Source organism: Clupea harengus, chromosome 17 (assembly GCF_900700415.2).
Source record: "Clupea harengus chromosome 17, Ch_v2.0.2, whole genome shotgun sequence".
In the NCBI taxonomy this organism is placed as follows: Eukaryota; Metazoa; Chordata; class Actinopteri; order Clupeiformes; family Clupeidae; genus Clupea; species Clupea harengus.
Window position 1 is genome coordinate 25,699,752 of NC_045168.1, and position 55,985 is coordinate 25,755,736.

General features: G+C 41.0%; 2 protein-coding genes and 3 long non-coding RNA genes across 5 annotated transcripts; 3 read left to right on the forward strand and 2 right to left on the reverse strand.

The window, feature by feature from the left end:
* The first annotated feature begins 11,335 nt into the window (after positions 1-11,335).
* On the forward strand, positions 11,336-13,842 carry LOC105890826 (fatty acid-binding protein, liver-type-like). The gene is made up of 4 exons (XM_012816915.3): positions 11,336-13,018; positions 13,111-13,283; positions 13,495-13,584; positions 13,700-13,842. Exons 1-4 carry the CDS (start codon positions 12,952-12,954, stop codon positions 13,751-13,753), a joined length of 384 nt encoding a protein of 127 aa, XP_012672369.2. The 5' UTR covers positions 11,336-12,951; the 3' UTR covers positions 13,754-13,842.
* A 1,674-nt stretch (positions 13,843-15,516) lies between these two features.
* On the reverse strand, positions 15,517-40,831 carry LOC122133645. Its single transcript, XR_006152919.1, has 2 exons — positions 40,705-40,831; positions 15,517-15,685 (listed from the first exon to the last, which is right to left on the reverse strand). It is a non-coding gene; the product is annotated as an uncharacterized LOC122133645 (long non-coding RNA).
* On the forward strand, positions 20,831-23,756 carry LOC122133644. The gene is made up of 3 exons (XR_006152918.1): positions 20,831-20,917; positions 21,712-22,332; positions 23,096-23,756. It is a non-coding gene; the product is annotated as an uncharacterized LOC122133644 (long non-coding RNA).
* LOC116224402 (olfactory receptor 142-like) lies at positions 27,967-30,045 on the forward strand. Its single transcript, XM_031583983.2, has one exon. The coding sequence runs from the start codon at positions 28,616-28,618 to the stop codon at positions 29,549-29,551; it is 936 nt and encodes a 311-aa protein (XP_031439843.1). The 5' UTR covers positions 27,967-28,615; the 3' UTR covers positions 29,552-30,045.
* Positions 40,832-52,696: 11,865 nt separating the features above from the next.
* Positions 52,697-55,541, reverse strand: LOC122133643. Its single transcript, XR_006152917.1, has 3 exons — positions 55,186-55,541; positions 55,016-55,100; positions 52,697-54,822 (listed from the first exon to the last, which is right to left on the reverse strand). It is a non-coding gene; the product is annotated as an uncharacterized LOC122133643 (long non-coding RNA).
* Positions 55,542-55,985: the final 444 nt, after the last annotated feature.

Here is a 55,985-nt window from a genome sequence, read left to right on the forward strand (position 1 = left end):
ATTGGAGGAGGAGTCAGGAAGCTTATCCGGCATCTTAGAACCTTTCATGCTTATCAGATTCTCAAGACTTTCAAATTGTATGTTGCCAGAACAACTGCCAAACACTCTTCACTCTTAATGATTGCGCATCTGCATTTGTAGCCCAAATGTATGTAAAAGAATATGTCTGTGTGTTTCACATGAGGTATAGAATGGGTATCTATAAAGGAGAGCATTTTTTCTTTAACAATGTCCATAGTATGGTCTAGGACTTCTTTAGCACATGTAACGCTCCTCTGCACATCAGTGAGAGTTGTATTGGGTGAAGAATACATTTGGGCTACAAATGCAGATGCGCAATCATTAAGAGTTGCTGAATCCGCTGTCCTATTTTCAGCTCTGAGATCTACTGTGACTCCTACTGGAATTGGTTCATCACCATTCAACATATTACATTTCAAGTGTCCTGGGACATAGTCAATTTGTTCATTTGATATCATTTTTGAATGGTCTTAAGATGTTTTCTATAGGAGTTTAGATTGTGATATGTTCTTTGGCAGTTGTTCTGGCAACATACAATTTGAAAGTCTTGGGAATCTGATAAAGCATGAAAGGTTCTAAGAAGCCAGATAAGCTTCCTGACTTCTCCTCCAATGACACGCTTGCACCTTGGGCACACATACATGGCTTACTTATGATATAGCCTGGAGCTTGGAGATAAGCTCAACAACTTTGGATCTTTTGTTAACAGAAATGGGTATTTCATAAATATGCTCCAGGAAGGAGAAGACAGACTGCAGTTGGGCAGGGTACTTGAGATTGCAAACCCAATACATCTTGAAGAGCTTGTCAATTGTGCAGGTCCGCCCTTCATCTCCAAGTGGCACAGCAATCTTGTCACTTCTTGCGACGATCAGATACTGCTGGGTAGCTCCACTTGGGTGTCCAATGCACACGATGCAAGGCTGGGCCCTCGATGAATCACGATTCTCAAGCAATGATGAGATGCTCGTTCCAGGCTGTAACACAAAACGTTTGAAATACTACATTAGTAAACCAGCATTGGAGGAGACCACAACACAACATCAGGAGGTTCAGTGAACAGTGATGCAACCAAAAAGTCATAAGACACAAACATACTTGCACAAAGTCCATGAGGTAGGAAATGGCTGATTTCACACTGCAGCGACTCCATCCAGCCCCTCGTCCTGATGCAGTTGGTGGAAGAAGATGCGTGAGCACCTGAAGTGCTTTGAAGCAAAGCATGTCTACATGAAAATATTAGATTCCAAATTAGATATCTACCCTTACCTAAGGTTAAATCAGCTTGAACAATTAAACTGGCTTCAGTAACTATCCATTGCATAAAAGTTATAAGTGCATGTTCCCCACATCTTCCTGAATGCGACCCAACATACCATCACTGTTGTTCCCGGTGGTTGAAGGATTTTCCAGATCCTCAGACATCTCCAACGCAGCAACCTTCATTAGCTTAGGGATGATGTTCGTCTCCCATTTGCGAAGGAAAAGATCAGCCTTCCCCTCAAAGTGTTTGTCAAAGTCTAAATCAAACTAAGATGTACAAAGATAAATATTAAATCCAGGGACAGATATACTGTAGCTATAAAAAATAAAAATATAGCATTACATGTTGTTGATAATTGTCTTTAGTACGCTTTTCAAACTCATCTTCCAAGGTGCAAGCGTGTCATTGGAGGAGGAGTCAGGAAGCTTATCCGGCATCTTAGAACCTTTCATGCTTATCAGATTCTCAAGACTTTCAAATTGTATGTTGCCAGAACAACTGCCAAACACTCTTCACTCTTAATGATTGCGCATCTGCATTTGTAGCCCAAATGTATGTAAAAGAATATGTCTGTGTGTTTCACATGAGGTATAGAATGGGTATCTATAAAGGAGAGCATTTTTTCTTCAACAATGTCCATAGTATGGTCTAGGACTTCTTTAGCACATGTAACGCTCCTCTGCACATCAGTGAGAGTTGTATTGGGTGAAGAATACATTTGGGCTACAAATGCAGATGCGCAATCATTAAGAGTTGCTGAATCCGCTGTCCTATTTTCAGCTCTGAGATCTACTGTGACTCCTACTGGAATTGGTTCATCACCATTCAACATATTACATTTCAAGTGTCCTGGGACATAGTCAATTTGTTCATTTGATATCATTTTTGAATGGTCTTAAGATGTTTTCTATAGGAGTTTAGATTGTGATATGTTCTTTGGCAGTTGTTCTGGCAACATACAATTTGAAAGTCTTGGGAATCTGATAAAGCATGAAAGGTTCCAAGAAGCCAGATAAGCTTCCTGACTTCTCCTCCAATGACACGCTTGCACCTTGGGCACACATACATGGCTTACTTATGATATAGCCTGGAGCTTGGAGATAAGCTCAACAACTTTGGATCTTTTGTTAACAGAAATGGGTATTTCATAAATATGCTCCAGGAAGGAGAAGACAGACTGCAGTTGGGCAGGGTACTTGAGATTGCAAACCCAATACATCTTGAAGAGCTTGTCAATTGTGCAGGTCCGCCCTTCATCTCCAAGTGGCACAGCAATCTTGTCACTTCTTGCGACGATCAGATACTGCTGGGTAGCTCCACTTGGGTGTCCAATGCACACGATGCAAGGCTGGGCCCTCGATGAATCACGATTCTCAAGCAATGATGAGATGCTCGTTCCAGGCTGTAACACAAAACGTTTGAAATACTACATTAGTAAACCAGCATTGGAGGAGACCACAACACAACATCAGGAGGTTCAGTGAACAGTGATGCAACCAAAAAGTCATAAGACACAAACATACTTGCACAAAGTCCATGAGGTAGGAAATGGCTGATTTCACACTGCAGCGACTCCATCCAGCCCCTCGTCCTGATGCAGTTGGTGGAAGAAGATGCGTGAGCACCTGAAGTGCTTTGAAGCAAAGCATGTCTACATGAAAATATTAGATTCCAAATTAGATATCTACCCTTACCTAAGGTTAAATCAGCTTGAACAATTAAACTGGCTTCAGTAATTATCCATTGCATAAAAGTTATAAGTGCATGTTCCCCACATCTTCCTGAATGCGACCCAACATACCATCACTGTTGTTCCCGGTGGTTGAAGGATTTTCCAGATCCTCAGACATCTCCAACGCAGCAACCTTCATTAGCTTAGGGATGATGTTCGTCTCCCATTTGCGAAGGAAAAGATCAGCCTTCCCCTCAAAGTGTTTGTCAAAGTCTAAATCAAACTAAGATGTACAAAGATAAATATTCAATCCAGGGACAGATATACTGTAGCTATAAAAAATAAAAATATAGTATTAAGAATTTGCTTACCAGGTGTGGCATATCAATGAATCGTGGATACTGATTAAATATCTCAGCCCATGTTGGAAGATTGTGTTGTAATCCATATTCTTCTGTGAGTGTAGGTCCGGTCCATAGCATGCTTGATTGTTGAGAGGTTTTCAGGTGAGGGTTTCATTCTCTTTGCCAGGGTTACCCACTCACTCACATCCTCGTCTGTGTTTGATTTATAGATAGTGCCATATTTGAGTAATGAAATCTTACCGAACTGTGTTTTATTTGAACCGTTCAAGGCCCATCACTCTGTTGTAGCACTGAACAGAAAAATAAATTGAAACAGGTCAGGAACAGACAATACAATGACTAATCCGCCTTATTCACACGCGCCGCCATTTTGAAACGAAAACGAGGCTTGGTTGGGTAACCCCGACCGGAAGACATTCTCTACCATACGAAGATAGATAGATAGATGGATACTTTATTAATCCCGAGGGAAATTTAGGAAGAGTAATGATGGACGGAGAATGGACCACACATCTTCTGCCCTTGCGGCATTAATAGATTGTTTTTTTTTTACAACTCACCGTCAGAATCATGTTTATTTACTTGGCTAGCTAGCAAATGGCCGCTAAGTTATACTGTCAGAATTGATAGCACGAATGAGTCAAATTTGTAAAATGACAGGTGATTCATGGCATCTTTACCAGGATGATCTACATTGTGAATAACAATGCTTTTGCAGTCAGAAAGAGAGAGAGTGGCAGGGCAAGTGTGAGAGCGAGGGCAGTTCCCTCCATGAGAAAGAATGAGATCCCCTACATCAGGGGTGCCCAACCAGTCGATCGCGGTCTACCAGTCGATCGCGGGCTGAGTTGTAGTCGATCGCGAGAAATATTGTGTCACTCATGTATTGTCTGTAGCCTACTCCTACTGTTGTGTAAAATACATTAAAACGTCCAACTTAAAACATCTTAAATAGGCACAATTAATTGCCTATCGCGTGAAGCAGTGTGTAGATTTGTAGCCTTCAACAGTAGGCTATATCAGGCATCATGAAAAAAAAATCTCACGCGCTTCTTTCTATCTACGCATGCAGGGTATGGCTGCTAGGTTGTAACTAAGGACTCGAAAGGGCGCGAGAACCTAGACTAGAGCAAGTGGATAGGCTACCACCATGGCAGAAGCTAACAAATCTAAAATGTTCATTTTCATTCAGAGTGGGAGGAGGATTCTTTTTTCGTGTATTCGAATGCAAAGTCCATCTGTCTTATCTGCAATGCAAACGTGGCTTTACTAAATAAAGGGAATTTGGAGCAGCATTGCAAGACGGTCCACAAGAGCTACGATACAAACTTCCCAGCTAAATCACTCTTGGATTTAGCCTTTCTTACCGATCTGACTGACAAGCTCAATAACTTGAATCTAGAGCTGCAGGGCAAGGAGAAACACGTCATGAACATGATCAGCTCCGTGAACACGTTTAAAAGCAAGTTACACCTGCTATCATCCAGTTGCAACAGTGTGATCTGCGGAACTTTCCACACATGGACACAGAACTTAAGCGTCAGGGCAAAAACTGTGCGGAGCTTCAGAGTGCACGTTATGATAATCAAGTGCAGAGCATCTTGTTAGAATTTGACAGGCGCTTTACTGACTTTGCATCCATTGAGCCTGTTGTCAGTTATCTCTGTTTTCCATTTGGGGAAAATATAGATGTGGATTGTATAACGTCCAAAGTGGCATCACTCTTCAACCTGGATAGCTGTGCTATTGAGAATGAGAATTCTGGAATATAATGCAGAAAGAGAAGTACCCCAACCTCAGACAAACTGCAGGGAATTTGACTGCACTTTTTGAATCAACATATTTGTGTGAGTCTGCCTTTTCACATATTAAAATCATCAAGTCAAAATACAGATCCACCATGACTGATGACCACCTTGCGGTCAGCTTACAGCTGGCACAGCTCCTACTGTCCAGTCTATGAAAGACTAGCTTCCTCCTCTCAGTGCCAGAAATCCCACTAAGGTAGAGAAATACCACTTTTCCAACTTGAATTAGGCATTGTTTTATTTGGGTTGTTTGTCTGTTGTGTTGTTACGGGCCAGTCCTAGGCCTACTTCCAGGGCTCGAAATTAACTTTTTGGCTTACCAGCCAAAATGGCTGGTAGATGAAATAAATTACCAGCCAATCATATTTTTTACCGGCCAAAATGAAACCTGGCATTTCAGACCTACTCTGACATTGTTTGACTTAAACAACCTTTACCTATGATTTTAATATCATTGTTAATCACTCTCAGAATGGATTAAACAAAATCAACTAATTTTACTTTTTTAAATAATTTATAAATTCAATTCAATTTTATGTATATAGCCCCAGAACAGTACAATTGTCTCAAGGCGCTTTACAGAGCCCAGAGCCTGAAACGAAAAATAAAACAAAAAACTTGTGTTGACAATAATACAACTCAACTCCATGTACTTGATGGCTGGTTTCCCTGTAATGTAACTAAACAGCCTGGTATTGACGCTGTTTCTGCCAAATCATTTGATTTTGCATTGTTGGCTGACGTTTGTAACTCGCTAGTCAATGGCAACTGCCCATGCTAGCTAGCACGCAAAAATCAGTTAGCTTAATTTATCGGGAGACGGGAGGACAGGGGATATCATTGCACAACAATAGTGGAGACAAGCTGGAAATCATATTATCGATAGTTGATTTTCTTGTCAGCCTGACAAGGAAGTATAAAATGTATCTTAATGATGGATCCAGTAGGGTGACAGGCTAGGATAGCTAGCTGCTTAGCTGCTGCTAACATCATTCAGAGACAACGAACTTCTGGATTCTAGCTGACAGCTGACCGGTTAAAGCCCACTGACGTTTCCCTTTGCGTGTCGTAAAGTAAGTTAGTCTGTTTCAACTTTTGATTCGCGCTCAAAATATTAGAACTTTATAAACTTTGTATTCGCGGGCAAAATTTTAGAACTTTGTATTCGCGTGCAAATTGTTATAGTTGTATAGAAATTCTTAGAACTCTCTCCCACTGTTCGTGTTGGCGTTGCAAGCTATTTTTAACCATGACGGGCGCGGTAGACGGGAGCGGTAGTGCAATGTCACTCGCCAAGTGGCGGGGCATCGGACACAATTTAGTTGCCAGCCCAAAAATGTACACGCCATTGGCGCTTGGCGGGTGCCAATTTCGAGCCCTGCCTACTTCTGCTTATTCTTTGCACCACGCACATTCACATTTACTTCAATACATGTATTATTATTGTTAAAACTGTATCTATGTGTCAGAAAACAGTGTCCTATATAGTTGCACAATAAATTGCGGCTACGCTACGGCTTTCGATATGGCTTGGTAGATCTCGATACACTATCAACTTTAAAAGTAGATCTTGGTTCAAAAAAGGTTGGGCACCCCTGCCCTACATGGTCAAGGTAGCTAAGTTAGATGTTACAGCAACAGAAGGGAGGAATTGCTAATCGCTAACGAGATGCTAGCGGCGAAACATAGCCTAGCGAAACCTGTTGAAATGTGCTTACTTTGACACTATGACAAACTAGTGAGTCAACGACTTTCCTAACACAGTCAGACATCAAGCAAGTGCAACACAAGACGGCAAATAAGCTACTTACTAGTTTGGCAGACAGTAGTAACCTGGCGTCTTAAGGCAAACTTACATAACGCAGTAGGCTAATATGCCTATGGACCCTGGTATGACAATAGCACAGAGACTATTCTCCATATTAAACGTCATTGCAGCGCCCCAATTTTTTTAAGCTGTTTTTTTTAAAGGTTAGATTGCTAATCCTTACCCTTACCCTAAAGTACAATTGCTAAATACAGTTACTTTAAGGCAAAAGAGTTCCTCACGTTCAGAGGCTGTTCAAAGGTTGCTCATGTTGAGCTTTCTGGCACACACATTCCATGGTATGTTTGGTGCATTTCATAATAGCCAAGTAAATAAACATGATGCTGACGGTAAGCTGCAAAAAATAATCTATTAATGCCACGGTTACAGGGGGCAAGAGCAGAATATTTGTGGTCCATTCTCTGTCCATCATTACTCTTCGTATCGTAAAGAATGACTTCCGGTCGGGTTTACCCAACCAAGCCTCGTTTTCGTTTTCAATATGGCCGCGACGTGAATAAGGCGAAAACTCGAGCTATGAATTCAAGTTCACAGGAGATTGCTCCCGATTTCATTGTGCCTTGTCTGCGGGGGGAAAAACTCTTAACAAAGTAAACTTAAGGCATTTCACGACAAAACAACTCAATACACAGCAATACAATGTCATGCTGGTGTGCCGTGAGATTTTTTTCATATAATACATATATTGTGCTGCGAGAGAAAAAGGTTCGGGAAAAACTGATTTTCACCACTGGCGTTGCACCTACTCTATGGTTATAATACAAAATGGCGCGAACTAGCCAACACCACATGCAAAATAGCTAGCTCTAAAGCTATGACAAAAGAGTATCTATGTGCTTAAAAGAGCCTCCATCATTACAAAACGCAAGCTGTTACTAGACAGGTTTTCACTTTCTATCTCACTCTCTATGTTTCAATAGCGAATACAAAATGCTAACCAATTTTACATATTAAATTATCCAGGTTGGCTAGCTATCGATAGCTAACTTGAACCGTTAACGTTACCTTAGCTAGCTAGCAAGTATGAGATTGAGATTTGAGATTCTTCTGAATGAAGAGTGCGTTACAAAATAAAATGCATTATTATTATTATTATTATTATTATTATTATTATTATTATTAAGTAGCTTACATTAGCTAACGACGAACTGAAGGTTGTCAGTGCAAGCTAGCTAGTAAATGTTAGCCAGAGCCTCATTATGGCTCTGGTGTCAGCTACACTCACATAACGGTCCCCATTCAGCACACCAGCATGATGGTCACAACCTTTACACAACGAGCCTCTCATCGTCAAATACAAATCCCAGGGTATTTACCTTTTTATTTTTGCGAACTCAAGTAAAGTACAAAGACCTAGGGTTAGTTACCTTTAGTCTTCTGCTGTCGTGTGTCTTCTTCTTTTTCTTCGCTGTGTCGTGTGTCTTGTCAAAAATCCGTGGTTACGAGTGCATCTTTCAAAAAGGAATTTTCTATTTGGCCGCGCAAAGATGTTGAAGTAGTGATGTGATTGGTCAATGTTTTAACACATGTTGTGTGCGTCCAATCGTTAGATCAAACAACACACAATTTGTAGAAAACAACACAATATGTGTCTGATTGGTAATAACACAAACATTGTGTTAGCTAACAACACATTTGTTTTAAGAGTGAACTCAGAACGAAGAGAACACAGTCAGTAGTAGCCTAATCTATTAAAGAGTTGCCTAATCTATTAAGAAGGTCATGGATTGGTGGTTTAAGAGAAAATTAAATGAGAAAGCCTCTGACAGACAAGGAGACGGTGCAACGGCGAGATGGTTCAGCCGCAGTGGGCATCATCCCTCCGCGGAGCTGCATTCAAACAGCGTTTTTTCTCCCACTGCGGAGACAGCAAGATGATAATTATATTATGTGTTGTGTGACGTTGGATAATGACAACTCTTTATTATGAAAAGTTGACTACTAGGATGGCTTTATTAATGCCAGTCGGCTAGCCTACTGTTGGTAGGGAATTACTGCATTCGCGTGGTCGGTATGCGCATTGGTTGTGTTGTGTGATACATTGGCGTGTCTGAGTGTGTGATGGGAGTATGAGGCTGTGAGCGAACTATAGTTGGTAACATAACCAAGTCACGCATGGAGCAGGGTTCCAGATGCTTTGCCTAGCGCATCATATCTATAACTAGCCTACCGGTACGTAAAAAAGGAGTGCCCACCCTCGAAAATCGCCGCTAACAATTGTCTGGCGCCAGGTCTGGGTAGAAGGCCTGTTGTTCCGGGGATATACTATTCAGTTAGATGGTCCGCGAGGTTTTTTTTATTGGCTAAGTGGTCCTTGGTCTGAAAAAATTTGAGAAACACTGTTATACAATAACCACTTGTACTTGGTCGTACAGAAGGTGGCGTAGTTGTGCACGCTTTATTGAAGTTTGCCGTGATGCTAACACTGTGTGTTGCACAGAAATGTGTTCCTTTCTTGGACCCATCTATTTTTGTTCCCGTCGTCTACGAGTGCTTCCTGCTTTATTGTCCCCTGCGCCCGTTTTGCAGTGACTGGTTTTTGAGGTATTTCATAGTTTGTCCTGGTGTCTTTCTTCGTAAAATAACAATTTACAGACATGACTCTTGTGATCTGAAATCAAACTGTGAATAGTGCAAAAGGTTACTACAGAGGACCAAAGAGTTTCTCAGGAGTTCTGCTTCTTCCAAACTTGACATGTAGGCCTAATCATGTGGTTGAAAATTGACCAGAACAACAACTGGCAGTAACTGGAGCATATGACGGGAGTACATATTTAATTCAGTGAATGGACTTTTCGGGACTTTTCCTGATTTTAAGATAAAACAATGCAGGGGTTTTCAGTCCAGTTCTGTATGTCTTGCTGTTGCCTCTACTCAGTCTACATTACTGCATACCCTACGCGCCTAACTAAACTCACCAGTAAGACTCTCACATAGGAGGTCATAGGAGGTCACATAGGAGAATGGACACGGGATGATGAAGGCTGATGATGATGTCACTGCAGTGGAAGCGACCTCTGGAACGTCTAATTAATGTTGTCATGTGATTATGAAAGGGCAATATTATTAGTTTGGGTGCCAGTGTTCCTGACCCGCTGGACTCTGGACCCAGTGTGTAATCACGCGCTCACATAATTATCAACAGAGTTCCCATGCTTAATATCTTACATCAACGTGTTCTATTGATGACTATGATTGAGGCATTGGGCTTTTCTCACAATTCACAATGACCAGATACAATTCTTGTGTCTTCTGTGTCTATCTATGTCATTACATAGTTTGACGCAAATGGTTTTCTAAGCAGTGATTATATTCTGTGGGCCTTATTTTTATTCATTACTGCAAGCGTGATTCCTATGGACCATAGTAATTCTCTGGTGAACTAATTCATATACAATGTGGAATAGCATTATTGTTAGGCTAACTCTACTAACAACTCCATCCATATGCAACTCTCTTTGTATGCACATGTTTGAAGTTTTTTTTTTTTAAGGTATTATAAACAGTACATACTTGCATACATCATGTACTCAGGAATATACTTTCTCTAAAGTTGCTAACATCTTTGGTTGTTTTGAAGTTTATTTTTAAATACTTTTAAAACTACATGTTGGATCCGTATGTCATTGTGTTGCAAATGTTGGTTATTCTTATAGATGACAAGAGTTGTATTTTGCTGACTTCTTTTGCAATAAACTGACAAGCGGTTTACGAAGAGTAAGTGCTTGCAGCTTGAGTTAATTTACAATCTGGACTTGTCTCCTTGTCAGTCATGATCGTCTTCAGAGGGGAGTATAGCGTGATATTATGGTACATTCCTAAAACAGTTTGATATCTTACAGTTGCATAAATCACCATAATGTAATAACACACAACAGAAGCATAGTCAATACTCAAGAAATCTTTTTTTCATAATTTAGTCATCGTGTTTATTCAACTCCAGAAAGCACTATTACAGTACAATACAGTATTCCTTTTCCCATGTCATACATCTATTTATATTTATATGCTGTACAAAATGTCTGTATGTACATGTTAAGGTCATTCACTGATGCGGTCACTGGTTTTTAGACACACCTTCGTTGCCTAGGACATTTCATGGTCAGTCCTGACGGGTCACACTCATTGGTGGAGTCTGAATGGATGGGTCTGCCCACTGATATGAAGGAGCTTCATGAGGAGATCCTTGCTGTTTTCTGATTGGCTAAGAGGGGTGTCCTCATCGTCACCATCCAGACAGGATTGGTCAATGGCACAGCCCTCTGAAAAAAGACACAATGTACTTTTTTGAAATCAGACTTTTTAACATACACACACAGTTCACATGTCTAACCTGAATTACAGTTTCAGTGAATGCCAACGTTTTCCATATCTACTGTCCAGCAGTTGAACACATATGACTGTTGTCTTGATAGTTCCACAGGATACAGAGAGCAACTCTACTGTTTCTAACCATCTTCTCCATTCATTTTACATTATTTTCTCATAAGAACATAAGGAATGTAATATGGGCCTGTGTAGGTATTTTGTCTTTGTGAGAGTTGGTATGGATGAAAATGGATGGGTCTCTTCCTCCAAATCGCAGTTCACTTGTAAGTATAGATTATGTCAAGAGAAGGAACATAATAAAAACTTTAGTGTGTGTTATAGCTTGGTAAGAGCCTTGAGTAAGGCTGAGTTGGTGTTGGCCTCCTCACCTGAGTCGCAGCAGATGCCGGGGGCAGCGCAGTGTCCGTCCTCGGCAGAATGTCCTAAGCCAGTGGTTCTCAAAGTGGGGGGCGCGAACACTCTCCAGGGGGGGCGCGATGTCACAGACGGAGAGAAAAAAAAAAAAACGCCGACCTGTCACTGGTTAGTGAAAGCTCCCTGAGTGGCAAAATGCAAGGGGCTGGACTGATCCAAACAAATCAAATACTGTTTTGCTCCTGATCCACCAATCAAAATGGAGTTTTATCATTTGAACGTGAGTTGCACCCAAGCTTCCGAGTATGAAAAAAACCCCGCAGGCATGGTAAGCGCTCACCCTGAGACAACACTCTGCAGAGTTTGTTCAATTTCTCTTGTTTCCTCTATCATTCAGATATGCATTGCTTTATAAACAGTCTTTTTAAAGACTCACTGCTTCCTTAGTAATACCTTACAGCCAGTGCTGTAGTGGTAAAATTAGAGGTGGGTAAACTATGAATTTTGTGATCAGACAGACCTCGACGCGATGCAACACGACGTGAAGCAATGCAACACAAAGCGTTGCGACTCTGTAAGGCTGTCCTGGCTATATTCCATTATGATATCAGTTAAAGTCATATTAAATCAATGACAGTTAATAGATGAGTTTGTAGTTTATTAAATTTCAAGAAAACAGTAAAGAAAAGTATGTGTAGGCCTCACAAAAATGAAGGGGGTGGTGGGGGAAACAAAAGAAAGGACCTCTATAGGACCTAAAAAAACTAAATTAAGGCCTCTGGAAACAGGCCCAGGGTGATACACCTGAAAAGTTTAATATAAAAAGAAACCATGCTGCAATTAAACACTTCCCCTGTTCTTTAACCATTGGAGAAACCTGCCTTGCAGGGGCATGTTCTGGGGTTCATGGCTCTCCTGTGATTCACCAGCCAGGACTTCACATACTGTGCTGGATTGAACAAGCATGTTTTTGTCACATTGAGAACTGACTTGTTTTCAAATAATCTATGTTTCCAGTGTATTTCGCTTACATGCTACTCTACACCTTTCATGACTTCAAATAACGTATTGATTAAGCATATAGGGTGGAACCACTTCGTCAATTACTTTGAACTTGCTGCTTAGTGAGTTGATTGATTACAGTGGGAACCTTATCAGCGGCAACTTTTTAGTAATGTTTCGTAACTCATTACCTCATCAACGTCATACAATTTCCAGTGAAATCACTACATTCCTCGACCGGGTTAGTCATTCCATCGGGGCTATATAAGTGGTCCTGCTAAACTCTTGCTTTCTAGTAGAAGTTCATAATGGCCTTTGCTGGAAAATATCAGCTGGAGTCTCGGGAGAGCTTTGAGCCTTTCATGAAGGCTATTGGTGAGTCATTCTAGCTGCTGTGCTGTGTTTATATTCCAGAAACATGGGAGAAATCACTATATGTTTAATCTGTTAATCTCTTAAATGTGTAGGTCTGCCTGATCTACAGACTCAGAATCGCAGAGACATCAAGAGCGTCTCTGAAGTAGAGCAGAATGGAGATGACTTCAAGGTGACCGTTACCACTGGTACAAAGGTCATGGTGAACACCTTCACGATTGGGCAGGAATGTGAGCTGGACACCCCGACTGGAGAGAAAGTCAAGGTAAGTGTGGCCCTACCTGGATTAACTTGAGTGGGGATGCATCTGTTAAATTATCCCTGAATACTTGTTCTTAACACAAGGCAGTGGTATTAAAAGATCACTGTTGGGCAATTGCTTTGCAGTTGACTTGCAATATGCAGAGGTTTAAATCTTTTTCCTCTTTAAAATTAATTTGATCCTGAGAACTGCGTTCTGTTTTCTCCTGTTATAGACTGTTGTGCACTTGAATGGGAACAAGCTGACCGTTTCATTGAACGGCATTGAGTCTGTCACTGAGGTGTCTGGAGATTACATTTACAATGTGAGTAGAGCCTCTTCCATCAGGTGTTGTAGAGTCACTTATGCTTTTAATGTAGGGCTTAAGTTAACTCTGCGGTATATAATCTGAACAAGCATTCTATGTCCTTTTTTTTCAGACGATGACTTTGGGCGACATTGTATACAAGAGAGTCAGCAAGCGCATCTCATAATTGTGTTTTTGAGGAAAATAAAAAGAAGAAAATCAGTGTGAGCATTGTCATTACTTACTGCTTGCACTTCCTAAGCTCTGCATTTGCATTGTTTGTGTTGCTGCCCTAAAGGTACTCTGACCCTTCCCTTATCAGGTGTGGCTACATCAGGTAGGAAACCTTCTGACAACCTGTACAGCGCTCTTTTTAGATTGGTGCTCTAAAATATTGTAGTGCATGCACTCCAGTGGCCCAACGCAAGTAAGTGTAACTGCCGTTCATAAGGCCAGTTAGAGAGGCCCTTTTCAGGCCTGACTGGAGGTAGCGCCCACAGGTGTGAATTCATTTGGATAGCTTCATGGCTGTTGTCTTAAGGTGTTGCAACAGTCCTCCTTTTCCTGACAATGCCCTGTTGAGTCATTAGGAACTAAAACATAACGTGCAAACATGAGCACTGAAGTCATGAAACTGTTGCAGGTCGTTCCAGCTTCTGTCCCCCAAACCTTGTTTAACCCTAAAATGCCCTTTTCCTCCTAAAGTGTATGGTGCATTACATTGTCACTTTACAACTAAGAAAAAAAGTCACTATTAGTTTATGATCCAATCTAATGGCTATTGGTTCATGCATTAAAAGCTGGGTCACATTGTTTGCAACTGCTGCTTCTGCACAGACGGCCAATGGTTTTAGAGTGGATCCGTGCCTCGTCCAGCCTGGCTCAGCGAGACCAGCTGTTATCCTCAAGTTTATTGTCAAGTACTTGTTGATGCAAACATCATTACCAGTAATGAACTTCATCTCAGAGCCAATTCAACTTTGCATAATTTTAGTCCGTTTTACGTCTTGGCAATGTGATTAGATTTGTCTAAATTCTTAACTGGGTACTACCGTCCATCTCACATTCTGCCAGTCTTTCTTTCCACCCCAGTAGTTCCACCACAACATTTCGCTGTTCAAATGTTTCAAGCCTTCTCAATATTTCAGCACTAGGATAGGTTAACATCAACCCTGCTTAGGATGAATCCTAACCCAAAACTAAACATAGTGACATACTAAATGTAACCATTCAATGGGGCACAGTCTCCGTTGGTATAATGGACTCTGTGTCGGAGTTCTGGCTGCGGGGCATAAGTGGGGCAGATAACTGTGGGTATTGCAGGAAGCCTCCCCTTTCTTTCGCTTACTTTAAATGACTGTGTCTAAGTAAATGTGTGCATCTATTTGTCAGACACTATTTTCCAGATGCTCAATGAAAATGCCCTTCAAGCTCTTATTTTGTTGAGGAAAGAAAAAGAGTGTGTGGTTCAGTTTGTGGTTGCTGCTTTCAAGTGTACCTACATTTATGTAAGCCTATCTGGGGCCTCAGTTGTTTCTCATTTAAAAAAAGCCCATCATTTTAACAGGATGTTTGGAAGCTTCTTCCTATACATTTTTATTTTGGTAAAACGAAAGTGATGACATCACCCCATTCAAAGTGAATGGTGATATTAAAAAACACTTCGTGAAGTCAAACGATGTCCACCTCAGGTAGCTCAGGTAGCTTTGTGTGCTCCAGTGTCAAACAATCAAAACAGACTGCAGCACAGTGAGTCACAGTGTTTTATTAGTTCATTCAAAACCACCTGTTTGGTATTGCCAGTCTTGTTTCCTTTGTAGGTATGTGTAGGTAGGTATGTGAGTGTGTATGTGTTTGTGTGTGTGTGTGTGTGTGTGTGTGTGTGTGTGTGTGTGTGTGAGTGTGTATGTGTTTGTGTCGTATGTGTGTGTATGTGAATGCATTTGTGTGTGTGTGTGTGTGTGAGGGCCTATTTGGCACCCTGGACGAGCTCCTTGACTTGCTCCTTGATTGGCTCAGCCAGTGGCTTTCCGAACAGCGCTGCCTTCCACACGCTCTGATAGGCTTTCTCATTCTGTTTGAACATCTGCAGCTCTGCTTCTGTCTGTGAGCGCATCACCTGCAGGGGGGTCACAAGGGCGAAACAACCCTCTCAGAACATACACTCCTCAAAACATACACTCCTCAAACAGCCTGGTCTCAATCAGCCGTCGTACATATGTATACGAAAATCCTGAAGATACAAATTCGTAACAATACTTACTAAATGTTGGTATGGCATTATTAACCACGCCCATAATACAACGTGAGTCAACGTCTGTCTCCGCCATATTGGATTTTTTTATCTCCCATTCACTCCCATTGTACCAAAATGTTTGTAATAACTTGTGTTCTGCTTCCTGAAATAAAATTTTTCTGTTATATTCTTACAATTTAACATTGATTTCTCATTAAAAATGCAATCATAACATGTTTATTTTACATCGTTTGACTTCACGAAGTGTGTTTAAGATCACCTCTCACTTTGAAAGGGGTGATGTCATCACTTTCGTTTTACCAAAATATGTGTAATTAATTGTGTTCTGCATCATGAAATACTGTTTTTCTGTTATATTCTTACAATTTAACATTGATTTCTCGTTAGAAATGCAATCATAACACGTTTATTTTACATCGTTTGACTTCACGAAGTGTGTTTAATATCATTATTCACTTTAAATGGGGTGACGTCATCAGTGGTTTATTGGACCTTTTTCTGCTTAGATTTTTTTTTAAACTTACCGAGAAGTAGACACTGCACACTGTAAACCTCGTTATTGTAACTGAAGAATACGTCTGAGGGGATTTGCGAGGTGTATGGGCCCATAGACATATATATATATATATATATATATATGTGTGTCTATGTATGGGCCAGCTATGTTAGCTGCATGATTGGTTGTTGACCTGTCAATCTCACTATAAACGTTTCCGTAACCACCATAGACAGACGCCCCATTGACGTGCACGCGTCATAGCCATTTTGGACAGGTGAAGGACTATAACAAGGAGGAGGACGAGCTGTGTGTTTTTCTGAATAAAAATCACTATAGCGTTTACATTTCTCACCCGATTTCACTGAGTCCTTTTTATATTCAGAGGTTTATGGTCTACATGAAGTAGCAGAACAAGTTTTGTCTCCATGTTACTTAGAATCTCGATAGTGAGCTATAATCGCCATGGATACTGTATATACTGTACATACATGCATGTCTATGATAATCGCTGCTAGACGCTCACTGTTTTTCATTCACTTGGAAATGCTGAAAATAAATCTAAACTATTGAAATAGTGCATTTTTAACTACTAATATTTGACCATCTTTGAGAAAAAATTGAACAAAATCTGCTAATTTTATTATTATGACTATGAGGAATAATAATACACAAGAAGCATGTTACGTGGTCATGTGCACTACTATGTCCTTTTTCGATAGGGTTACAGTTTTTTTTCGAGAGGTTAGATATGATATTGATATTGGCTTGATATTGACTTGTGATATTGATATATGCACATAAAAGCATCATCATTCCAACCTCTTCGTCATATGAATGATTCCTTCACTGACCAAGGCTGTTAAACCACGGACTACAATTCAATTAATTTATATAGTGCAAGAACAATACAATTGTCTCCTTAGAGGTGGTAATAGGGGAGGGGAAACAATCAGGAACATGGCAGAAAAAATGGTCAGACCAGGTGAGATCATTGCTGATATTCACCCCCAGGAACCTGAAGCAGCTGAACTTTTCCACTTCAGATCCGTTGATGTGTAGGGGTGCATGCTCCACCTCCTGCCGCCTCCTAAAGTCCACAATCATCTCCTTAGTCTTGCTGATGTTAAGAGTGAGGTTATTATCCAGACACCATGTTGTCAGGGTATCAACCCCCCCTCTGTAGGCTGACTCGTCCCTCTCAGTGATGAGGCCCACAATGGTTGTGTCATAAGCAAACTTAACGATGAGATTGGAACGGTGCGTTGCCGCACGTCATGTGTGAACATCATGTGTGAACAAGGAGAACAGGAGGGGGCTGAGCACACAGCCCTGGGGGGTGCCTGTGTTGGTGGCGGAATATTTCACTTGATTTAGTAAGTAGTGCTACAAATTTTTATCTTCAAGATTTTCGTATACATATGTACGAACAGGTTTTGGAGATCACTTTGCAGCCAGCCAGCCAGCCCAGCAGCCTACATATCAAGCTCAATACTTCATATTTAGATTACATGAGGAAGGCACATTATCACCTGGTAGACAAGGCCTGACAACTTGACAACTATCTGAGAAATCCATCTTGGTCAAAGTAGCTATGTTGAGCTGATGGTGTACCTCTGTCTTTTGGTTTTGGTGAAGTTTATGATCTGGAGTCGAACAGCCCCTGATAGCCACACATTAGCCATAAGATTTCTAAGCATTCTCTTTCACTATGATGGAATGATGTAACTAAATGAAAAGTCTACTTTGTAGAAATGTGATGAAGAGTATGTAATGTTGCAAAACCAATTTCTAAATCAGTTTCCATGCATCTGAACACAATTCAGTGTGAACTTCAACCCTAGGATTACTCACAATTAGTCACTGATGACACAACAAACAGTAATTTAACACCAGACAACAGTTGCATCATACAGATGCTCCTGTTGCTCAACTGGTAGCGCAAGGTGCAAAAAAAAACACAAACATCACGAGTTCAGTTCTTAGGGAGCATAGATACAGAAGAAAATGTGCATCCACAGTGTACTGCTTGATTTGTAGGCATGTCTGCAAAATGAATAAATGGGGACGGTGAATATACCATTAAAATAATACCTGCCTGCACTGATGAGGGTAGTATCATTACAATAGCCATGGTATCCCTGAGCCCCTTGAGCTTGCGTGTGTGTGTGTGTGTGTGTAAGTGTGTGTGTGTGTGTGTGTGTGTGGCTCTGTCCGTGACATTGGTGCCTCCACAGGGAGATTATTAGGCGATAAACGTAACCCCCATGACACTGTCCACCTGGGGCAGCAGGTGTGTGACCTGTTGATCCAATCTCCTCAGGATGTATTTAGCCAGTCCACGGGGTCTCAGGTGTGGCGGAACTAATTGCTTCCCTGGGAATGTCTTAAGTGGATTGATGACCTCTAAAAACATGTTTATCCTTTCACTGACTGACAAAAACAGTCTGGGGCTTATCTCCTTTATCTTTTACGAGACCTCTCTGGCAGCAACCAAAACAGAACAAATAGGTTCTATTTGGATTTGAGAAGCAAATCTGAAAAGCATGCTTGATGCCTTCTTCAAGGACATCCTAGTCTATAGCTATATCCGCTTTGAATGATATCCTCATTCTCTCTCTCCTTTCACCCTCCTTGTAGTTGCTCTGCTATGGCCTAAAACATCACAAATTCACTGACCTCCACATACTCTTCAGATGCTGGAGCGGATCAAATGTGCTTATATGTTTACACTAGAGGTGGCAATTCACAGTCCAAACTGTTTGAGTTACAGGACAATTAGACTGCTACTGTAGCGTAATTCAGTGTTACTTGAGATCCACACAGATGACTTCACAGAATAAAGACAAACGTGTGAGTAGCAGCTCTTTAGTCTGCTCTCACAGACACCCTTTTGGCACCACCGGTGAATTCCAGACACTTTGTGAAACAAGGAATTGAACGCAAAATAGAAGACCAAGTATAAGGTTTTCAGGTAAATAGAGGTTGTTCTGTAATTTTCTTTAAATTCTCCCCAACTTTATTCAAATAAAAGCCATATGATAACCAATCAGTTCAGCGTGTGATGTGTTTAGTGGTTGTTTGGTGTGTGACATCATCATTTACTGCTCACATGTCCAGGAAACATAAACAATATTTGGTGAATAGCATAAGTGACATGTACAGATAAATTATTTCCCAGTCCTGTCACTGCATGTGAAGATCCTTCCAACAGCTTCGACAGTGCAACAAATGAAAGTACTGAATTGCCACAGAATGTCAGTGAAAGCTTTCTTATGAATGGAGTGTGTGTGTGTGTGTGTGTGTGTGTGTCTGTGTGTGTGTGTGTGTGTGTGTGTGTGTGTGTCTGTGTGTGTGTGTGCGTATGTGTGTGTCTGTGTGTGTGTGTGTGTGTGTGTGTCTGTGTGTGTGTGTGTGTGTGTGTGCGTATGTGTGTGTCTGTGTGTGTGTGTGTGTGTGCGTATGTGTGTGTCTGTGTGTGTCTGTGTGTGTGTGTGTGTGTGTGTGTGTGTGTGTGTGTTTATTCTACCTAAAATGGCAAGGCAGCTCCTCCTTCCAGCTTCAGCAATACAGACAATCGTGTGCATGAGTTGGGGCAGGATTACACTTTCAATAAACTGCATTCACTTTTGATGACAAGAGACTGAAAGATGATGCTATTGCTAAAATAAGTGATTGTGTTAAGGATTCAGATCTGTTCTCTATGTCCGTGGTTCTCAACCCTTGGGTTGCGACCCAAATTTGGGTCGCGGGAGTTTCTGAAAGGGTCGCGAGACGAGTTTTAAATGTTAACCTTTTTTCACCAGCCATGCTCCCTCTGTCCATTAGGGAATACCTGCCCCCAGTTCTGACATTAAACTACATAAACCGGCACTAGTTCTGCATGTAGGCCTATCTAACAATAACATGTTCGAACATTCAGCCAATCAATATCGCATATCAGATATTTCAAATGTATCAACATTTAAAACGTCACTGTACTGCGCGAGGATCTACTCTGACATGACCGGAGAATGTCTAGACTGTAGAGTAAACTAGTGTAGGCTAAACAAAAAAAATGGATACATTTCTTAAAGTCAACAGCAAATCTTCGTGTAAACCGAGTACCAGCTCAGATATGTATTCTTCTGAAGAACCAAAGAGGAAATATTTACGGGCCTTCGACTTGGTATTTCTGAAATATGGATTTACGTATTGCGTGAAGAATGGTGAGCACAAGTCGTTGTGTGTGCTATGCAACGAAATACTAGCTAATGAAAGCCTGAAGCCTTCGAAATTGCAGAGACATTTAGAAATAAAGCACGCCAACTATAAAGAGAAAATACTTTTTTAAATACAGTCTTTTATTTTAAACGCATGAGCCAAAACCTCGAGGCGTCCCAAAAGACATATGAACGTGCCATCACTGTTCGGGAATTTAGCAAAAAAGTTGAGAACCACTGCTCTGTCATCATAAATTGTTTAGTCATATAAGGACTTTTATTTTGAATTGAGAAAACCGACTGTTAACTCATTTATCGGTTAGAAAGACAGCATGAAAAGTTCGCGTGTGTGCTTCTCGACAACTCCTTTTTGTTAGTTATTTGCAGGCATTCCCCGTAAGTGTAAACATATTAGTAAATGTTCATGTTTAGTAGTTGCAGTTTGACCTGTGAAATGTCAATAATTAAGATATATTAGTAAATTAGTTTCTGTTAAATGCATACATTTCGGTTGCTAGATACACTGTTAGGAGGCTACATGCCTCGTGCTTGGATCCATCCTGTGCATTTGTACCATTCACATGACTTTGTACTTAATTGTAATTGATGTACGTATCTGTGTCTCAGTTTCAGACCGTTCACATGATAAAACTTAACCCTCGGTACCAAGACTTATTGGGTATGGTGTTTAACTTGCTGGATAGCTGAACGAGGAAACTCAGTGAGGCCAGTAGGCTACACCTACTAAATCCCTGTGAAGCAAACATTGAATATCTTATAGAGTTATTGGTGGCGTAAGTGATGGACAAAGCTTTAAGTCCAACCAATTCTGAAAATCAAGAATGCCTGAAGCTAATTCTGTACCAAGATGCTTTTGAAATCGTCAATCCCATCGGCTCTGCTACGAAAAAACACAAAGTTGTTGCAGTCTATCTTTCTGTGGAAAATGTACCTGTTCATTTGCATTTCAATACTGATCAAATGTGCCTTGTCTAACTGTGAAATGACCTAAACACTTTGGAAGTGCTACAGTTTTATCTGATATGTTATCAGATTTTAATGATTTGGAAGAAAATAGAATTACTATACATGGTGAAACAGTCAAGGAGGCTATTGCTGGTGATTCATTTGGGCTCACACAGCATTGGTGGGTTTACTGAAAACTTTAGTCATTCTCAGTACTTTTGCAGGTACTGTGAAATCATACGAAGGGAGTTTCAGAGTGATGATCCAAATGTTTGCGGTCTACAGCGCAACGCTGAAAGTTACGATCCTGCTGTTGGTGATCTACTCTACAAGCTGGAGTCAGTCACGGCATCAAAGGAATGAAGGTAAACTCTGTTTCCAATGCTTTGAAATATTTTCATGTATGCCAACCTGGTCTCCCACCTTGTCATATTTGAGGGTGTCTTGGAATATGATGTTGCACTCTACTTGAAGTATTTCATTAAGAAAAAAAAAAGGTTAACATACTCAGATTTGAACCGGTGCATCAAGCAATTCAAGTACAAAGGATCTGATACTAACAAATCCTCAACTCTGAGGTGCCCAGACTTTCCGGTCAGGCCATTCAGAAGTGGAATTGCTTGAGGTTGCTGCCTGGTGACAAAGTGTGTAACTGGTGACCAAGTGCAAAATCCAGAAGATGTGTAGCAGTTAACTCTCAAGCTTAAATATATTGTTTGGTTGTCACACATATATGATATCAAGACATCAAAGAGATGTTGCTGCTTCTGCTACAGAGGACTCATGCCTGGCAGGACAGGTGCAGATGGACCAAGTTCCCTTGACCCCCACTATTCTTGTGTGTGGTAAGTTAACTTTTGTAGTCCCTAAAATCACTTGTCACAGGTCGATCTTGAGATCTAGCCCTCTGAACAGCTTTCACAACTACTGCAGAGGCTTTTGGGCGGGGGAGATGCTCCCTTCTTTCGATGTATCGAGTTACAAGTGCCTTTTCCAGCTGCTCCAGGAACACCCTCCTCTTGTTGTGCTTACGAGGCATCCAGGTAGGGTTGACCTCTCACCATATCACAAAGGCATTGTAGGAGGAAACATCAGTCTTCCTTCTGCAGCTGTACGTTTCATTCACCCTATCTACCCACATCCCCTGGTTCTTCTCTGGGACTCCACTTGTCGGCTTCCCGTTGTAGACTTGCATCTTCCAAACGTAGCTGGAATTGGCGTCGCAGGCCACCCATGACTTGATCCTATATTTTGCTGGCTTGCTGGGCATATACTGCGGGAAAGGACAACGAGCTTTGGACAGAACAGATTCGCATCAGTAATTAGTATCCGTGTCACAGAAATCAATAGTGAAAATCACTTACAGTGGGGAAAATAAGTATTTGAACCCCTGCCGATTTCGCAAGTTTGGCCACTTGCAAAGAAATGTGTGATCTATAATTGTAATGGTAAGTGTATTTTAACAGTGAGAAATAGAATATCAACAAACAAATCCAGAAAACTGCATTTTATAACATTTATGACTTTATTTGTATTTGATGCAGAAAATACAATATATTGTATTATTATATTCTATATTATATTTATTTAATATCCTAATATCCACAGACTGTGGTTTCAAACCGCCAGATTGATAACAACAAGGAGATGTTCACGGCTATGCAAATGAAATTGGATCGAATTGAAGACCTGCTACAAAAAGTTCTTACAAAAATGGGATAAAAGGTCTCAAGAGTAGAGGCGCAAATTGAATGCAGCTACTTGCAAGACCAAACAATCCCAATCTTTTCTGCTTTCGGCTCCCTCAACCGGAACGGGCCTTGGCCAAGCCCGTTGCTGGAAAAACAACTCCCCTGAAGATTGCTGCAGTGAGACTCTCTCTCATTCCCTTCCCCCTTTCCACAGACACCTGTGGATTGTTGTCTCTGTCCAGGACCCTTTCAAGGCTGTCTCCATGGCAACGACAATCTTGCGAACTGAGAATCTGTCTGATTGTGGCCTGGGGGAAGGAACAACCCAGGCCTACTCATACATGAACTTTGACATACATACATGAACTTTGCATACATATACACGTACATACTACACACAGATATGCATCCACTCCCCCACCCCCCATCCCACGCCTTCGCCTCGTCTGCTTCGTACCCCCCAGTATGACAAGACAGGGTCTGTGACTGGCGCCTCAACGGGCTGCTGGGCCAGCTGGCTGCTTGTCTGTGCTGGCTTACCTTCTCCCCCCCACTGGCTGGGCTTAGATCACCCAGTCTTTGGCTTCAAACTGTGCTTCTTCCAACCTTGCAAAACTTCCATCTTTGCCTCGGACGTCAGAAATCCACCACGTGGTTATCTCTGCTGAACGCTAAACTTCTGTCTATATAAACCTTGTGCGATGTGTTTATGATTGCTTCACTTTCAGCCTTGTGCTGGGAGTGAGCCCGATTGCAATTGTTGTTTGTCTAATAAATATACTTATATGCAGCTCCGGAGTCCTGAGGTAACTAGGGTGAATTTTCACCTATCAAGTAGCCTAGTGTAAGTGCAGGTGGATTTGCTTAGCACTGTGGTTGACCTTAAGTCCTTATGAATTCAGATTCACAACTTTCCTTGACCGTTTTCCATCGAGGTCAAGGAAAACAAGTTAGGAAAAACCGATAGGACGAACTAACTGACCACAGCCCAAGTCTGTGGAGGCACTTGGTATATGGACAAGGGGCCTCTTCCTGAGGTGGTGCAAAACAATCCATCTTTTTACCACTAGGGGTACTGTAACAAGCCAAAAAACACACTTTTCCTAAGAACTTTTGATGCTTTGGCCTTGTCATGGCAAAAGGTGTCCGGGCACCGTCATAATGGCTTTCGAACGACTCTTGAGTGACAGTTGCTATACGAACGCTAGCATTACGTAACCCGGACACCTTTAGGCTATCAGTCAGTGAGCCTCAAGAGTCGTTCGAAAGCCATCAGCTACTTTTTAGTCGCTTAATATTGTGCCTAAACGGACACTACGTAATCCGGACGTCTTTTCGCTATCAGTCAGTGAGTCTCAAGAGTCGTTCGAAAGCCATCAGCTACTTTTTAAGTCGCTTAATATTGTTTATAATTGTTTGCAGCACCTTTAACTATAGAGGACAACGGTGGAATTGCTAATCGCTAACGAGATGCTAGCGGCTAAACCTATGTGCTTACTTACAGGAGACCGGCAGCCAATATTAAGCGACTAAAAAGTATCTGATTGCTTTCGAACCACTCTTGAGACTATCTGACTGATAGCCAAAAAGTGTCCAGGTTACGTAGTGTCCTTTTAGGCACAATATTAAGAGACTAAGCTGTAGTTTTAGCTACACCTGCCTGCCGGTATCCTGTAAGTTAGCAAATTTCAACAGGTTTCACCGCTAGCATCTCGTTAGCGATTAGCAATTACTCCGTTGTGCTCTATAGTTAAAGGTGCTGCAAACAATTCCCTGTTTTGTGAAAATGTAATTGTGGGTGCCGTCAGATATGTCTAATAATCACAACCAGGGGCGTCGTTAGGCCTATTTTAGGGGGGCTGAAGCCCCCCTAAAATGTTCTTCAGCCCCCCCAAATCATTTGGCATTATTGGCTTAAATTAATTAAACTATTGTTTCTCACACGGACAAGTTAATTATAACTCTAACATGCTACTTATATGCGTGCGTTCTGGTTTGTATGTTTACTCCCCCTTCAAATTATACTCCAATAGCCTTTCATCATACTTTACGATATAAACCCCGGACACTAGTACCGTCTCTCGTCAACGACAGCCAGTATTATAGACAAGGAGTTCAAAGTAATTATGCACGGAGTGAAATTGTAAGTACAAGAAGTTATAGAATGTGGCTATCTGTAGTTGTTAACGAGTGTTACCTGCTTTAGGTTTACTTGATATGAGGCAAATGAAAGCGAATATTGTAGTGGGCTATGTTAAAACTAAGCTAGCTTGCTACTTTGTTAGAAACTGTCACCAGTTAGCAAGAGTGTGAACGAGCGAATTCGAAATACAAGAAATAACTATCGACATCTCTCTATTCTTTGCATTGATATATCTCTCTAGTATTTCAAAACAATATTATCAGTCCCTATAGAATGTTGTTATTTATAATCAGTTAATGCTAGTGAAAACTAAATGTCATAGTGTCCCTCATAACGCTATTGTACCGGTATATCATCCAATTCATTGACCAGATGGATATAAGAAGATTCTTTAGGAGAGGTGGTAGCTCCGCCCAGTCAGATGAGAGAGAGAAGCAGGAGATTGACAGGGCTGAAGGAGCCGGTGTGATGGAGGTTAGTGGTCTACAGGTCTAGAAGGAAATGAGTGGAGTTTTTTTAATTTTCTTCTACTGTGGTAGAAATGTATAGGCATTTGTTGTCAGGCCTAGGCTACTCCAAGGGTTAGCCTAAACTAGATTATTACATGATATTTTTATGCCAAGTCATAAAATTGGCTTCTGGATTTCGATCAGTTAATGTTTCAATGTTTGAACTTATCTTAAAGGGTCATGCAGAAGGAGAGGCTGAGGCAGAGAGTCAGAGAGAGGAAGAGACAGACCAAGCAGCTGCAGCAACTAATGATTTAGGTGAAAAAGACACAGGGCCCAGACAGGTTAAGCTGAAGAGCTACCCACAGGACAGCTTTGGTGCTCAGAACAGGTCATTTCACCACAGCTGGTATATTTGTGTTGTCAAATTTCACTATGACCCTGTCATTCTGTCTCTTGTGTTATACTGAATGCAAGCAAAACTACAGAGCAAAATCACACTCTTTCTGATTAAACCAATCTATGAACTGTCTGAAACAATGGATATCCGCGGCCCCAAATGGGCCTTTAAAAAAAAATTTGCAGCGCGCAAACATGCCACTCCCCTTGCGGCTAAGCCCCCCCTTTCTTTGAATCCTAGAAACGCCCCTGATCACAACACATTAAGGACTTTTTTTAGAGGAACACAACAAAGGAATTGCTAATCGCTAACAAAATGCTAGCGCAAATTACTTTGATACTATTACAAACCAGCGAGTCAACAACTTTCCTAACACAGTCAAACATCAAGCACATGGTTGTTTTGCTTGGTTTATTGCAGGTAAAATACAGACAAGCTGGTCTCAGGTAGAGAAGTATAATGCGAGATGCTCTGGGGTAAATAGCGTTATTGAGGTATTTAATGCAGCGCAAGTCTGTCACTTCGGAAAAAGTGTCCGGGTTACGTAATGCTAGCGTTGGTCAGGCAACAGTCACTCAAGAGTCGTTCGAAAGCCAATATTACATCACCCGGACCCCTTTTGGCACCTGGACACCTTTTGCCATGACAGCCTAATAAAGTGGTTATGTCTGGTGACATCTCGGAAGATCCCAAAAAGGGACATGACAGCCTATCACAGGGGTACTCAATAGGCGGACTCCGGACCCAGACTCAATCAAATTTGGACCGAATCCTAAATCAACATTTTAATTTAATCATGATCCAAGCAAGTTTTCATTGGTTCGTGATTTCGTGCTATATATTTTTTTCCTACTCGATGTGGTTTCTATCTTCCGTGTCCAATCCAGAGGTCCAATCAGGAGCTGTAATAACAACATCACTATGACAACTCACTCACTCAATATTGGCCGCGAGCTCTGTGGGTCACGCAGGTTGTGGTGTCAATGGCAACAACGCGGGCAGATTGATTTGTGAATGGTATCTGTTTCTCAGCAAACGAAAATCATAGCGTGCTCTAAACCTGACAAAAAACGTGAATTTAAGACAGAGTGGACTGACAAGTATGCATTTGTGCTGCCTGTGGTGAGCACAACACTGATGTGTTTAATCTGCAACGAGACGGTTGCCTTTGACAAAAGTGGAAACGTCACTATGAAACAAAGCATGCACACTTCAAACAAAATTACCCCCAGAACTCTGAGGTAAGGGCCCGAAAAATAAACCAACTGCAATCATCATACCAAGCAACATGCAGTGTAATAGTTAAATCAGCCACACAATGAATATGGTGAAAAACTAATACAGGAGCACACTCACTAATGAACACTTACATCAGTGCCTCCGCCTGGCCTTCACACCTTTTATGCCCAAGCTTAAAGCACAAAAAAGGTGTCACCTTTCACACAAATAAGGCCACACATCATCTTTTGTGCATAGTTCAAGCGTTTCTGTTGGAGTTATGTTTTTGGATTTTGACCGTCACTGTTCCGGACCCTTGACTGAATGGAAATTTGCAGAGTGGACCTTTTGGGTTTCTAATTGAGTACCCCTGGCCTATCATGTCAACTAAAATTAAAAACCTTTAAAAGTTTTCACTGGCCACAGACCTTGTCGAATCTTCACCAAATTTAGCCCAAATCATCTTCAGAAAAAGCCTCAAAAGTTATCAGACTGATTTTTTTGGTTTGAAAACTATTCATCCTTTACAGCTAACAAATCTGGCAGCAAAGCCGTCAACCAGGAAATGATCTTGCCCAATCTATGGTAAATTGACATGAAAATTTCTGTGGGTGCTTGCAGCAATGCCCTTGCCATCAAGTTTCCATGGCAAGAAGTGACTGCATGTGTGTTAGAAATAGATTGTTAAAATTTGAATCCACTATATTTTCGCAGAGGTAAACTATACTCAAGTCACGTAAATAGCAACAAAAAGATTTACATGTACTTCATTTAAATACCATGAAATATGGTATCATGTTGTATACAGCCAGTATATTATACTCTACAACTCTTATACACCAGATGGCACTTTGAATGCATTTCAGTCATGGGTTAGTTGTGATTGGCTCTCTCAGTGTACAGGGAGCCCTTTTGCATATCGCCTTTGGAAATATAAGAGCTATGTTTCCAACTGTCACCAAATAGTGTTCTGTTCAGTGTGCCACACTAAACCATATATGCACCTGAGCTTGGGTAACTATTATATTTACAGCTATTTAACGTGTCTTTTCTATACTTTTCATTTTCCAGAAAACAAAAGATTTAAAGTTTGTATTGGCAGATGGTATTGATGCTGTTATACATGGGAAGGGGTGTTGTAGAATGTTACAAACCATTTTGCTGAGTTGCTCATGATATGAGTGCATTACATTTGTCATTTCTCTCATCAAATATTTGCAGAGTACCATGGACAACATAACTTCTGAAACAACTTTCATTCTGAAGATGTATGAAAAGATGGACCATCAGAAATATTTATATTTCACTGTTTTTCTTCTACCGTACATTTTAACCATTGCCTTGAATACACTTTTAATTGTAGTTGTTTATAAGGAACGAGCCCTGCATGAACCAATGTATATTTTCATTTGCAATTTATCATTTAATGGAATATACGGAAGCACAGCTTTGTTGCCACATATTATGACTAAGCTTGCTACACAGTCATACACGATCTCTCTGGTAAACTGCCTCATTCAGGTATTTTGTATACACACTTCTGGTATTGTTGAACTGATGACGCTGGCTATAATGGGATACGACAGATATGCTGCCATATGCACCCCATTACACTATCATGCCAATATGTCTCTAAGAAAGGTTAAAATTCTCATTGCAGTAGCCTGGCTTTTTCCTCTTTGTTCTTTCCCACTATATTTAGCACTGACAATCCAGCTGTCCTTCTGCAACAATGTAATTCGTAAAACCCACTGTACTAATTTTGATCTAGTTAAACTTTCCTGCACTAGTACTTTGATAAATAACATTGTTGGACTCCTAACAATGGGTGTTTATATGTTCCCTCAGCTCTTTGTGATTTTGTTTTCATATGTTAAGATCCTTAGAATCTGCAGAAAAGCATCCAAGGAGTGTCAAAACAAAGCACTTCAAACATGCATACCACATGTGTTGATTGTTATGAACTTTTTTTTTGGTTCTTGTTTTGAATTTATTAGTGCCCGCATGACAGACAACCAAGTACCATTTGGTGTATCAGTATTTATGTCTCTGTATTTCTTGATTTTGCAACCACTCTTTGATCCTATAATATATGGTATGAGCACACTTAAATTGTATATTGTTAAGTTTCTTCAAAAGAGGAAACTGTCACCGGTATTGTAAGAGATAATGTCATGTTTTCCATTTTATTGTTTTAAAAGTCATATCTGCATACAAAATATTTTTTTTTTTGTGATAGTACTGTAAGTTGTGTTTCATTCTCTCTTTAATGTTAGAATAATGCACCGAACAGACTGAATAGCAATATTGGACATCCAGTACTACAACATGGCATATATGTAATATATCCAAATGGGGAAATCAGATAACAATTTCTGTATTTTATCATTTAATAAATCTTAAATTAATCTGCCTCTGAGAAAAAGTCTTATATTATCTTCTTCAAGTAATATCCTTTTGAAGAATCTGTTGGAAAACTCTGTAACATATATAAACTAACATATATTATGTAGTTTTGAACTGCTTGACAGCTTAATGTGGTTGATAGACAACATATGCTGGGGACAGTGTTCATGTATAATTATCTGTGATCTGTAGCTGAGTAAAGTGGTATCCTTCATTTCAATGGCACGATGAATCCGACATAAATGTTATACATTCATGAACATAACAAACTTATAGCTTTATAGCTATCACATTTAAATCAATACAAACATATTTATTTGGTTAAAAAAGCATAAACATACATTATATTTATATAAAATAAACTGTAATCAACAGGGGCTTTTATCAGACTTCTACTTCACCCACTAACTGGATTACTGCCATTACTGCCTGCCCAGCTCCTGACTGCTGCCTTCTGATTTCATGACCAATCTTTCTTTGCTTACCTCCATACCAGTTGCCAGTAGATGGCGACATCATAAAATACAAAATAAGTTCAAGTTGTCAGCTACTGTATGTCTCATGGCTGTGAAAAAAAAGAGTGCCATCAGAAATGCTTGTTTTGACATTTTACTTGAATTATATCAGATACTATGCACTACAATCTGGCTGCAGTAACAGTTGTTGTAACTGTTGGTCATTGAATGAAAACAGTTTTGAAAAGTTTTCCAAATAAATGCATAACATGACCTATTCAACCATGACGAGGGCCTGCACACGAACACAGAAATAAAACACAGTGGCAGTTGTTGTAACTCTTGGTCAAATCCAAATCGGATATAGAGAATTCAGGAATATAGGTATACAGTTGATAGTTCAGGAAAATAACCAATATATTAGGCCTATATTCAGTAAATACGTTTTAATATTTCCCCTTACTATTAAAATCTTAATAGAAAAGGTTGATTGATAGAAAATGACAAATCCGTTTTATTAAGCCTATACGGATTTTTCAAATTCATGTAGGTGTCTTTCAGTGATAAACTTGTACACTTTAGTACATGCATAACACACCAGAAAATAATTAGTTTTGTCAGGATAGTCTTTGCTCGACAAGTTTAGGGATCACCCGGTTTGCATAATAAGACGTCATACTATGGTGCTGATTATGACGTCCAACGGTTACACGCAACTTTAGCTATGAATTCAAGGCCATTTGAGAAGTTGTACAGATCGCGTAGATCAGTGCAGTTGTTGTAATATCCTTTGAGTGTAGTGCAGTTATTTCAATTTCTGTTGTGATTTCTGTAATAACAAAAACAAAAAACACTAGTTTTGCTCTTCAGACTCTGAGTTAAATTCATAGGATCAGCGATCGGTCTGAATCGGTTTCACCTGCTGGACATTCCCTGTGGAAGCATGTCTACCTGTTCCGTTCAAGACCTGGCATCACTCAGTACATTCAGGGCCGGATTAAGACATTTTGAGGCCTGGGGCTAAGTACCAGGATGAAGCCCCTATTTCCCCCCGACGCACATCAAGACACGCACACAAACCCACGCCAGGTGCACTGACACACCAGAACCACTCTATAGATATGATCAGTTTAAAGTCCACAGAACCACTCTATAAATATGATCAGTTTAAAGTCCACAGAACCACTCTATAAATATGATCAGTTTAAAGTCCACAGAACCACTCTATAAATATGATCAGTTTAAAGGACAACATGTATGTGTGTAGTAGTGCAGTACTGTAGACAATAGTAAACCAATAATGTAAATGTGTACATATTTCCATTTATTCAAAAGCAAAAACAAGGCTAACTAGCCAGGGAATGACCATTATAGGTTACTCAAAAACCCAAACACAAGAAGGCAGACAGTCAGATATACAGTGCAACATCTCCAGGGTGGAAAGCATTTGAATTAGCTTACAAGCTATTTAAAAATCTATTTTACAATAATCAAGCCAGGTTGAGTGTTGGCAGCCGCGGCCTAACATAGAACAAACATGTGACTCACCATCAGTGATATTAAAAGGCCCGTTTTCTGCTCTATCAATGCAAACTCATCAATGAGCTCTTCAAAGTCCAGTTGGCGCAGTACTGTATGTCATGCTCTATTGACATTAAAGTCAAATTGTTCAGTCTGTCCTCGCACATTGATGTCCTCAGTCTATGCCTAATAATTCCTAATTTGGAGAATGACCTCTCCCCACTGGCATTACTAACGGGCAATGTAAGGTAAATCCTCAGCGCTATGTCCACATTTGGGTAAACACTTTGGAGATGCCTCTCCCATATTAATGAAAGTAGGTTTCACTGTGTTGTTGGGTCAGTGAGAGCAACTCGGGAGAAATTCATAAACTGCGCTAGTTCGTCTGGAAAGTCATCCGCTAGATCTGCGTTGTATAAATCCAAAGTATTTGCAGGTTTCTTTACAAACTGCATGCCGCTGTTGTAATGCATTTATAAGCAACTGTTGCCCGGGTTCTTCACCAATCAAAGCTTTATGGAAGAGAGCCACTGTTGAAGAAAACTCATATCAAATATCGACTAGAGTTCGCCCAAAGGCATGTGGGAGACTCCGTGGTCAAGTGGACGAAGGATCTGTGGTCTGATTTGACCAAAGTGGAGCTTTTTTTCAACAGTGGCTCTCTTCCATGAAGCTTTGATTGGTGAAGAACCCGGGCAACAGTTGTTGTATGCAGAGTCTCTCCCACATCAGCTGCTGAAGCTTGAAACTCCTTCAGAGTAGTCATAGGTGTCTTGGTGGCCTCTCTTACTAGTATCCTTCTTGCACGGTCACTCAGTTTGTGAGGACGGCCTGCTCTAGCCAGATTTACACATCCAGCCATATTCCTTCCATTTCTTGATGGATTTAACCAGGGCATGTTTAGTGCCTTGGACATTTTTTGTACCCTTCCCCTGACTTATACTTTTCAATAACCTCTTCTCTGAGTTGCTTGGAGTGATCTGGTCTTCATGGTGTAATGGTAGCCAGGAATACTGATTACTGATTACTGACCAGTGAATGGACCTTCCAGACACAGGTGTCGTTATACTACAATCCCTTGACACATTCACTGCACACTGATCCCCATTTCACTAATTGTGAGACTTCTAGCACCAATTGGCTGGACCTCTGTTGAATTAGGTCAGTCACTTTAAAGGGGGTGAATACTCATGGAATCATGTGAGGGACCGGGCGGTCACCCCACGTAGTTTTGGGAGAGGTCGCGACTGGACTTGGTGGTGTAGTTGGGAAGAAGGGTGCAGAAGATGGTGGTTTTGATATAAAATATATATATATATTTATTTACAGGGGGGGACTGTCAACCCCAACACAGTGCACACAACATAAACACATGTAAATCAAACAGATAACAGATACCGGCCGTACTCACCCGGGACTGAAGTAACCTGGCACCCTAGGCACCTGCTTGGCCGATTAGGCCCAAATATCGGCACCCTCTCAAGGCCCAAGCCAGGCCCAAACTAGGCCCAGGCACTCAGCCCGAAGCTAAGTACATAGCTAGCCGTACCAACTAAACCAAACAAAACAAGCACACAAAAACAGGCACAATATACAAGACACAAAGACAAAGCACAAAGACACCGTGTCCACACAACTAGACACCAAAAACACTTCCTTCACTCCGGTAAACAGGGAAGTGTTTTTGTCTTACTACCTCTGTCCGTGCTCTCATGCCTCTCATAGACAGTCTCTCTCTCTCTCTACACATAAGGCACCCTTTAAATAGGGCACAGCCACTTGGGCTTAATTATATCCAACATTTGACTCAGGTGAGCCAGGACCCAACCATTATGGGGGTGGAGTCCAACAGTCTTAAAGGGCACCATCCCTTTTTTGGCCACGGTGAGGAGGGGGAGAATTCACCTTCTCACAAATCACTTATTTTTCATTACATATTTTTATTTAATTGACATAACTGTGTAAAAATCTGTTTTCACTTTGACATTAAAGAGGTCTTTTTGTGATTTTTTTTGTCAAAATTCCAACTTATATTGACCATGATTGATTTATAAAAGCAATAAAAGGGTAAAACATCCAAGGGGGTGAAAACGTATGCAAGGCACTGTATATTTTGATTAGACCTGGCAATATAGACAACTCTGACCAGGACCTGAGATGGGACGGATTCGAACAAGAAGAGAATACCAGTAAACTCAGGATTCCCAATGAAACGTCTGCTAACAGCACATATGGTGTGTGGCATGCTCTTACCCCGCAGGAAAAACATTCATTAATGGACTCAATCCCATGCTTAAAACCAAACGACCCCAATGGTTTTTATGATTATGTCAGACACTTATTATGAAGATCACTAGACAGACCCTCCAGGAAGTTGCGATGTTGCGATCGCACCAATTCACTCGAATTCAGCGATTCCCCGCGAATTCAGCGCAACGTTGCAATTTTAACACATCACCGCAACTTTCCCGCAAATTTGACAAATCATTGTCATCTCCCACAACTTTCTCCCTCCCCCGGCTACACCAGAGGTGGAAACGGAACTCAGCCCATGTCCTCCGATAATTCAGAAATAGATCTAGCTTCAATTTTTATAATTTTCTGCAAGGTGTGCATGGACCTTTCTACATAGAGTCTGGTAATACATCTATGAAATGTAATGAAAATTATATATTTTGCTGTGAATAATAAAGGAAGCAATGAATCCGATTATTTCCCAAACCCTCTAGAGCTGTTGCCATGGAGATTTAACATTACTTTCTGCTGATAAGGTAGCAGCGAGTGTTTAAGAATGGATAACTTGAAATTGGACGACTTTAAATTAATATATGAAATTGAACAACATAAACACCTATATGGATAAAACAAATTAACAAGGATAGCAAAACAGATTGATCAGCATAGAATGAGAACGGCAGAAACGCAGGAAGGACGTCAGACAGACAGATCAGTGACACAGGCTGTTTTTTTCCCCAGTTATATGTGAAGGCTGAAACATTCATAACATAGTATTCAGTCTTCAGTCTCCTTTTGTAATACCAACAGGTGCACTTCGTTGTGGATAAGTAAAGCCTATGTACTGTTCCCGCTACGTGTTTTACACCACCAGTGCGTTAGCTAACATAGGTAAACAGTCAGCCAAACTAGATTACACAAGCCAGGTGGCGAGCGCCTTGCTCCTTTATTGATGATCAGGTGAAATTTATGAGTGAAACTGTAATACAGAAAATACTGAGAAGGTATACTAAACACAGCAAGTTACTATTATACTCGTTACATCAAGAATCAGAGCAACAACAGATTACAGCACAGCTGGCTAACAAGTGCTAGCGTTAGCCATTAACGGAATTATGAATGAATAACGGTCATATCGCTATATTACTAATAATGAACACAGTTCATGGTAATTAAATTTAGGTCACTTAAACATGTTTATCACAGTATGAAACAGTCAAACACGTAGTCATTGTTTTCGAGGGTGTGAGGGAAAGCATAACACAAGGTTTACTATGAGCATACCGTCCGACACAAGTTTTACTATGAGCATACCGTCCGTAACTAGCATGTGTTTCTAGATAACTGTCTAACAGCTGTTGCCATTCTCACGAGACGAACATTTTAATGATGTCAAAGTAAAAGTCCAATACTATACTGTTTTCGTTTCTATAACAACAATACAAGCAATATACATTTTCTGACCTAAATAAGCAGAGGGCAGAACAGCCTATTTTGCTACATTTTTGTAGTCCTGGTAATCTTTAGTTTGGCATGTTGGTAAGGTTATTTAGGGGACCATTTATCAATAGTTTTGTTCTTTAATGAATGTTTGTTTATTAATTACTTATTTTTCAACCAATAACTCAATTACAAAGAGGGAAATTCGCAACTTTTTATCGCACATTTCACTTACTCCCGCAATTTCATCGCAACAAACACCTAAAAAACCCCGCAACTTTCATCGCAACTTTTTGGAAAAGCTCCCGCGAAATCAGGAATTTTAGGCCGCAACTATCACAAAAAAGGCCCGCGAAATCCTGGGGGGACTGACTAGAGGCACTACTTTGAGGTGAAGGGAGACTGGTCTGTGACTCTGGACTCTGATGTAATGATTCACACCGCTGTTTCAGGTCTGAATTCTGATCTAAAGACTCTTTACTTTAACACTCTGCCCCCCATCAACAGTAGGATTCACTTCAAACAGCGGGACCAGCGAGTTCAGTTGATATCAGCTTAACTGAGAAAAAGGGACTACCAAAAGGTGTTCGCCAAATGCATAGCTGCGGTTGATGGTGCCACAGATTACGCAAATTTCACGTTCCCTGCTGCCAGGCTGACTCCCACAGGTAACACAACCCGTGGCGCCCCACCGCCAAGGGGAACAATGCTTTGGATGCCTAAAGGAAGGGCACTGGGTTGAAGAATGTCCAAGCAGGACATAAGCACGGTCATAAGGGGAATACACACCATAGACGGAGCAATAGCAAGGACGCCATGGCTTATGGAACAAATGCGCAAATTCTTTGCTACTCTGAAGGGCAAAGATCAGTCAGCATAGGAATGAGTGGCCTCTGCTTCGCATGTAATCTTAGATCAGGGTATATACAGCAATCCTTAAGTTAAATGTAATACCTTTTTAAAACCTTTTTTTACTACCTTCTGAATTTTTTTAAAACCATCACGACACTGAGTTGCAAGTGTTAATCGGCGACCTTTCTAACGTTTACGGAGATTTTGACATATATAACACTATACACAACATAATAGATTTAGAGACTCACTGATGTTGACCACATATTGCACACAGTCAGCATAGTAATTAGTGGCCTCTGCTTCGCATGTAATCTTAGACGCCTGCCCCCATATTCCAGCTTTCCTCAGAGGTCAGGAGAGCATCGTTCTCATGGATACCAGGACCCAGTTAGTGTTTCATGTAAACCCCCACCCACTATTGATGGGACACTCCATTTTACCGCATTTAATGGACAGGTCACAGCATACAGAAAATGGACTGACTGATTCCTCCTAGACAGTAGAACGTTCTCCCCTGGACCATCTCAGATCTGTTATGTAGGACAAGGTGTTAATATCCCTTTCTGCATACTCGAAACTCTGTGGGTTGGTCGAATGATTGATGGCATCCTATGGGTTATCAAGTGGGCGCCCTCCTTCTTCGATGTTTCGCTGATTGACCCACGACACCTCCAGAGGGTTCAGCAGTGAGATCCGGCGTCCCGGGCTCACTCCCTAGATGCCATCACTTATCCGACAGAGTACTTCCTCTTTATCCACAGCCACTGACTTCAGCAGCCCTGGAAAGGTCCTTGACTGCCTGCCTGTGGGCCTTCCCCCGCACTCCCATCTCTCGGAGAAGCCTGGTGATGTTGAGGTGGCTACAAATCCTCTGCAGCCTACTTCAACTGGGCAGACCTTAGCTTTCCAGCCTTGTTGTTGTGCATCTGCTGCAAGCTCTGCATACCTTAGCTTCTTGCGCTCGTAGGCCTCCTCCATCGCACTCTCCCAGGGGACCGTGAGCTCGACGATATACACCTGCTTGAGTGAGGCCGACCAAAGCACAAGGTCTGGTCGTAGATTTGTTGTTGCTATTTCTGCTGGAAAGCGGAGCTTCTGGCCTAGGTCTACTTTTATCACACAGGAGCGTGGTAGGACGGGACATTGTGATCGCACAGATTTTTTCCCCTCTCTCTTTGATATTGATATCAGCTCAAGCTTACTTTTTCATTAGATCTCAGGTTTAAAGACATTACATTTTCTTTTGGTGTTGGATCCAACATAGAGTGATTATTTGGATATTTCATGTGTATTGTATGGAAAAGTTGTTCTTGATTATCTGCATTGAATAGCATATGCCACCTGTTTTATTAGTGGTTGTTCTGCCCATAATATGTTTTATGTGTTTTGGTGATTGAAGTTGAATTGTTTGTATAGGACTTTTATTTTGAATAGGACTTTTGTTTTGACGCCCACGAGATCGGGAGGCAATGGAAGTTTGGAGCACACGGGCACCGTTCACATGGCAACACTCAACTGTCACAGCAAACTCAACTTTAACGTGTTTTTAACTTTGAATCTCATAGAAAGCAATGACTAAGTTTTACATGATCGCAATATGTATGTTATTTAATTACAATGAGTTGTGATAACTTTGATGATAAATAGTATATAATATGATTAAATAGTCAAATAAATCGCTGCAACTGTACTGTTGTTTACGTTAGCATGTTAGCTAATTAATGTTAATGTTAATTATAGCTAATTATAATGTTATGTTGTATTTTATAATTCAGCACTTTTTCCACTTTGTTTTTATTCCTAGTTTTACTCCATTCAATGTGGTCAATAAAGGAGCAAGAAGGCTCATTTTCCTGGCTCTTGAAAAAGGAGTTTGGCTCGCTGCTTAATTTATATTAACGCTAGGAAGCAAAAACATATAGACAGAGCAGTACAGTGGTAGTTAAGGTCTTCATTGGTATTTCATATTACAAGCCATAAATTCAATTGATGGTGATTTAAGATTACTATTGCCATTTCACTCACTGACACTACAGCACTACATTACATACAGTATTTTAGATAATTACTATACCACACTGCATGTTCTAGATAATTGAACTTAACAACATTGAAACTTAAGCAACACAAAATATCCTTATCAGCATCCCTCAAGACTACTTAATGAACTTCCAAATGCAAACTTATATAGAAATATAACACACACTCGCATATTACACCCTTTTATTAGGAGCATCTATCTTTTTTTACATTCATCCTGAAATGACGTATGATGTACTGATACTTTTATGAATATAACTTCATACTTTTTGAAACATGATCTGATTGGTTTGCTGTTGTTATTGTGGGTTTGGGTGGAAATCTTGATGTAATTAAGCACTACTGCAGTCCTCCTTTTGCATATTGCATTTCAGACTGAAGAAGTCCCTCCCATCTTTGGAAGTATAAGAACCAAGTTTCCAACTGTCACCAGATAGTGATGTGTTCTGTTCAGTGAGACATACTAAACCATATGAGCTTGGGTAACTATTATATTTACAGCTATTTAACGTGTCTTTTCTATACTTTTCATTTTCCAGAAAACAAAAGATTTAAAGTTTGTATTGGCAGATGGTGTTGATGCTGTTATACATGGGAAGGGGTGTTGTAGAATGTTACAAACCATTTTGCTGAGTTGCTCATGATATGAGTGCATTACATTTGTCATTTCTCTCATCAAATATTTGCAGAGTACCATGGACAACATAACTTCTGAAACAACTTTCATTCTGAAGATGTATGAAAAGATGGACCATCAGAAATATTTATATTTTACTGTTTTTCTTCTACCGTACATTTTAACCATTGCCTTGAATACACTTTTAATTGTAGTTGTTTATAAGGAACGAGCCCTGCATGAACCAATGTATATTTTCATTTGCAATTTATCATTTAATGGAATATACGGAAGCACAGCTTTGTTGCCACATATTATGACTAAGCTTGCTACACAGTCATACACGATCTCTCTGGTAAACTGTTTCATTCAGGTATTTTGTTTGCACACTTCTGGTATTGTTGAACTGGTGACGCTGGCTATAATGGGATACGACAGATATGCTGCCATATGCACCCCATTACACTATCATGACAAGATGTCTCCAAGAAAGGTTAAAATTCTCATTGCAGTAGCCTGGCTTTATCCTTTCTGCTCTTTTGCAATGTATTTATCACTGACAATTCGGCTGTCATTTTGTGGCAATGTCATTCGTAAAACCCACTGTACAAATTTTGATCTAGTTATACTTTCCTGCACTAGTACTTTGATAAATAACATTGTTGGACTCCTAATGACGGTTGTTTATATGTTCCCACCGCTCTTTGTGATTTTGTTTTCATATGTTAAGATCCTCAGAATCTGCAGAAAAGCATCCAAGGAGTGTCAAAACAAAGCACTTCAAACATGCATACCACATTTGTTGATTGTTATGAACTTTTTTTTTGGTTCTTGTTTTGAATTTATTAGTGTCCGCATGGTAGAAAGCCAAGTACCGTTTGGTGTATCAGTATTTATGTCTCTGTTTTTCTTGATTTTGCAACCACTCTTTGATCCTATAATATATGGTATCAGCACACTTAAATTGTACATTGTTAAGTTTCTTCAAAAGAGGAAGCTGTCACCGTTATTCTAAGAGATAATGTCATGTTTTATTGTTTTAAAAGTCATATCTGCATACAAAATATAATTCTTTTTGTGATAGTACTGTAAGTTGTGTTTCATTCTCTCTTTAATGTTAGAATAATGCACCTAACAGACTGAATAGCAATATTGGACATCCAGTACTACAACATGGCATATATGTAATATATCCAAATGGGGAAATCAGATAACAATTTCTGTATTTTATCATTTAATAAATCTTAAATGAATCTGCCTCTGAGAAAAGTCTAATATTATCTTCATCAAGTAATATCCTTTTGAAGAATCTGTTGGAAAACTCTGTAACATATATAAACTAACATATATTATGTAGTTTTGAACTGCTTGACAGCTTCATGTGGTTGATAGACAACATATGCTGGGGACAGTGTTCATGTATAATTATCTGTGATCTGTAGCTGAGTAAAGTAGTATCCTTTATTTCAATGGCACGATGAATCCTACATAAATGTTATACATTCATGAACACAACCGGGGCCAATAACAAAAATATAGCTTCATAGCTATAACATTTAAATCCATACAAACATATTTATTTGGTTAAAAAAGCATAAACATACATTAAAAAACATTTAAAAAAACTGTAATCAACAGGGGCTTTTATCAGACTTCTATTTCACCCACTAACTGGATTAATGCCATTACTGCCTGCCCAGCTCCTGACTGCTGCCTTCTGATTTCATGACCAATCTTTTTCTGCTCACCTCCATACCAGTGGCCAGTAGATGGCGACATCATAAAATACAAAATAAGTTCAAGTTGTCAGCTTCTGTATGTCTCATGGCTGTGAAAAAAAAGAGTGCCATCAGATATGCTTGTTTTGACATTTTACTTGAATTATATCGGATACTATGCACTACAATCTCTCTCTATGCGCTATCTGGCTGCAGTAACAGTTGTTGTAACTGTTGGTCACTGAATGAATACAGTTTTTAAAAGTTTTCCAAATAAATGCATAACATGACCTATTCAACCATGACGAGGGCCTGCACACGAACACAGAAATAAAACACAGTGGCAGTTGTAACTCTTGGTCAAATCCAAATCGGATATAGAGAATTCAGGAATATAGGTAAACAGTTAATAGTTCAGGAAAAGAACCAATATATTAGGCCTATATTCAGTAAATACGTTTTATTATTTCCCCTTATTATTAAAATCTTAATAGAAAAGGTTGATTGATAGAAAATGACAAATCCGTTTTATTAAGCCTATATGGATTTTTATGAAACTTGTACACTTTAGTACATGCATAACACACCAGAAAATAATTCGTTTTGTCAGGATTGTCTTTGCTCGACAAGTTTAGGGATCACCCGGTTCGCATAATAAGACGTCATACTATGGTGCTGATTATGACGTCCAACGGTTACACGCAACTTTAGCTATGAATTCAAGGCCATTTGAGAAGTTGTACAGATTGCGTAGATCAGTGCAGTTGTTGTAATATCCTTTGAGTGTAGTGCAGTTATTTCAATTTCTGTTGTGATTTCTGTAATAACAAAAACAAAAAACACTAGTTTTGCTCTTCAGACTCTGAGTTAAATTCATAGGATCAGCGATCGGTCTGAATCGGTTTCACCTGCTGGACATTCCCTGTGGAAGCATGTCTACCTGTTCCGTTCAAGACCTGGCATCACTCAGTACATTCAGGGCCGGATTAAGACATTTTGAGGCCTGGGGCTAAGTACCAGGATGAGGCCCCTATTTCGCCCCGACGCACATCAAGACACGCACACAAACCCACGCCAGGTGCACTGACACATCAGAACCACTCTATAGATATGATCAGTTTAAAGTCCACAGAACCACTCTATAAATATGATCAGTTTAAAGTCCACAGAACCACTCTATAAATATGATCAGTTTAAAGTCCACAGAACCACTCTATAAATATGATCAGTTTAAAGTGCATAGAACCACTCTATAAATATGATCAGTTTAAAGGACAACATGTATGTGTGTAGTAGTGCAGTACTGTAGACAATAGTAAACCAATAATGTAAATGTGTACATATTTCCATTTATTCAAAAGCAAAAACAAGGCTGACTAGCCAGGGAATGACCATTATAGGTTACTCAAAAACCCAAACACAAGAGGGCAGACAGTCAGATATACAGTGCAACATCTCCAGGGTGGAAAGCATTTGAATTAGCTTACAAGCTATTTAAAAATCTGTTTTACAATAATCAAGCCATGTTGAGTGTTGGCAGCCGCGGCCTAACATAGAACAAACATGTGACTCACCATCAGTGATATTAAAAGGCCCGTTTTCTGCTCTATCAATGCAAACTCATCAATGAGCTCTTCAAAGTCCAGTTGGCGCAGTACTGTATGTCATGCTCTATTGACATTAAAGTCAAATTGTTCAGTCTGTCCTCGCACATTGATGTCCTCAGTCTATGCCTAATAATTCCTAATTTGGAGAATGACCTCTCCCCACTGGCATTACTAACGGGCAATGTAAGGTAAATCCTCAGCGCTATGTCCACATTTGGGTAAACACTTTGGAGATGCCTCTCCCATATTAATGAAAGTAGGTTTCACTGTGTTGTTGGGCCAGTGAGAGCAACTCGGGAGAAATTCATAAACTGCGCTAGTTCGTCTGGAAAGTCATCCGCTAGATCTGCGTTGTATAAATCCAAAGTATTTGCAGGTTTCTTTACAGACTGCATGCCGCTGTTGTAATGCATTTATAAGCAACTGTTGCCCGGGTTCTTCACCAATCAAAGCTTTATGGAAGAGAGCCACTGTTGAAGAAAACTCATATCAAATATCGACTAGAGTTCGCCAAAATGCATGTGGGAGACTCCATGGTCAAGTGGATGAAGGTTCTGTGGTCTGATGAGACCAAAAGTGAAGCTTTTTTCAAGTGGCTCTCTTCCATGAAGCTTTGATTGGTGAAGAACCCGGGCAACAGTTGTTGTATGCAGAGTCTCTCCCACATCAGCTGCTGAAGCTTGAAACTCCTTCAGAGTAGTCATAGGCGTCTTGGTGGCCTCTCTTACTAGTATCCTTCTTGCACGGTCACTCAGTTTGTGAGGACGGCCTGCTCTAGCCAGATTTACACATCCAGCCATATTCCTTCCATTTCTTGATGGATTTAACCAGGGGATGTTTAGTGCCTTGGACATTTTTTGTACCCTTCCCCTGACTTATACTTTTCAATAACCTCTTCTCTGAGTTGCTTGGAGTGATCTGGTCTTCATGGTGTAATGGTAGCCAGGAATACTGATTACTGAATACTGACCAGTGAATGGACCTTCCAGACACAGGTGTCGTTATACTACAATCCCTTGACACATTCACTGCACACTGATCCCCATTTCACTAATTGTGAGACTTCTAGCACCAATTGGCTGGACCTCTGTTGAATTAGGTCAGTCACTTTAAAGGGGGTGAATACTCATGGAATCATGTGAGGGACCGGGCGGTCACCCCGCGTAGTTTTGGGAGAGGTCGCGACTGGACTTGGTGGTGTAGTTGGGAAGAAGGGTGCAGAAGATGGTGGTTTTGATATAAAAAATATATATATTTATTTACAGGGGGGGACTGTCAACCCCAACACAGTGCACACAACATAAACACATGTAAATCAAACAGATAACAGATACCGGCCGTACTCACCCGGGACTGAAGTAACCTGGCACCCTAGGCACCTGCTTGGCCGATTAGGCCCAAATATCGGCACCCTCTCAAGGCCCAAGCCAGGCCCAAACTAGGCCCAGGCACTCAGCCCGAAGCTAAGTACATAGCTAGCCGTACCAACTAAACCAAACAAAACAAGCACACAAAAACAGGCACAATATACAAGACACAAAGACAAAGCACAAAGACACCGTGTCCACACAACTAGACACCAAAAACACTCCCTTCACTCCGGTAAACAGGGAAGTGTTTTTGTCTTACTACCTCTGTCCGTGCTCTCATGCCTCTCATAGACAGTCTCTCCCTCTCTACACATAAGGCACCCTTTAAATAGGGCACAGCCACTTGGGCTTAATTATATCCAACATTTGACTCAGGTGAGCCAGGACCCAACCATTATGGGGGTGGAGTCCAACAGTCTTAAAGGGCACCATCCCTTTTTTGGCCACGGTGAGGAGGGGGAGAATTCACCTTCTCACAAATCACTTATTTTTCATTACATATTTTTATTTAATTGACATAACTGTGTAAAAATCTGTTTTCACTTTGACATTAAAGAGGTCTTTTTGTGATTTATTTTGTCAAAATTCCAACTTATATTGACCATGATTGATTTATAAAAGCAATAAAAGGGTAAAACATCCAAGGGGGTGAAAACGTATGCAAGGCACTGTATATTTTGATTAGACCTGGCAATATAGACAACTCTGACCAGGACCTGAGATGGGACGGATTCGAACAAGAAGAGAATACCAGTAAACTCAGGATTCCCAATGAAACGTCTGCTAACAGCACATATGGTGTGTGGCATGCTCTTACCCCGCAGGAAAAACATTCATTGCTGGACTCAATCCCATGCTTAAAACCAAACGACCCCAATGGAAGAAACGTTTTCATGATTATGTCAGACACTTATTATGAAGATCACTAGAGGCACTACTTTGAGGTGAAGGGAGACTGGTCTGTGACTCTGGACTCTGATGTAATGATTCACACCGCTGTTTCAGGTCTGAATTCTGATCTAAAGACTCTTTACTTTAACACTCTGCCCCCCATCAACAGTAGGATTCACTTCAAACAGCGGGACCAGCGAGTTCAGTTGATATCAGCTTAACTGAGAAAAAGGGACTACCAAAAGGTGTTCGCCAAATGCATAGCTGCGGTTGATGGTGCCACAGATTACGCAAATTTCACGTTCCCTGCTGCCAGGCTGACTCCCACAGGTAACACAACCCGTGGCGCCCCACCTCCAAGGGGAACAATGCTTTGGATGCCTAAAGGAAGGGCACTGGGTTGAAGAATGTCCAAGCAGGACATAAGCACGGTCATAAGGGTAATACACACCATAGACGGAGCAATAGCAAGGACGCCATGGCTTATGGAACAAATGCGCAAATTCTTTGCTACTCTGAAGGGCAAAGATCAGTCAGCATAGGAATGAGTGGCCTCTGCTTCGCATGTAATCTTAGATCAGGGTATATACAGCAATCCTTAAATTAAATGTAATACCTTTTTAAAACCTTTTTTACTACCTTCTGAATTTTTTTAAAACCATCACGACACTGAGTTGCAAGTGTTTATCGGCGACCTTTCTAACGTTTACGGAGATTTTGACATATATAACACTATACACAACATAATAGATTTAGAGACTCACTGATGTTGACCACATATTGCACACAGTCAGCATAGGAATTAGTGGCCTCTGCTTCGCATGTAATCTTAGACGCCTGCCCCCATATTCCAGCTTTCCTCAGAGGTCAGGAGAGCATCGTTCTCATGGATACCAGGACACAGTTAGTGTTTCATGTAAACCCCCACCCACTATTGATGGGACACTCCATTTTACCGCATTTAATGGACAGGTCACAGCATACAGAAAATGGACTGACTGATTCCTCCTAGACAGTAGAACGTTCTCCCCTGGACCATCTCAGATCTGTTATGTAGGACAAGGTGTTTATCCCTTTCTGCATACTCGAGACTCTGTGGGTTGGTCGAATGATTGATGGCATCCTATGGGTTATCAAGTGGGCGCCCTCCTTCTTCGATGTTTCGCTGATTGACCCACGACACCTCCAGAGGGTTCAGCAGTGAGATCCGGCGTCCCGGGCTCACTCCCTAGATGCCATCACTCATCCGACAGAGTACTTCCTCTTTATCCACAGCCACTGACTTCAGCAGCCCTGGAAAGGTCCTTGACTGCCTGCCTGTGGGCCTTCCCCCGCACTCCCATCTCTCGGAGAAGCCTGGATGTTGAGGTGGCTACAAATCCTCTGCAGCCTACTTCAACTGGGCAGACCTTAGCTTTCCAGCCTCGTTGTTGTGCATCTGCTGCAAGCTCCGCATACCTTAGCTTCTTGCGCTCGTAGGCCTCCTCCATCGCACTCTCCCAGGGGACCGTGAGCTCGACGATGTACACCTGCTTGAGTGAGGCCGACCAAAGCACAAGGTCTGGTCGTAGATTTGTTGTTGCTATTTCTGCTGGAAAGCGGCGCTTCTGGCCTAGGTCTACTTTTATCACACAGGAGCGTGGTAGGACGGGACATTGTGATCGCACAGATTTTTTCCCCTCTCTCTTTGATATTGATATCAGCTCAAGCTTACTTTTTTATTAGATCTCAGGTTTAAAGACATTACATTTTCTTTTGGTGTTGGATCCAACATAGAGTGATTATTTGGATATTTCATGTGTATTGTATGGAAAAGTTGTTCTTGATTATCTGCATTGAATAGCATATGCCACCTGTTTTATTAGTGGTTGTTCTGCCCATAATATGTTTTATGTGTTTTGGTGATTGAAGTTGAATTGTTTGTATAGGACTTTTATTTTGAATAGGACTTTTGTTTTGACGCCCACGAGATCGGGAGGCAATGGAAGTTTGGAGCACACGGGCACCGTTCACATGGCAACACTCAACTGTCACAGCAAACTCAACTTTAACGTGTTTTTAACTTTGAATCTCATAGAAAGCAATGACTAAGTTTTACATGATCGTAATATGTATGTTATTTAATTACAATGAGTTGTGATAACTTTGATGATAAATAGTATATAATATGATTAAATAGTCAAATAAATCGCTGCAACTGTACTGTTGTTTACGTTAGCATGTTAGCTAATTAATGTTAATGTTAATTATAGCTAATTATAATGTTATGTTGTATTTTATAATTCAGCACTTTTTCCACTTTGTTTTTATTCCTAGTTTTACTCCATTCAATGTGGTCAATAAAGGAGCAAGAAGGCTCATTTTCCTGGCTCTTGAAAAAGGAGTTTGGCTCGCTGCTTAATTTATATTAACGCTAGGAAGCAAAAACATATAGACAGAGCAGTACAGTGAAAAGTCATTACCATCAAAGAGATTTATGCTAGTTATGGAAACCCAAGCAGCAGAAAATGCACCATCAGTGTCCGGATCCAGGCACTCGTCTGCCTCCAAGTGCTCAGTAGCCGGCGCAGCAGCGAGAGCCAGAGGCATAGCAGAAGCCGCGCGCGCCAGAGCTGCATTCTCACAGCAGGAGCTGGAGCTAAAGATGCAGAAAGCTAGATTGGAAGCGAACCTGCAAGCGCTTGAACTTGAAAAGGCAGCGGCTGCTGCCAATGCAGAGGCTGAAGTGTTAGAGGCGGCAGCTCAAATGGAGTATGATGACATGCTCAGTCCCAAGAGTGCCATCACACCACTGGAGGTACAGCAGCGGACGGAGGCGTACGTGGCACAGCATACACAGGCCAGCCCCGCATACACAGGCCAGCCCCTCAACCCCAATGCTCCCCCTCCAGACAGATCTCCTCCTCTCAGTCTCAAAGAGTCACCACCATCGAGACACACCCCTGTGTTAAGCCCCACATCTGCCCACGATGCCTGATCTGTTCACTCAGCCACACAGCACAGTGAGTACTTGCCTGCGTCAGAGCACCAGCCCCATTTACCTCGATGCCCCACCTCATACTCTTTCTCTCCATCCAGAGTCTGTCAGCAGCAAGGCTGCTCCCCAGGCAAACATGTGAGCTTCCAAGACCATTCATCTAGGAATAACATACAGAGCCCTCCTTATGTCAATCAGGCCCCTGACATGATGGACTTTGCTAAGTATCTGGCCCGCAGGGAGTTAGTTACTACAGGGCTAAATAAATTTGACGATCAGCCTGAAAGTTTTAGAGCATGGCAGTCCTCCTTTTTTAATGCTACTCAGGGCCTAGAGTTAACAGCTAGTGAAGAGCTAGACCTGCTCATTAAATGGCTAGGAAAGGAGTCCTCAGACCATGTCAAAAGAATCCGGGCAGTGTATGTCTCTAATCCCCAAGCTGCATTGCAGTTGTCTTGGACAAGACTTCAAGAGTGCTATGCCACCCCTGAAGTGATAGAGAGTGCACTATTCAAGCGGCTGGACTGTTTCCCTCGCCTCAGTTCAAGAGAAAACTCAAAGCTGAGAGAGCTTAGTGACCTGCTCCTGGAGCTGCTCTCAGCCCAAACAGATGGGTACTTACCTGGCCTCAGTTACCTCGACACACCGCGGGGAATCAACCCCATCGTCCAAAAGCTGCCACAGAACCTACAAGATAAATGGCTGTCTACTGGTTCAAGATATAAAGAACATCACAGAGTCTGCTACCCCCCATTCTCCTTCTTCGTTGAGTTTGTCCGCTGCGAGGCAAAGGCCAGGAATGACCCCAGCTTTATCCTGCCCAACAACAGCTACAGTCATCACCGCAACGAAAGGGCTGCAGGGAGACAGGAGAGTGTGAGGACCGCCATATCTGTCCACAAAACCGACGTGGCAGCAACAGCTAATGCACACCTGACTTACAGAGCAGAGAGAGAAGTGAGGGATCCATCTAAGAACTGTCCACTTCATGACAAGCCGCACCCTCTGGAAAGATGCAGAGGTTTTAGAATGAAGCCGCTTACAGAACGCAAAAGGTTACTAAAAGAATATAGAAGATGTTTTAGGTGCTGCTCTGCTGTTCACATGGCCAAGGAATGTCCTGTGAAGCTGAAATGCAATGAGTGTGAAAGTGAGGAACACTGCACAACCATGCATCCAGACACCACCCTGTCACCAGCAGCGTTTCCTGTTGCGGAGCCACACACAGAACAGCAACGCAGCTTTCCTTCAGAGGTGACTTCCAGGTGTACAGAGGTCTGCGGAGATGGTCTCCCGGCTCGATCCTGTGCAAAGATATGCCTGGTGCAGGTCTTCCCACGAGGCGAAAGAGAACGTGCTGTGAAGATGTACGCCATCATTGATGACCAGAGCAACCGCTCACTGGCCAAGTCTGAGTTTTTCCAGCTCTTCGGCATCCACGGTAGCCCTGCTCCTTACCTGCTGAGGACCTGCGCTGGCACCACTGAAATGGCTGGGAGGAAAGCAGTCGGTTTCCAGATAGAAGCAGTCGACGGCCCAGTGTGTCTGGATTTGCCCCCACTCATTGAGTGCAATGAGATCATGAGCAACAGGTCAGAAATCCCCACAGCAGAGGTGGCTCTTTCCCACACTCACCTGAGGCCTGTGGCTCCTCATATCCCAGAGCTTGACCCTGAAGCACAGATTCTCATTTTATTAGGGAGAGACCTAATCCGTGTTCATAAAGTGAGACAACAGATTAATGGCCCTAACAATGCACCTTTTGCCCAGCGCTTGGACTTGGGGTGGGTCATAGTTGGGGAAGTTTGCATTGACAGTGCCCGCAAGCCCACTGTTGCTGTCTTCAAGACAAATGTCCATCTTAACGGACGTCCATCGTACCTGACACGTGTCAAAATCACATACACGTCAAAGACAAGGCAAGCTACGGCGGGGAGCAAAGACATGACCTCTCCAGCCACTCTCTCGTCAACGTGCGCCCTGAGGACAAGCTTGGACTTGACGTGTTCATGAGAACAGCAAATGACAACAAACACGCTCTATCTTTTGAAGATGAGACATTCTTGAATGCCATGCACACAGAATTCAAAAGAGATGAACAAAACAGCTGGATTGCTCCCCTGCCATTGCAGCGCACACTGAACAAAATACAAGAAAAAAGAACAATTGCCAAGTCAAGCACAATCCTGAACCTCGATCCTGTCATGTACGACGGCCTGTTGAGAATTGGCGGCCGTCTGAAACATGCATCTGTTGAGCCTGAGGTGAGAAACCCCATCATTCTCCCAAAATGTAATGTGACAAAGTTAATGGTGAGCCACCACCACACAAAAGTGCAGCACCAAGGGCGACACTTCACAGAGGGTGCTGTGAGGGCTGCCGGCCTCGGGGTCGTTGCAGGCAAGAGGCTGATAGGCTCAGTCATCCACCACTGCGTCACCTATCGCAAGTTAAGGGGGAAGCTCAAGGTCCCGAAGATGGCCGACCTCCCCCCGGAACGTCTGAGCTCATCTCCGCCATTCACATACATAGGGCTGGATGTGTTTGGCCCCTGGAACGTGGTCACATGGCGCACAGCAACACGAGATCTGCAGCCCGGGGACGTTGTGTTGCTGAAAGAGAGTCAGTCCCCTCGCAATGAGTGGCCTATGGGTCTGGTCACTGCCGCCTTTCCAAGCAGTGACGGAAAGGTCAGAAAGGTTGAAATAAAGACTGCATCACAAGACAAAGTAAAGACATTCTTCAGGCCCATTACTGAGGTCGTCCTGCTTCTGCCTAAGAAAGGTCAAAGGTCAAGCGAGGACTGTTGAATCTTTAGTGGCATTAAATGCCAGATGGGGAGTGTTCTGCCCATAACATGTTTTATGTGTTTTGGTGATTGAAGTTGAGTTGTTTGTATAGGACTTTTATTTTGAATAGGACTTTTGTTTTGACGCCCACGAGATCGGGAGGCAATGGAAGTTTGGAGCACACGGGCACCGTTCACATGGCAACACTCAACTGTCACAGCAAACTCAACTTTAACGTGTTTTTAACTTTGAATCTCATAGAAAGCAATGACTAAGTTTTACATGATCGTAATATGTATGTTATTTAATTACAATGAGTTGTGATAACTTTGATGATAAATAGTATATAATATGATTAAATAGTCAAATAAATCGCTGCAACTGTACTGTTGTTTACATTAGCATGTTAGCTAATTAATGTTAATGTTAATTATAGCTAATTATAATGTTATGTTGTATTTTATAATTCAGCACTTTTTCCACTTTGTTTTTATTCCTAGTTTTACTCCATTCAATGTGGTCAATAAAGGAGCAAGAAGGCTCATTTTCCTGGCTCTTGAAAAAGGAGTTTGGCTCGCTGCTTAATTTATATTAACGCTAGGAAGCAAAAACATATATACAGAGCAGTACAGTGGTAGTTAAGGTCTTCATTGGTATTTCATATTACAAGCCATAAATTCAATTGATGGTGATTTAAGATTACTATTGCCATTTCACTCACTGACACTACAGCACTACATTACATACAGTATTTTAGATAATTACTATACCACACTGCATGTTCTAGATAATTGAACTTAACAACATTGAAACTTAAGCAACACAAAATATCCTTATCAGCATCCCTCAAGACTACTTAATGAACTTCCAAATGCAAACTTATATAGAAATATAACACACACTCGCATATTACACCCTTTTATTAGGAGCATCTATCTTTTTTTACATTCATCCTGAAATGACGTATGATGTACTGATACTTTTATGAATATAACTTCATACTTTTTGAAACATGATCTGATTGGTTTGCTGTTGTTATTGTGGGTTTGGGTGGAAATCTTGATGTAATTAAGCACTACTGCAGTCCTCCTTTTGCATATTGCATTTCAGACTGAAGAAGTCCCTCCCATCTTTGGAAGTATAAGAACTATGTTCCAACTGTCACCAAATAGTGTTCTGTTCAGTGGGCCACACTAAACCATATATGCACCTGAGCTTGGGTAACTATTATATTTACAGCTATTTAACGTGTCTTTTCTATACTTTTCATTTTCCAGAAAACAAAAGACTTAAAGTTTGTATTGGCAGATGGTGTTGATGCTGTTATACATGGGAAGGGGTGTTGTAGAATGTTACAAACCATTTTGCTGAGTTGCTCATGATATGAGTGCATTACATTTGTCATTTCTCTCATCAAATATTTGCAGAGTACCATGGACAACATAACTTCTGAAACAACTTTCATTCTGAAGATGTATGAAAAGATGGACCATCAGAAATATTTATATTTTACTGTTTTTCTTCTACCGTACATTTTAACCATTGCCTTGAATACACTTTTAATTGTAGTTGTTTATAAGGAACGAGCCCTGCATGAACCAATGTATATTTTCATTTGCAATTTATCATTTAATGGAATATACGGAAGCTCAGCTTTGTTGCCACATATTATGACTAAGCTTGCTACACAGTCATACACGATCTCTCTGGTAAACTGTTTCATTCAGGTATTTTGTTTGCACACTTCTGGTAGTGTTGAACTGGTGACGCTGGCTATAATGGGATACGACAGATATGCTGCCATATGCACCCCATTACACTATCATGACAAGATGTCTCCAAGAAAGGTTAAAATTCTCATTGCAGTAGCCTGGCTTTATCCTTTCTGCTCTTTTGCAATGTTTTCATCACTGACAATTCGGCTGTCATTTTGTGGCAATGTCATTCACAAAACCCACTGTACAAATTTTGATCTAGTTAAACTTTCCTGCACTAGTACTTTGATAAATAGCATTGTTGGACTCCTAATGACGGTTGTTTATATGTTCCCAACGCTCTTTGTGATTTTGTTTTCATATGTTAAGATTCTCAGAATCTGCAGAGAAGCATCCAAGGAGTGTCAAAACAAAGCACTTCAAACATGCATACCACATTTGTTGATTGTTATGAACTTTTGTTTTGGTTGTTGTTTTGAATTTATTAGTGCCCGCATGACAGACAACCAAGTACCATTTGGTGTATCAGTATTTATGTCTCTGTTTTTCTTGATTTTGCAACCACTCTTTGATCCTATAATATATGGTATCGGCACACTTAAATTGTACATTGTTAAGTTTCTTCAAAAGAGGAAGCTGTCACCGTTATTCTAAGAGATAATGTCATGTTATATTGTTTTAAAAGTCATATCTGCATACAAAATATAATTCTTTTTGTGATAGTACTGTAAGTTGTGTTTCATTCTCTCTTTAATGTTAGAATAATGCACCGAACAGACTGAATAGCAATATTGGACATCCAGTACTACAACATGGCATATATGTAATATATCCAAATGGGGAAATCAGATAACAATTTCTGTATTTTATCATTTAATAAATCTTAAATTAATCTGCCTCTGAGAAAAAGTCTTATATTATCTTCTTCAAGTAATATCCTTTTGAAGAATCTGTTGGAAAACTCTGTAACATATATAAACTAACATATATTATGTAGTTTTGAACTGCTTGACAGCTTAATGTGGTTGATAGACAACATATGCTGGGGACAGTGTTCATGTATAATTATCTGTGATCTGTAGCTGAGTAAAGTGGTATCCTTCATTTCAATGGCACGATGAATCCGACATAAATGTTATACATTCATGAACACAACCGGGGCCAATAACAAAAATATAGCTTTATAGCTATAACATTTAAATCCATACAAACATATTTATTTGGTTAAAAAAAGCATAAACATACATTAAAATTTAAAAAAAAAAAAACTGTAATCAACAGGGGCTTTTATCAGACTTCTATTTCACCCACTAACTGGATTAATGCCATTACTGCCTGCCCAGCTCCTGACTGCTGCCTTCTGATTTCATGACCAATCTTTTTCTGCTTACCTCCATACCAGTGGCCAGTAGATGGCGACATCATAAAATACAAAATAAGTTCAAGTTGTCAGCTTCTGTATGTCTCATGGCTGTGAAAAAAAAGAGTGCCATCAGATATGCTTGTTTTGACATTTTACTTGAATTATATCGGATACTATGCATTACAATCTCTCTCTATGCGCTATCTGGCTGCAGTAACAGTTGTTGTAACTGTTGGTCATTGAATGAAAACAGTTTTGAAAAGTTTTCCAAATAAATGCATAACATGACCTATTCAACCATGACGAGGGCCTGCACACGAACACAAAAATAAAACACAGTGGCAGTTGTTGTAACTCTTGGTCAAATCCAAATCGGATATAGAGAATTCAGGAATATAGGTATACAGTTGATAGTTCAGGAAAATAACCAATATATTAGGCCTATATTCAGTAAATACGTTTTAATATTTCCCCTTACTATTAAAATCTTAGAAAATGACATTGACATTAAGCCTATACGGATTTTTCAAATCCATGTAGGTGTCTTTCAGTGATAAACTTGTACACTTTAGTACATGCATAACACACCAGAAAATAATTCGTTTTGTCAGGATTGTCTTTGCTCGGCAAGTTTAGGGATCACCCGGTTCGCATAATAAGACGTCATATGGTGCTGATTATGACGTCCAACGGTTACACGCAACTTTAGCTATAAATTCGAGGCCATTTGAGAAGTTGTACATGTAGCGCCCTCTCGGGTACTGTTGACTACGCCACCCCTTGAAGTGGGCTAAATTATGTCATAGCAAGGGGAACTCAATAACACTATTGCCAGTTTTTGGTGAAAGTATAAAAATAGTAGACACGAGTAGCGTTGGTTGGTCACCAGATATAATACAAAAAAATACATAGACACAATAGGGGGACTGGGGAACCTCGGTACTGGGCCACTAGGAGAACTGATGTCAGGCCAGGTCTCTAACACACGTGGTCTTGTGCACACTAAATAACACGTGTTTTAGATTCAGGGAAAATGCACTACAATATCCAAGACACTCTGTGATATGTGACACGGCAATTAAGAGTTCAAACTACATGCACACTGCAATCTCTGTAGGCTACTAGAGTGAGAAAAACTACAGAGACCGGCTATCCAAGGTCAGGTACTAATGGGCCTTATAAGCACCGAGGCTATTAGCTGTGGAGGGGGAGGGAGACACACGAACTGGAAGTACAGTAAAAAAGAAAAACAAACAAAATAAATCCACTCTAGCCTGCGGCTCACATTAAATAGGTAGTACCTACACAAGCTACTTAGGCCGATAGGCTAGAGGAACAAAAAAAAAGTAAACAAACTATACGCGGCACCAATGCATCAAATACACATTAAAAGAGAACAGCAACTAGCAGCCCTGGGTAGCTGCGAGGGTCTAACGCTGCAAACATATAAAACAAACACTGTTAAGATCCCACAGCCTTAAAAGCAGCACACATGGGAGAGGTGATGGCATTACATCAATTAAAAACAGCAATACAGGGCAAAGTGTTAGTCAGCCAGCCTACATTAGTGTCGTCACTTGTCAGCGCAAAATGAATGGCCGCTATGGCCTGCTGGTACGCATACAGTACCTTTTCAAGATGGCTACTACACTGTGGCTGATGGCTTCTGGAGAATAACTGCCCTCTCTGCTATGGTAACAGTGCCCAGCAGACACTGGTGAAGGATACATAAAGAGTACATCATGACTTGTCTGTATTATACTACAAACAGAATACCACGAATACGTTCAATAACGTACCTTTTTGCACACACGGCGTCACGCCCACACACGTACATCAAAACACAGCGGCTCTGCCAGCGTCTGCCCTCCTATACCATAGTTAAACAAGTAGCCACTTAGCAAGCTAGTAATCAGTGACGGAAGAACTTAAAGAAACCTTTGCCCAGACATACCTGTTTATTTCACGCAGCACCCGTGACTCTGCTACACAATCCCAGAACCAGTGGTGTTGACGAGCTACCGGCTTTAGGACCCCGGGTGCCTATACATAAGCCTGTGGGTAATATGTCAGGTAGCCTAATCAATCGCAACCCATTGCCCAATTAGTGACGTATTGCGGTGTGACAGAGAGAGACTAACTGGGTAACGGCAGAGGGAGTAGGTGTAACAGAGTTGAAATGAACCTAACTTTAGATTAAGTGAATTCAAACAAAATTTGTATTTCACATACCATTGTAATCCAATGTTTTTTTGATGTTATGTGTGAAACCTGGAAATGTCCCAAATACTATACTGCATTCACTAAGGTTCAATATGAGGCTGCGCGACTGCTTGTTTATTTTCTTTCACTTTAACGCATTTTGGGCGTTTGCGCTTCCCGTACCTTAGAGCTAGTCTATCCCTGTTCGAGACGTACGTAAGCAGTCGAGTTTGCAGTAAAGATTTTATGGATTATTTGTTTCTATTGTGAATGCAGACAATAAAAGCCACTGTGAAGAACCCCTGGTCCGATTCCCTGTCACTGATACACATGAGAGTGAGGGTCGTTACACTGGTGCCGTGACTTCTTGGATCATCTAGATCAGCTCCGCAAGCAG

Bases quoted from the DNA above. Each gene is read 5' to 3' on its own strand.
- LOC105890826 (XM_012816915.3), top strand. From the start codon at position 12,952: ATGGCCTTTGCTGGAAAATATCAGCTGGAGTCTCGGGAGAGCTTTGAG. The intron at 13,019-13,110 runs GTGAGTCATTCT...TTAAATGTGTAG, and splicing joins GCCTTTCATGAAGGCTATTG to GTCTGCCTGATCTACAGACT. The intron at 13,284-13,494 runs GTAAGTGTGGCC...CTCCTGTTATAG, and splicing joins CGACTGGAGAGAAAGTCAAG to ACTGTTGTGCACTTGAATGG.
- LOC116224402 (XM_031583983.2), top strand. From the start codon at position 28,616: ATGGACAACATAACTTCTGAAACAACTTTCATTCTGAAGATGTATGAA.